This window comes from Lactuca virosa, chromosome 1, assembly GCF_052849685.1.
Source record: "Lactuca virosa cultivar CGN04683 chromosome 1, Lactuca_virosa_CGN04683_v6, whole genome shotgun sequence".
Lineage (NCBI taxonomy): Eukaryota > Viridiplantae > Streptophyta > Magnoliopsida > Asterales > Asteraceae > Lactuca > Lactuca virosa.
The window spans coordinates 267560497-267632585 of record NC_136426.1 but is presented as its reverse complement, the minus strand read 5'-3'; the positions used below and the strand labels follow the sequence as shown (position 1 = coordinate 267632585).

Below are 72089 nucleotides of genomic sequence, written 5' to 3'. Positions count from 1 at the left end.
TTTTCACGAATTTATATTGTTATGAAGGCTTAAAAATTGGGAAAAATAGTTAATCACATAAAAAATTGAAGGAAAAATTTCTGGAAGACCTCTACTGTGTTTAGAATGAAAATGCAAAGTTTGAGAATTTTTGGAAATTTTTTGATAATATTTTGGCTTTTTAAGAGCTTAAAACACATTTAAATGTGTTGAAATACCCTCAATTAATATTACAAAAATCTGGAAATTAATATCCAAAATTGTCTTAATCACATGAGCCATAAAATTTCACCATTTCAGAATAATGTTTGTAACTTATCAATATTAAATTTTCACACAATATTGGCATAATTCTATTGTAGTAGTAAGTATACTAGTGTTAGATTTCGATTAGAGACTCACTAGCGAATACCATTATTGTAGGAATCGGTAGTGGTACACGTGGAACGTAGTTCAAGGCATCATTTGCATCATCTCAATGCATTGTGAGTATTCACGCACTCCCCTATTTTCAGTTTTTATGTTTTGGGCTGGAAAAGCATGTCCCGAAAAACTATTATTTGTTCGTTGTATTTAAATTGATTTGTATCAAACATGATTGCTATTTTTTTGTTATATCTCTCTATGTATGTCTATGCAACACGGAACATGAGAACTTATCATCTTAAGGCCCTTCCCTTACACTTTTCTCTAACCATTAACTCTTTGAGCCAATGGTCATTGTGGATAGCGCTATTAGGAATTGGCAACTCCTCACTCGCCTGATTGCTGGAGTGCATGATACCATATAATCTATGGAACGATAAGCATAGATCTTGATAGGGCTTCAGTCATAGGCTTGGTTGAGAACTCATTGTTTGCTCATACACATACAAACTCGTTACTTATTATAGCAATAAACTTTGTATCTCATTATAACAACGAACTTTTGTTACTAAATATTTATTTACTTGTTTTAGCAACAAACTTGGTTACTTCCTATAGTAACAAACTTGTTTGCTCCTTGTAGCAGTGAAACTTGATTACTCATTTTAGTAACAAACTTTATTTCCCATGAGGATATGAACGTTGCATCTCTTTTGGGCAACATACTTTATTTCTCATGATGACAACGAACTTTGTTTACACAAACTTATTTACTCATTTTAGCAATATGTTTTTATCTATGGAAACTTATATCGAAATTTTGATTTTGATTCATGAAACTAATATTATTTTTAAACTTGTGAGTACTCACCAACTATTTTTATAGTTGACGCTCGTTTTACATGCTTTTTCAGGAATCATCGAGTAAGTGGCACTTAGGGACACTTCGCTTTTAGGAGCATTCGCATGTGTTGTATTTCAATTTACATTGTAATTTCTTTTAAAAGTTGTTCAAACCCATTGTAAAATTGTAATGATTTTTAATACTATGGTTGGTGTTGTCTTTTAACTTTTGCTATGAAACCCTTTATACTGCTACGCCTCGTGTTTCCGCTTTAGCGGGGTGTGACATGTGATGTGGTAAGTTCCGTTCTGATTTTGAAGATCTTATAATCTGAACAATTTTCATTCCTATCTTCTACATTCTGATTGCCAAATCCTTCATGAGAATGATTCCGATTTTGACCTCTTATTTCCTTAGTTCCGATGAATGTCCCATCTAGTTTGGTTAAAAAAATGTTCCGATCAACACCGAATCATGGTTTTTGTTCCGAACTTAACCACATCGATCCCAAAAGAAAAGATTTCAAAACACCATTGCACATTATCCCGTTCTTCCGAAAACAGCCATTCATCGATTCGATTCAAACACGTGACAAACACCAAATTGATTTTCACAAATTGATTTCCAGATCAAATCCACTTTCAAACAAATTCATCACCATCTTCATCTGTTATTTATCAAACTCTTCAAACTCAAAACATCGAATGACAATTCTAAACTCCAAGATCACAATCGAACATAATAACAGCAAGAGGCGATTCAAGTTGAATAGTTACCAGAAAAAACATCATTAATCAACAAACAGAATCGATTTTGGAATATGATAGATTAGATCGACTCAATTCAAACATATAATCAAATAACAAAATCAAAATCAATTTTGAGAATGGTATTGTTCAGGAATTTCGACTCAAGAACAGAAGAACAAAGGATTTCGAGATACAACATTCACAGATTTGAGATGGGTCGATTTGCAATATACGATTTCAAAGAACCATATGTGGGCTAAACCAATGAACAGTAACCGATAATAGTGGGCTCAATAACACATGAATAGTATGAAATCGGCTGAATGAATACTGATCTAGAATATGGGTCAAAAAACAATTGGGCTAGACGATCTGTTTTAGGGTAAGAAACCAGATCAGATCCAAAAACAGATTAAGAATAAAAAGAGAATTAGATCGAAATTATACATAGATGAACAGTATAAAACACCATAAATCTCCATGAACAGTAGCTTTAACTTGAATCTTGATTCCAAAACACCAAACTACAAGAATCTTCAATAACTTGCGTAGAAATTCATCAAATCCAGAACCGATACTTCGGAAATCAATTAGATCTTCAAAGACCCGCTTTGATACCACTTGTTGGGAAAATCACAAGAACGATTTGATGATGCGGAATATAACCCGATAAATATCCCTCTCAACACAACACAATCCATGTCTTTCTATAATGCATAATTCCTTTCATAGAACATGTTGTCACCAATGCAAAAACAGATGAAAACATGGTTGCACACTAACATAGAATGAGATAGGTGTCTATAGTCTTGTTCCAATTCAAAGGATATAAACCAAATAAGAACCATGCCAATAACTCTATCCAAGAGTTCTCATGATATCATACTCAGTCCATATACACCCCTCATGACAATATCTATTAAACCTACCACAATACACACCCTCAAGGGAACCCATAACCAATCCTGGATCTAGTGCATTAATTTTTCCTCACAACCTTACCCAAAGGGTGAAGTACTAGTAGATCTAACAAAATAATGAACCTCTGTCGCTAACAGAACATCCTCATGAATGACTAAAATAAGATCCTAACCCTTGATTGAAACTAGAAAGATTTCAGCAATACGTAACTAGCTTGATGAAACTTCCAAATTTATCCAAAAATGTTGCTAAAGCCCTGGTTGGATCAATTTAAATACCAACCATACCGACACGACATGCAAAAATTGGATTCTGCATAGATCAAAATCTGCACCTAAAGAAAAAAAACTAAACAAAATCGCTCCTACGTCCAAACTCCCAATAACCAAGTATCGATGCCAAACTCGAGCCCGTTATGAAAAATATTTCTGTAACCAAAAATTGAGAGTACCCATACCCAAAAACAAAAATGTACAATGTACAAATTTTGATGATAGGTTAACGCATCCATTGAACTTCAACTAATAAAGTTCGAAACTTTCGAAGAATCTTAGCTATGAACGGTGAACAAAATGACCACTGATCAAGAATGCATTGATAACTAATCCAATGACCCAATACAGTACTGAACAGAACCCATGTGGAACTAAACATACAAAACTATGAAGTTTATTTACCAAACAACAACTATGCACCCTAGACTATACATAGCAATCTATACAACGAGATGACAAATTCCTCAACAACTGATACTCAACTTGAGCGACCCAAACGCCTCATGACCTATTCAATGGCATTCCACATAGGAACCACTGGATACAACAAGCTGCTTAACCAATAACGTTTTACCGCGAAGAAAACTCATGCAATCCTGAGCACATACATCTTATGGCAACTTTATCTGCACTCTCGTCTCGACCAAATCCTGAACCCAAGTCTGGCATATCCAAACCACAGATTCCTATGATCAGTTATTCTAAAACCATAAACTTGAAAATATCAATGATCTTCCAAGTAAAAATACCCAGTTCTCGCTAACTTAGGGTTCGAACTACCACCAACTAGCATTGTAACAAACCAAATCCCAAACTGGCTCAACCAGATACATACCATTCCTGACTCTTGGAAAGAATAAGACAGTGCAAGATGATCTTCCAGATAAAGATCAACCAAACTCAAATTGATTCTGAACCTCGTATGGAGATCCTAGAAACTTCCCAAGCATAACCGACCCTAACATCAAGAATCCCATGCAGATGCACAAGCAACAATTCTGACAGTCCATTCATAGCTCCGATTCTCCATTAATTCATTGTGAGAATCATTCATAAATACAAGAGGCTTCATTCTCATAGTCGGGATACATCAGAGACAAAAAAAGTTATCGTTACCTATTCACTTCCCCTGGTCACCTGCAAAATCAACCTACACCTGACCTAACTATATTCGAAGAGAGTAGGCACTTGATCTCATCTCAAGGAAACCATACCACAAGCATTCTCTTGTGAATTCCCACACTACCATACTTGTTGCCAAAAAAATAATAAACTATCTAACCCCTTGTTGGGTCCACATCTCAACTTAGAAAATCATATGTATGCTCTCTATTTCCTCTGAACATAGAAAGTTGGAAGAACATAATCCCCATCGTAGATAGTGACATTCCAATCCATCTGCCAATCACTCATCCTTCGGCTATAATCCTCGAGCCTATCATCACAATCGCTTCCTTCTTGAGTCTCGTGACTTAACTAGAACTACCTCGAGCAAGGCCCTCGAGACCTTAAAATCAACTAACGTACCTATGTTTGCACCATTCAAACCCACACTAACATGGCTACTAAGGTCCAAAAAATAAACAGACCCATCCTCAGCCTGAACAACGATAACCGATAAACCGAATAATATGGAAACACATTTTAATGAATCATGGTGACAAACCATACAATCTACCCTCAATCAGCTCCTTAGAATCCCTGATATTTTCCTCCATTCCAGTAGGGATCCTTTGCTTTCAGTAGTATTGGCCTAATAATACTTTCAACACCTATCCGTACTTTCCTCAAGGATCGTTCCAGATCCTCTAAGTAACTAATAATGACCACCACTGTCCGTTCTAACCACATATACTTGTTATCAAACAAATACAAACCGTTAAACAGTACTCCAATTCCTCTAAGGGACTTCGTAGGCTCTACTAAGATTCCCCTTCACCCTGCCATCAGCTGCTAAAGAACCCCTACTAATATCAGCTAACTACTTCATGAATAAACTTACATGCAACAAAATTTAAATAACCTTTCGAATAAAAGAACCAACCCTACAATGGTTAGACTCAAACGAGAGTTGCACTATAGGGCTAAATCAATTGTTCTAGAATTATTTAACTTTTGTAGCATGTAACTTAACATATTCATTTAATAGTTAGCTCACATCAATATGGGTCCCACAAAGCAAAAAGCAAGCAACATTCATGCAGTAACACACTATAGGCCATAAAACATAAAAAAACATTCTCCAAATAACGTGTTTCTACGATGCTAGGAACTTCTACCAACACTACTGGTTTCCTTATGCGTGCAAATTATACACAAAACAAGATCACATAGACTATACAATGAATGATTCTACCCTAAGCCCACAACCAGAAAAGGAAAAATAAATAAGGCCAAATCATTCCTTCTAGGGCTATATGATCCTAATCGTATACAATTTTTAAAGCATACACTTAGAAATCACTTCCACCAACATAGATTCAAAATCTAACATAGCATCCAATTCCTCCTAGGCTACAATGCATCACAAATTAGGTATCATGCAATTCCTGAAGGTATCCTTAGCCTACTCACTATCAGGCAGGAAATACATCTCTCCTAAGCAGGCATTTTAGCATGCAATCCAGAGTAGATCCTTATTCTAATTTCTATTATGCATATCATATTATAACACATATAACATATCAACAAGTATGGGTATTTTGGGAACCATTTACTTGATCTCGGTTGATTGCACGCATCACACCCCTTTCCTTTGTAAAAGCTTTTTAGAAAACCATTTTATTGAAAATATTTTAGAAATCCTTAGTTTAAGTTCTGACACACTGAAGAGTGTGCTCGAGTCCCTCAGCCCAAGGTTCTAATACCAACTTGTAACATCTTAAAAATACAGGGTAAAATTTTCATTTTAAATAAGTTAAAACCATTCATTCATTATCCCAAAAAGATAATTAGAGTAAAGGTATTTTCATAACATCAAAGTAAAATCGTGAACATCCGATGTGGAATAAATCTCCAAGGGATGTCGTGCGATCAAGTTGGGACGTTCCTTTTGAAACCAGTAGCACCTGAAAATTTTAAAACCATAAAACCGTAAGCACAAACCTTAGTGAGTTCACCAAAATACTATGTTCCATACATATAGTTGGGCCCAACCTTGGGGTATATTCCAACCTTAAATACAATTATGGGCCCAGCCATGGGATATATTTCAACCTAAACATGCAATAATGGGCCCAACCCTGGATTTCTTTCAACCCAAGCATACATGTAAAAGTCACAAAGTCACCTAACATCCTACAGAACACAATCCAGTCGGCCGAACTTGGTGCCTTTGACCCATAAATAAAGTGAGAAGACTCACCTGAATCACAGTACCGACTAAAACCCAACTCAATGTTGTTCTGAAAAAAGATGGGTGCTAAACACCTTGTAATAATCTATACAAGGTAAACCCTAAGTTTACCTTCTAAAAAAATAGAAATTTGACCAAAATTCAAGCCATGCCAAATGTCAACAGTCAGAGTCAGCGGTCAACGTTGACTTTAGTCATCCGCCATACCATGGCCATCCAAGGCCATGCAGTGGCCCCCATACAACGATACACTCGAGCATTTCCCAGTCACCACGCCATGGTGACCTAAGCCCATGCCGTGGGGGTTGGGTTTCCAATATCTTAATGGATTTATTCATTTTCTTCGATTTTAAGAGCTCCAAAGCTCAGATCTGGTCCATTTTATGGTCTAAATGGATAAAGTTTCCAACTTTATCCATTAAGACACACAAAAAGATCAAGATCTCAAACCCTAGGTCCAAACATGACAAGATACAACAATGAGTTAACCATTAATCCATTAATACGAAAAATTCTTTAACCTAACCAGTCTAGAAGAGTTTCTAATACCAGATATAACATAAAGGTGATTGCTTTATAGACATGCATGTCCAATACATTCCTAGAATCCATTCTATGTCAAAATGAGCTAAAAGTGACCAAAAACTCATGCAAGGTCAAAAACCCCAACCAAAATCTAGATCTATAAGATATGTTGTTCATGGGATTCAGGAGAGTCATAAAAGTTGCAACCTTTATCATATAAACCCACCAACCATTTCCTTATGGACCAAAATATCCTAAGAAACTAGATCTAGAACCAAAGAATCATCAAGATAGAAATTTAAAGACTTACGAATGGTCCAGAGAGTGATTCCAAAGATAGAGAGGAGTTGTTGATTGATCCTTGGACTAATACCTTCTTCGTCTTCACTCAAAACACAAAAAAACACATTAAAGAACTCAACACTCAAAAAAGGAGGCTAGGGTTAGGGTTTCTGGACTTGGAGAAGTGACAAAGGCTGATAAGAAACCTTGGGTCTAAGGTAGAGAGGTATAAAAACGGAAGAAACCCTAAAAGAATCATGGACTTGGGCCATAAAAGCTGCCACTTCAGGGAAACTCATGGCCACGCCGTGGTGGTTTAATATAACACGCGTCTAATTTCTCGATGACATGTCGTGGGCATCCTTGCACCACGCCATGGCACAAAGTTTTTCCTCAAAACTCCATCTTTAGCCCCTAAAAAATATAACGCTAAACGAAACTGGAACATAGGTGTTACAGTTGAAGTTAAGCTCCTTTGCTGAAGAATTTATTTTCTTTTTAGGTTTTAGTTTGAGTGAAAAGAAAAGAGAAATGTTGAATGAATAAAAGCTTACAAAGTATGAAGATTTATAGATTAAAGATATTGAAGAATGAAGAGAAATTACCAAAAGTCAAATGAGTATTTTATTTTATTGTAATTTTCTTTCTAGGTTATTCTTCTATATCTATGCTTGCGGGCTTAATCAAAATTAGGTTGAGGTTAAGAAAGATTCATGAGGATATATTCGGAGGGATGCATAAAATGAATGTCGTTCAAAATAAGTGGGATGTGTTTATAAGGATTGTGAGTATTTAGGATTAATAAGTACTTAGGAATATTATATACAAATACATACATTGCGGTTTCGGTGTAATGGATGAGCTCAAAATTGATTGTCTTGTGCGATGTTTGTAGCTACGGTTATGTTGTGATGGTATAATGATACTAAAATTAGTTTTGCTTAGAGGCAAACAAAAGTCAAGTGTGGGGTCTTTTGATATTGTCATATTTATTCATATATTTTGTCCATTATCTTAATATTTGTAGCTACAATTTTGCTTATTTTTGGACAAAAGGTGCTTAATATGTTTAAAATTTGTTTTGTCGCAGCGAAGACATGCTCGGGATTAAAAGGAAGCAAAATGTGGAGCTGGAAGTAGGAATTGGATCAAGTCAATTGAAGTCAACATTCAAAGGATTCTGAAGTCCCATCATGTGCACATCTGTTGTCACATCATGGCAAGAGGAATATTCGCGATCAAGTTGCCGCCTTGGGGAATATTCATTTTTAATGAGCGTTACGCCGTGGAGCTTTTTGTCACGCCGTGGGAAGCAGATTTTGGAAACTATATGTATATATATATATATATATATATATATATATATATGTGTGTGTGTGTGTGTGTGTGTTTGTGTGTGTGTGTGTGTGTATATATATATATATATATATATATATATATATATATATATATACGTCTGTATTATACCTTATCATACGTCTTGAGTCAAACGTTGAATTTTAAGTCGTACAAACCATAATGCAATATATACTATCAATTTATGCATTAACCGTATTATAGAAAACTAAGGAAGTAGGTTGGTCAAAGTTTAATCTGTATTCCCTCATTTTCAGCAAATTCAATCGGTCTACGAATAAAGTGTATATAAATATCCTATCTCAGTCAGTCTATGAGCCCTAAAAACGCCACTATCAACCATAGAAAACCACCATACACGGCGATCACCTACACCTCCACCATATCGGTTCTCTTCCTATTTCCCAGATGGTCCATGTTTGGGTTAGTGCTCAACAAAAAACGGAAAAGGAAAGTAATATCGAGAGAGAGAGAGAGAGGAGAGAGAGAGGATAATGGATGGAGGCAACGGAGCTATGGTGGGATTTGATAAGCGGAGAGCTGGTTACCAAATTTCTTCATTTCACATCACAAATCTTGCTCTCTTCTCTTGTTCTCATTTTCAGATTTCAATTTTATTTAACCAGGTAAACACCTCATTTTCCTGTATTCACCGGTTTATTCATTAACTCGATTGGGTTAATAGGTATGCTTGATTTTGATTAACCCTCTCTATAATTTAGGGTGAAATAGTTTGGGGCAAATGAAGAGATGATAGAAGCGAAATCCAAAATGGGTATGGAGATCACGGTTTGTGGCAAATGCATTATTCAAGGCGGAAATGAAGATACCATCATTGATACATGTAGCGTATGTTATGATATAGAAGAAGTAGCTTTTATAGAACCTGCAAATCAACGGTAGCACAAGTATTAACATGTGAGTAAAATCGATCATAGCTTCTTCTCCGACGTCTCATCGGAAATCCACTCTACTTCTCTCACAATATTTTCTTAAATGGCCTTATTTTTTGCTGCTTCTTCACAGGTTTTTATTATGGATTTAGGGTTTATGGTGTGGCCAATGATTCATCACAGTTACAGGAAAGAGTGAAATAAGGAAAATTTTGATGGACCATGGCTACACAAATTTGCTCAATCATGGTTCAACTTTCTCAATTTTTTGTAAGCAGGTTCTTATTATTTATAGTTTTTTTATCCCTATCTATTGCTTTCTTTTGACAACTGCACCATTGATAACAAGCCTCTAGGGATTTAAACATAAGTATTTTCAAACCCACTCAATTGTAATTCAATAATGTATCTATAAATATTAAAGGACCATGTGTTCCCATGTAATTGTTCTAGATTTCGATGTTTTTGAGACTTTTTGTTTTGTTGTAGGAGGTGCTAAAGGAGATTGCTTCAACTGTTGATTATATTGCAAAGGACCGTTGTGGATGCAAGATGTGAAGAAAAAATACGGTAGGGAACTAAACGAATCATTTGGAAAAAAAATTAATACTTTATTCAGAGATTACATTCTCTTTGGGGTGCACTTACTATTATCAAGTAGAAAAACTAACAATTCTTCCTAAAATGTAGTTATTTTTTTAGAAAAGAGATTATAGCCGCCACCCATTAAGACTCTAGGTCAAGTAACCTGATTAATCCCATGATTTTGATGATGTTGTAGGCGGTGGTAGGCACGTAAGAGAAAGAAATGAAAGTAAGTTGATTATTTCTTGCTAATAAATGAGAGTAAGTTTCTATTTTTTGCAGTTATTTTTGGTTAAATGCAAGAAATAGCTAATTACTTTCAAAGTACAATTCCCTAATGAGAATAAATTAAGAAGTACAATATTGTAATAGAAAATGAAAACTATGGCCATGTTATTTATGTGAATCTTGAAGGCAACTGAGTCTGACTTATTTTATATATGTGAATCTTATTTATATGGAAATATGATTAGTAAGTGTCTTTCTCTATAAGTGGTGAAAGAACAAAAGGCTTGTTAAAGAACTATACATATTGATGTATGTAATCTTTTCAATCCTATGAATAGATTTGGTGATAGATACTTGATCAAAATCATTGATGACTTTTTGTAACAACCAAATTTTCAAGGCCAAAAAATTTTGTTTTGAATAAGTAGTTTATTAAAATCATTTACCGAAAAACAATCATCCACATCATATCAAACTCATAACCCATAAGCCAAGTGTCATAAAAACATGTCATGAAATAATAATAATAATAATAATAATAATAATAATGATAATAATAATAATAATAATAATAATAATAATAATAATAATAATAATGTCAAAGTAAAATCCCAAGGTCATCATAGTGCAGAAATCGAGTGTGTGTGCGATGCGCTGCTACTGTGCTGACTCCTTCCCCTTTGATGAAGAGGTACCTGAAACAAAACCATAAACTGTAAGCACGAAGCTTAGTGAGTTCCCCCATCATACCACATACCATTATAACATATCTAGCCAGGCATATCTGGGTGTCGGCCTCCCCTTCGGTCTATTTCAACCGGATAATTGCCTAGCATATCTGGGTGCTAGGCTCCCCTTCTGTCTGTTTCAACCAGATGAACGCCTAGCATATCTTGGTGCTGCCTCCCCTTAGGTCTATTTCAGCCGGATAGCGGGGACTATTTCACCCCTACCACAACCACATAGAATCATAGCACACTGGCACATAGAACATAACAGATAGTGGCATACCTGACAGTTATCACACAGACAATTATCTAACTACAAAATCCTACTAGTGGGTTGGCATTGTGGCCTTAGACCCACTCCTACTGGAAGGTAACTCACATCGATGTCATGTAGTGTCAGCACAGATCTCGTTATGAAAACCAACTCTCCTCGAATCCTCAACCCCTACACAACAACTTTTCTAACTTATCAATTCATACCCGTAACCCTTACAATGGTCAAATCATGTCCAGGTCAAAGTCAAAGTCAAACCCTGGTCAAGGTCAACTTTGGTCAAAGTCAACGTCCAGTTGACACGACTCGCCGAGTTGGTCCACCAATTCGTCGAGTCACTATCCTTACCAAATGCTAAACCCCGATTCTATTCGTCGAGTCTAGTAAGAACTCGACGAGTTCTCCTTCAGTCATAACATCGGGACCATCTTCAACCGACTCGCCGAGTTCATCCTTGAACTCGTCGAGTCCAGCTTCATCCGTATGAATGTGTCCAGTCTAAGACTCGTCGAGTTCTCCATGAACTCGTCGAGTCCGTCTTCATGGGGTTGGGACATTGCCTTGAACTCGCCGACTTTGTTCATACACTCGCCGAGTTCCATGATTTCCAGGTCCAGTTTCACATCTATTTTCTCGAGTCCTCTTCTAGACTCAACTAGTTCGATCCAAGCAGAAAAGGGTTGGGGAACCATACCCCGACTCGTCGTGTCCCAAGAAGAACTCGCCGAGTCCCCCAAAGTCCATGTCCATACAGTTGATTTCAGTCGGGTTTAACACATCCAAAACATAGATCTGGCCTCCTAGGGTCCATAATACACGTAAAGTTACAAACTTGATGTTCATGCATGGAGTATTTGGCTCAAATGGCCCTACAATGGAGTCTACAAGATGCATGGGGCTCTTATGGCAATAAAGGTGGCACCTTTATGCCATAAGAACTCTCAATGGTTCCAAATCTGAAGTAATCCCCCTTAATAAGCACAATATCCCGAAAATGGCACTTCTAAAATTTAGAACAGATAGAAATGAACCATAACTAGAGATCTAAGAGATAGATGGTGTCACACCCCCAAACCGGAACGACGGAAACGTTCGGGGGCGGAGGACTTCATGCTCAGTATCATAACCATAGTGAAGAAAGTAAACACAACCATCATAAATATAATTTAAAAGGTTACATCATTGCAAAAATACATGATCCCAAATAAATTACATATGATGTAAAAATAGTTCAAAAGAAATCTGCGCCTTAGCGTCTTGCCTTCAAAAATCTTGTAGTTACCTGTATTACTGAATACCTGAGAATACAAGTTGTTTTTGAAAGAGTATCAGCATAAAGCTGGTGAGTTCATAAGCAGTTTTATGAATGAAAGATAAATGTTGTTCCTTAAAGTTTGTTACAAGTTTGTTTCCAGAAAATCCAATATTTTCTAAAAGGTTTGTTGTAGTCTTATCTGAACCAAGACTTAGTATATGTAAGTAAATCGTCATACTTATGTGTGTGGTTTTATATTTAAATAAAACTCTTTAAATCCCCGTGAGTTGTGTGTTTTGTTAATTCCCCATGTGAGTTGTTATAACCATGCTAAAACTCGAAGACCTCGTACTCAACGTTCTTCAGGCGTCGGAATGTTATGACACTTGTCACCCCAAACCTATCGGTCTAGCTGTTGTAAGCAGCTTAGGTGCGGGTTTGTCAGACCCAATATAGATCGATACACAACCATCATGCTCTCCCTCCAAGAGATTCTGATTATAACTATAGGACTTTTTTGTGTACTTAAGAGTACCCTGAAGGTGAATGACTCACAAATTTATTCATTAACAAGTTTACGAAATTTGTAAGAAAGTACACGATTTGTAAATCGATTGTGTTAGTGTTTCTGTTGGGTTTTGGTATACTACAACATCCTATGGTGCACATACAACCCTAAATACCTTGGATCTATGTTTTCACTAATTATACATGCAAACGGTTTCCAAGGTATTAATCTTACAACTAGCATGCATTTAACATAAAGTTATAATATACTAGTTAGCATGACATACCTTATGATGGAGCTTGAATTCTTGGTGTATTTGGCCTTAAAGAGCTTAGCCCCAATAGTGTGGAAGCCTCAAAGGGAATCACAACACACCATGGACAAAGGATGAACTTGAGAGAGAATTCCATGCACACAAAAGACACCATGAACTCTAAAAAGATACAAGTGGCGATTTTAGGCAATGAAGTATCTATTTATATGTGGGATTTCTAGGGTCATGGATATAACCCAAATCCATACCCATGGGTTTTATGATCCATGGTTCATGTGGCCCAACTCTTTATGTATCCATACATAAACTTGGTCCAACATGGATCATAAGCCCAACACATATAAATATAACTAATTATCATAATTAGTCCCCATAGATTTAATTAGTCTCTTTCGACCACTAAATTAATTCCAAATTAATTCTTGATCACTACTAATTAAAACATATGATTTCATATTAATATATTATTACTTATAATATATTAATAAACCATAAATAACCTTCTCTTAAAAGTCCATCCTAACAAATTGTCCTGATGATATGCAACCCAAATGGACCATGCTACTCTCGGTTCGAATACATACCAATAATAGTTATGGGCTTAGACACCTAATCCAACAGTCTCCCACTTGGATAAGTTTAAAACTATTATTCAAGTATGACTCCAAGATCCCGACTAGCAATCGTAGCTCTTAAAGCCGCTGTTAAACTCTGAACAAATCAAATGACATGTCCATTAGATAAGGGATCATATATTCCTCCATTCTAGATATCATATGGACTGAGACATGGATTATAATCATTCTCTCTGTCCATTTGTTGTTTCCCGATTTCCGATTTATGACGATTGACTAATTGAACAAATCAAATCAGTTCAGGCCCGGCCGAGCACTTACGTTTGTCATCACCAAATCATCGAGGGGCCCACAAATATCGCTTTTATCCCGAAGGTAAAAGGAATGGATAAACTTCGACTCATATGGCTTGTTCTACTACTTGTTGAATCATACACAAAGGCACGTTTTATAACATCGAGTTACCAATGCGTTTTCGTGCAATCAATGTATAACCAACTCATAGTAACAACTCATAGCTCTAGGTTTGAAGAATATAAGATATTATCGTCTCATGATCACTCGTGATAAAATCCATGAAGTGATTCCAATGAGCGCGGGTTGAATCCAATACTCAGAACTTATGAGCACTCATGAGTGTTGTAGCCCTTTGTCCAACATCTTAGACCTCTACAAGCCAACCCATGACAGTCTTAATTCATATCTACTTCCAACATATGACCGAATGTGGATGGTTTGAATAACTTAGTCATCCAGAACAATGACCTAGTTTATTCTGGAAGTCAAAACATGCAAAATGAAACACAAGAATAATTGAATCGAATATAGTATCAAAACCTATGAACATAAATAAAACACCTTTTATTTATCACCATATGATTACACATTATTCATTGTATACTGTTTCAGCTATCAACTTTATTCTTGAATTTAAAACAATAGTTGTCCCATGCTCCAAGCATGTACACTATGTTTTCTAAACACTAGTCATGCCATACACCAAGTATGCATACTATGTTTGTCTATGATCTTTACTTTGTGAAATAGATCAATTGAACATAACTCCAATGATCCTCTTTTCATAGTCCCAAATCCTTACTACAAATGCAAGAATTCCAAATTCATGCCATTTATTGAAATCTGTTAGATTCTAAACTTATATGCATTGATCCTCTTGTAATGATTATGCACAAAGTCAGATAGACTTGACAACAAACATTACAAAGCATTCCAAAGGAGATCAACTCCTTGGAAACATCCTTCTTGCATTAAGTTTCCTAATCTTACACAGATTGAATAATTTCTAACTTCGAAACATTTCCATATTCCATTTTGATTATCACTTCTGAACAAGAGTTTCCTCCTTACAGATTATGTCAATATGGTCCTTCCAGAATTATCATTATACTTCCAACTGTCCTTGAGCAACCAATCTTTGGTAAACCTTAGATTGTCCTCGACAATTGTTTAATCCTTTTAGTCATATCCAATTCTAGACCTTTTCCCTTCTTAATGCCCCAGGCATTTGGAAAATTTTAGAAAGGATAAATATAGCACATTCAATCGATCCTATATCCGAAGCATATGGGACACGATTCATGATGTATCACATAAAGACTAAACCAATCTTTTGCTATAATATTTCCATTTCAATTTGCTAAGTTCTCATAATTCAGATTATGAAAAGGGATGTCGTAATCATAATCGAATTTTAGAACGCAAATAATGGACCCTATATTAGAATTTTCTTATGTTGAGCCATTCCAACATAACATTCATATATATACTTGACTAAATATGATTAAAACCTCAATCTAAGCTTTTAGATTTGAGATGAAGTATAATTTCCTCTCCCTTAATTATAGCAAAACAACTTTTTCCCAATTGAAACCTTTTGTTTTCTATAATTAACATTGCTAACTTGCAACCTTTATCATAATTATCATGCTCCCACTAACATGATGATTATTAGCATAACACTTATGCTCCCACTAGCTTTGACATGTACTCAGAAATCAGTTGAACTTCTAGAAAAAACAATACTTTATTGACTTACTTACCAAAGTTCAGATTTCTGATACTAGATTGCTTTGATAAAACTTTATCAATATCATACACCTTATCTTAGATAGCTCACAGGTGTGTCTAAACAATTTCAGAACTATGAAAAGGGATGTCGTAATCATAGTCTCAATTGTTTAGACAATTGCCACTTCTCACAAGTCCATGTTAGTGTGCCGGTTAACCACACAGCTCCACTAACGACTTTGAGAATGCAAATATCACAATTGCTATCTACTTCAAATCTACTTGGTGGAAGTGTTTCCTCACCATCATTTTCATGAATCGGAGAGAAACCTTATGACCCTTATATTTAATGGTGTATGTGTTCTTATCCATGTGAATTGTCAAAACCATAGTCACAAGACAAGGATAATGACAAATCCAAACTCATATGGACTGAACTCAATCTTAATTTCTTGCCACCTGGCAGCTCAAGGGCCTGCCATTGCTTCCAAGTTGTTGTGCAACCAATTGAGAACTCTAAGAACTCATATGCAAATCCAACTTTAACTGGAATGGGCACAGAATATGTCAACACGATAGGTTATAAACCTCAAGTCGTGTGCTAGTGAAGAACTTCAGGTTTTATTCTTGATTAGTTCTTGAGACTTTCAAGACCTTTAAGACTCCCACTGTCCTCTTGACATATAAGACTTTCTTGGCAGATATTCAAGAGATAGTGTGGATTCTAATCAACACAAACACTTCACACAATTGGCCTTAGTTGGTCTTTGTTTTATCCAAAACATCACAACTTACCAATTTCACATGTACAAGAGTAGAAAACTTTTACTCTTACATTTGATAATTGTTTTAAACCTTCTTTAAGACATGTCACTCAAGTTACAATCTTAGAGTATAACTCTAAGTATTGTTTTTGGAACGAAGTATGAATTATCTTCTTGATTTAACCACTTCAATAATTCATAACTCCTCTTCTTAACTATCAGAATGCACTTAGAGGATGAATTGTGATAAGGTCTCAAAATCATTAAGATGGTCTTAAAACATGATACTAAAGTACTCTCCCATCTTTTCAGATTTGAGAAACTTTTATCTTTCTGCCTAAATTGATTCTTCTTATTCGCTCTGCCATACATTGGAACCTTTTCCAATGTCTCAGAATTACCCTTAAGCTTGTAAGTATAACCATATTTACTGAGCTATAGTAAATTATGACGAATAGTCTTATCGATCTTTTGTGGTGGACTTTGACCAGTGCACAAGAATGTGTACCTGATCCCTTAGTCCTTCACTTAACTCACACACCCATGTGAACAAGTAGTTAGTCTTAATTTTTCCAATGCTCGAAAGTTCTCATTCATCATGCTATACAACATGCATGATTCCAAGTTTCTATCCAACTGAAACTTGGGTGATGAGAATCTTTCCTTATTTGGTAAATTTAGACACTACCACAAATGAAAGAATCAAATTCATATTTCCACTCTTGCTCTTAATGGAATCTTATAAGCAACACAAATTTTCACAAATGCCATTGTAAGGATATTTTAAAATAAATAAAATCAAAAGATTTACCTTTTATTTTAAAACTTTGCGGAAAAACTTATCCTTACAATCCATATGAAAACTTGTTGTTATCTATTCCTAAGCAAAATATCATAACTCCTAAGAAGTAGCTCAAGAATCCGATCTTCAAACTATGCGATAGAAATCCATCTACGCGATCAGATTCAGCATATTCTTTCTTTAAGTTTCTTCACTTTTCTTTGATTCTTAAAACATCAACATGTGACCCAGTCACATCATGTATCAAGAATCTCAGAATAGAAACTTAGCAGAGTTAGATAGTGGACTTTACCTGAAGTAGTGTCAAACTTATTGACTTTAACATCCTTAGGTAAATTTGGCAGCTTGGCAACCAATGCCCCTTTCTTTGGCAATATAAACATATGGACCCTTTGGTAATGGGACTATCTCAGACTTAGCTTTTCTCTTTACCATTTGGTCAACCGAGTTGACTATGGCCGATCCATTTCCATTGGGAAGAGAATGCTTTTTTGGATTCCGAGTGTCATCATTGTCAATGTCCATAAAGTTTTTAGGAAGTTGATCTTAGCAAATAGATAAGATCATTAAGGGTCTTGTCATAGTCTGTTTCATAGGTGTTCCAAAAGAACTCATTATGTGACTTAGAAAGTAGTTGAGCCACCAACTTTCTCAAGACTTTGACACCCAACTCTCCCGGCTTGTCAATATGTGACTACATCTCCAAGATGTGATCACACATAGACCTTTGCTTGCCAATAGGGCTTGAGTGATCTTAAACTTTTTAGGAACTTGTGGGTTAGGGAGAATAATTGGAGGAGGTGAAAGAAGTATGATTTCCATGGGACATCATCTTCATTTAGGAAAGCTTGTTTCAAGAGATTTGGGAAGATCATAAATGTCTAAACCAGACATCTTTTGGGAGATACTCAAGATAGTTGATTTAAAGTCCTTAATATAACACCCAATATGAAATAATAAGGCTAGGACCCAACACAATACTTTTATAACTTGGAAGAGGGATGCCGTAATCCAAGCTATAAAATATTTGAAGGTAGGCGAATGACGATTCACCAATTTCCACCATGAAAACGAAATATATATTATTAGGTTTTAATTGGTTTTTGAAACTCCTAGATCTTTGAGATTCATTGAACTGTTCAATGGCATGTTTCAATCTCAAGTGTGCCCTTCAGGTTTTGTGACTGGGATGCCGAGGATCACAAAACAAGGTGTGAAGTAACCATGCAAATTACTTGGTACCCTTAAGTGTTTACCCCTCAATCGATGTGTCGGTTAACCACACACGCTCCATCGATACTATGATAAACATTAGGTTACCCTTTGCCTACCTTGTTAAATACGAGTTAGTGTGCCGGTTAACCACACACGCTCCACTAACCGACTTAAACAAAGTGCAAAGTGTAATTTCATGGATTAGCACCTTATTCACTTTTTCCTAAGTAACTAAGATTGGGTATTTATAAAAGGTTTAGTTACTTAGTATTTATCATTAATACTTTTAATGAAGGGAGAATTATAGTCCTTGTCCTACCCGTTCGGCTAACGACCCTCCACCGGTCAAGGAAGCGGTGGGTGAGAGTGGACACCCATTAAACTGCCATTTCATAGGCAGTAACCTTATACCCCCCTTATAGACCGGCTTCGTGAATGAGGCCTACTAACGGTAAGACTGACTTTGTTCTTATACATATATATATATATATATATATATATATATATATATATATATATATATATATATATATATATATATATATATATATATATATATATAAGTATTAACTATTAATATTATAATAGTATAAGGGTGTATTTTAAACATTTAAAATACTTGGTGGTTTAATCTATTAATTAAACTATACTCTTAATTTAATTAAACTTAAACCATGTCTTTATTGAATTATTAACTCTTTTAATTAGACACTTTAATTAATTTAATGAAGTCCATAAAGTTTGAACTTTAACTTTTAAAATTCTTGGGTTTGGAATTAAAGTGTATATGGGGTTTGACTTTACAAATTCCAAAACTTGAGGACAAGTTTTGAACAATTCAAAAAACTTATGGTTTCCATAACTTATGAATTTTAAAGTGGTTTAATGGAAAAAACCCTTCAAGTTCCATAACTTGTAGACAAGTTATGGAAGACTTTAAAAGCATTAAAAATTTGACTCTTAATTTTTTCATAACTTATGGAATTTTTATGGGTTTTAAAATTCATAAATGTGACTTTTCATGTAACTTGATGACAAGTTACAAAAACACATATTATGAACAACTTCAAGATTAATTTGGATTGAAAACAACTATCTCATATATTTTCCTATTAATCTAAACAAACTCATAAACATGAACATTCATAATCAACATTTTTCAAGCATCATATAAACATGTATAAAACTTGAAACTTTGATTATTATCCTTTATTTGGATGAGAATAAACATTACCATAGTATCAAAAAACAAATTTTATGAACAAAAACACTTTGCGGTAATGATTCTAATCCAAAACAGGCCAAAAAAAACTCGAAGATAAGCTGTCAGGGGGTCCAACTCGTCGAGTGCATGAACCAACTCGACGAGTTGGATGAATTTGTTCTTGGACTCGTCGAGTCTGCTGTCCCGACAGCAAAAAAATTCGATTTTTTTTCAGTTTTTTTTCAGCAACTTGCATAAAGTATAATTGAAAACAACCCATGGCTCTGACACCACTGTTGGGTTTTGGTATACTACAACATCCTATGGTGCATATACAACCCTAAATACCTTGGATCTATGTTTTCACTAATTATACATGCAAATGGTTTCCAAGGTATTAATCTTACAACTAGCATGCATTTAACATAAAGTTATAATATACTAGTTAGCATGACATACCTTTTGATGGAGCTTGAATTCTTGGTGTACTTGGCCTTAAAGAGCTTAGCCCCAATAGTGTGGAAGCCTCAAATGGAATCACAACACACCATGGACAAAGGATGAACTTGAGAGAGAATTCCATGCACACAAAAGACACCATGAACTCTAAAAAGATACAAGTGGCGATTTTGGGCAATGAAGTATCTATTTATATGTGGGATTTCTAGGGTCATGGATATAACCCAAATCCATACCCATGGGTTTTATGATCCATGGTTCATGTGGCCCAACTCTTTATGTATCCATACATAAACTTGGTCCAACATGGATCATAAGCCCAACACATATAAATATAACTAATTATCATAATTAGTCCCCATAGATTTAATTAGTCTCTTTCGACCACTAAATTAATTCCAAATTAATTCTTGATCACTACTAATTAAAACATATGATTTCATATTAATATATTATTACTTATAATATATTAATAAACCATAAATAACCTTCTCTCAAAAGTCCATCCTAACAAATTGTCCTGATGATATGCAACCCAAATGGACCATGCTACTCTCGGGTCGAATACATACCAATAATAGTTATGGGCTTAGACACCTAATCCAACAGTTTCTTTGTTAAACGAAGTGTTCAAACTACACCTATTATAGTTTATCAAGAGTGTTTTATGTTTAGTGAAACCTTGTTATGCATGACTTTGTATGACATTGAAAATACTAAGTGTAAATCTTACACAACTTGCTCAGCATGTTACAAGGTGAAAATAACTCTTAAACCTGTTTTGACAGTTTTACCCTTAACTGTCACTGTTTTTAGAGTATTTATAGAAAAATCATCGTAACTCTAAAACTGAATCCGTAAACTCCGAGAGTTTGGTGGTCTCAAACCAGTGTGAAAATGTTCATCTTCACAGCTTGGTCTGATTCCGTTGCTGCTGTGATAGGCAGTTTTGTAAAAATCACCATATATTGTAGAAAAATCCTATGGAGTTGTTCAAGTAGTCATTGTAAAGGTATAAACCTTAACTATTTGAATATTAAACAGTTTTGAAAAATATTAAGTTTAAGTTGGGTAAAACTGTTCGTGAACAGGTCACAACTTTTCTGTGGTAAGCTGTCAAGTCAAGTTTTAAATATGTTTTGGTGTTTTAACTTGTATTCCCCCCGTGAAAACTAAAGAAAACTGGAAAATGTAGGAGTATGAACTCACCTTGAGTGATTTCTTGAAGAGTGGAAGGTTGAAGACGAGGAGTATCAAGTCGAGAACACTTGATGAACACGTCAAAGCTTGGATGATCCTAAGAACGATTTTTGGTGTTAAAATGTGGGTAGATGATTCAATGATGTTATGAAAACATGGAATAAAACTTGGGTTTAGATGAAATACTTACCAAAAATTGAAGTAGTAGCTCAAGAACACTTCCAAAAAGTGGTGGGAAGTAGAGAGGAAAAGAGGCTTTCTTGAGGGGTTAAGAAGTGTGTAAGTTTGGAATGATTAAGGTAAACCAAGAAATCCTCCAGGGATTTCTTTATATAGTGAAGGTTGCTGGAGCAATTTACAAGTTGAAATGATGTTTACCTTGGTTTGTGTGATGTGGATAAGATTGGGCTAATGACAGGATGACACATGGAGACAAGTGGGCACACTTGACCCACTTGTGGGGTAGAATATTCTTCTTAATGTAAGATAATGATATCTAATTAATAAATCCTTGAGAAATAAATAAAATATGAGTTTAGGGAGTTTAAAATGATAAAAATATGAATTTGGTGAAAAATCCCCGTCAAAATCGTCAAAAACGGGCTTAACAGGCGAAAGTTTTCGAAAACGGGGAATTAGGAGCGAACCTGCGAGGTTCGGCCCTTAGGAGGTAAGGACTGAAGGTGGGAGAAGGAACCGAGAGTGGGAGAAGGGGAACCGAAGATGGGTCTCGGGCCCGAAGGTGCTAGGGAACCGAAATGGACCGAGGGCCCGGTCTATTTCGGGTGTTAGGAGGTTTCGGTTCATTTCGGTTGTAGGAGGTTCGGTCCTGCGGACTTCAGTCCACAAGAGGTTCGGCTCCGAGACTAAGTTCGGTCCTGAAGAGACCTTCAGCTCCAAGCAGTTCGGTCCAAATAGGGGACTTTCGGTCTTAGCAGGGTTCGGTTCTAAGAGGGTTCGGTTCCTAAGAGGGGTTTCGGCCCTAATTCGCTGTTTTTCGATATAACTTCCTGATTCAAGCGGTTTTTGGCCAAGATAAGGGTCGGGATGACCCGGATGACTATAAAAAGTTGAGAGATATTTTGAGAGAGATTTAGGAGAGATTTGATTTTAGCCATTATTATTGTATAATCTCATAATGCAAGGTTCGTGAACCCCGTTATGCTTCGTTTATGATTGTTTTAAGTCCCCAAAAAGGTCCATAGTCGTGTTTTGATGCGTTTAACTCCCTTCTTAGGGTTTCCCATTGATAAACACATAGATTCTCCGAGACACTTGAATTTTTGACATACAAATGCACATTCTTATATATAGAATAACTTTTAACATACAAGTACTAGTTAAGTTTGACCGGTTAGACTTGTTGACTTTGACTTTGACTTTCACTTGTACTTGACGGTTGTCACAGATGGTCAAGGTTTCAGCTTTATACCTCAAATGGTCTTTATATATGCCAAAACCTTTGGATCTTCTTGCTTCTTCTTGATCTCTCAAGCTTCCTTCTCCTTCTTAAGCTTCAAATACACAAAATGTCACCAAAAAGTTCAAGAACACTCGATAAATGATTAGGGTTTCGAGTTAGGGCTTTTGTGGAGTGGGATGGACGATGGAGGCTGGGTTGGGACAATATAAGACATTTAAATAGGGTGCAAACCCTAAATATTAGCGTTTCATCCAGACAGCCGTACTCACCGAGTCGGTCTCCCGACTCGTCGAGTAGGTCACTTAACCCCCCGATCAAAAGTTGATTCTACTCGACCAGTTGGGCCTCCCACTCGCCGAGTCCCAGAGAAAATCATGAAGTTACTTGAATCTAAATACGTACCAGGAACCATGTGTTACAAATCTCCCCCACTTATTTTAGACTTCGTCCTCGAAGTCTGCTGCCGAATCCTGAAAAAGCTCGGGGTAGTGCTCCTTCATCTCGTCCTCCGGCTCCCATGTCCATTCCGAGCCCTTGCAGAGCTGCCATTGCACCTTCACCAGCTCCACCCTCTTGTTCCTTAGATCCTTCGACTTCCTGTCGAGGATCGCCACATGCCACTCAATGTAGTTCAGGCTGTCATCCACCTGAATATCCTCCAAAGGAACCACTGCCGAATCGTCTACCAGACACTTCCGCAGCTGAGAGACATGGAAAGTGTTATGAATCTGATTGATTTTGGCTGGCAGATCTAGCCTATATGCCACCTTGCCAACCTGGGCGACAACCCTGAAATGTCCAATGTACCTGGGGCCCAACTTGCCCCGCTTCCTGAACTAGATGACGCCTTTCCAAGGCGACACCTTCAGGAGCACCATATCCCCGACCTGGAATTCCAGGTCCGATCGACGCTTCTCGGCATAACTTCTCTGCCGACTCTGAGCAGTCTGAAGCCTACTCTGAACCTGCTGAATCCTCTCTGTAGTCTTGAGTACCACTTCGGTACTCCCCATGATCCTCTGGCCAACCTCGCCCCAGCATATCGGGGTCCTGCACTTCCTCCCGTACAACATCTTGAAGGGAGGATGGTCGATGCTCGCATGATAGTTGTTATTATAGCAAAATTCAGCAAAGGAAGGTAAGTATACCAACTACCTCCGAAGTCTAAAACACACGCCCACAACATATCCTCCAGAGTCTGGATGGTCCGCTCGCTCTGATCATCCGTCTGCGGGTGAAAAGCGGTGTTGAAGTGCAGACGAGTACCCAACTCGTTGTGGAATTTCTTCCAGAATCTGGAAGTGAACCGCACATCTCTGTCAGAAATCACGGAGACTGGCACTCCGTGACTAGTTACAACCTCTCGGATGTAGATATCGGCCATCTTTTCAGCCGAGATGCTCTCCTGGATCGGTATGAAATGTGCACTCCTGGTCAACCGATCCACGATGACCCATATGGAATCCACGCGCGGTCGTGGGAAGTTTGGTGATGAAATCCATGGTAATTTCTTCCCATTTCCACATGGGAATATCTAGCGGCTGCATCTTGTCGTGTGGCCTCTGGTGCTCGGCCTTGACCTTCCTGCAGGTCAAGTACTGTTCTACGTACCAAGCAACATCTCGCTTCATGCAGGGCCACCAGTAATCGGGTCGAAGATCTCTGTACATCTTCGTTGCCCCGGGATGAATCGAGAACCGGGATTTGTGCGCCTCCTCCATCAGAACCTGGCACACACCCCCATGATAGGGAACCCACACCCTACGATGTAGTGTCAACAACCCACAGCTAGCATAGTCGAAGGAGGAAACCTTCCCTACAATACGCTCGCTCTTCTGATCTTCCTCCTTCATAGCCTCCTGCCGGGCCTCTTGGATCTGCTCCAGAAGCGGAGTCACCACTATCATACGTAAGCAAACGTCTCTGATCGGGGCTGCCTTACGGCTAAGAGCATCGGCCACGACATTGGCCTTCCCCGAGTGGTAGAGGATCTCACAGTCATAATCCTTCACCACGTCTAGCCACCGACGCTGCCTCATGTTCAGATTTGGTTAATCCATGAGGTACCTCACACTCTTGTGGTCCGTGTAAATGGTACAACGGACCCCATAGAGGTAATGTCGCCAAATCTTGAGGGCGAAGACGACCGCCCCCAACTTTAAATCGTGCATCGGGTAGTTCGCTTCGTGAGGCTTCAGCTGCCTCGAAGCGTAAGCGATAACATGCCCTCTCTGCATTAATACCGCGCCCAATCCTGAGACAGACGCATCGCAATATACCACAAAATCCTCCATGCCCTCAGGCAGGGCGAGGATCGGCGCCTGGCATAGTCTCTGTCTCAAACGTTGCCTGCTGCTCACGCCCCCAACGAAAGACAACGACTTTCTTCGTTAGCCGGGTCAAGGGTACGATTGTGACAACCCGAAATTTCTATTATGTACAACCATTCACTTCAATAGGAGTCAAAAATGTTTCTGCTAATTTTCAAGCTTTTTGGAATAAGTTTGAGTATTTTAAGATTAGTACTTCAGGAGGTAACAGGAGAGAGGATGCCCTAGGGTTTATTGTGCAACAATAATGTCCCAAAACTCCAAGAGTTTGGAGTTTACGGCCTAAACAAAGGTGTTTATGGCCGTAAACCCTAAAAGAGGGTATAAATATGACACTTAGTCATTATTTATCACTTTTCACAATTTCAAGATCCAAAACTCAATTCTCTCCCAAGTATCATCGACTTTTCTTCTTGATCTTCAACATTGTAAGTGTTTCTAGCCCTAAAAAGTTGATATCTTACTTAATCTAGTGATCTAACATGATTCCATCCGTGTAATCATTCCAAAAGTGTAGATCTTCAAGTTTCACCAAGAACACACACTAGTGTTCTTGGACTTTTAGCACCTTTTCAATCTTCTACTTGTAAGTACCCTTACCCTAGTGTGTTATATGGCTTTTTATACTTCTTATTCAACTAGAAAACACCAAGAATCAAAGGATCAAAGGTGTTTACGGTCCAAGAACACCTTGGACCGTAAACCCTAGTAAGGGTGCCAAAGTGTGCCCTAGTTCCTTCTAAGCCTTGGAAAGTAGTCTAGACCCTTTGCTTAATGTGTTTAGTACTTGAAAACATCAAAAGACCATAAATCATTTGGGTTTACGACCGTAAACCCAAAGACAAATGGTCCAAGGACCGTAAACTCCCTAAAGGAGTTAAATGGTGCCCTAATCTCTTCCTAAGACTTATACATGAAGTAGGAATGCTTCTTAGGACTTGTAAAGCTTCAAAAATCAACATGGTAAAAGTACCATGAGTTTACGGCAGTAAACTCATGGGTTTACGACCGTAAACTCAATGAGTTATGGTCACAAAACCGTAAACTCCAATAAAGGGTCCCCTTGAACCCTAAACTCAATAGCAATGTCCTACAACACTTAGATGCAATCCTTAGGACTTATAGCACTTAAATAAGGTGTTTTACATGTCCTAGGATGTCTTAACTTTGTTAATTAGTTGTTTAAAGACTAATTGGATAAATATATGTGATATTATATGTTAACTAGGATCATTGTGTGTACAAGTCTTCACTTGACACCTAGCATCCTATACATTCCGTTCATCCAAACCACTCACTACAAGTGAGTTCATACCCTTTAATTAACCATTTAAATGTTTTTAAATGCTTTTATGGGGGGGCATACAAGTTGAACTATTATAGTTATTATATCAATCACATGTGATTAATAACTACCAAACAAGTGGATTTCTTACTTTTCAAACTGTGTTACCAAACTGTTTTACTTCAAACTGTCTTACAAACTCTTTTACATACCAAATGCTTTTATCAAACTCTTTTACATGTTAAATAATTTTACTTAAACTCTTTTAACTTATATTCTGTGAATCTATATAGATATAGTTATATAAGTAGGATTGAAAGGACTTAGGACTGATAGCTCACCTTACTTCATGTTCCTTGTTTGGTTGTGGACTTAGGGTATTCAGGTTATTTGTCCGAAGGTCGTTTGAATCCTAGTTATATATCATGTATATGTGTGTAGATATAAAAGGTTACTTCTTTCATTCAGTTCAATGCCTTTGGGTAGCAAAGGTATACAAACATGTTCATATACACAAACAACATTACTAGTAAACTATAATAGGTATAGTTTAGGAAGATACTATTACTAGAACAATGAAACATACAATGAGTCAGTTCATTCATGAGTAATACATAGTGATGAGAAACAAACATAATACATAGTGATGAGAAACAAACACAATACATAGTGATGAGAAACAAACATAATACATAGTGATGAGAAACAAACATAATACACGGTGATGAGAAACAAAACATACAGGCTAGACAGAGAAAGAACACACAATACAGCTAGCACATACATATACATATACATATACATTACTTACAGTTATGTGAGCCACTTAACGGGGGCATGGCACTACCTGTCATGACCCGTTTTGTATCCAGAATCTCCTTAAATGGGGAGCGTATGAGTTTGTGTATAGATCTATACTGGATTGACTATCCTACACCTTGATGCTCGCTACAGTGGGACTTGCAAGTCTACGGGTGCCAAACGTCATTTCTTACGACGTCTTACATCGTCGTTTTTCTATAGAGTCGATAGCAGGATACAGGCCGATCACATGGTACTTTAAATAACAATTGGTTTAAAGTAATTAGTACAACAGTAGTTACTTAATACAACACTACAGTACTATTTCATTTTCCCTTTACATTACTTTGTGATATTCACACAATAAACAATAATGTAAAAACTATATTTTTGGTTAATGATAGTCAGATTTGGGAAAATACACACTCTTACAAGACACACACACAGATACTAGATGCCTTGGTAGAAGGCTACTTTTAGTAGGAAACATAGGGTTTTCTAGGAGAGTTCAAACAATTACAAACTTTTACAAAACTTATACATTACAAGACTTACAAACACTTTCATAACAAATACAGACACTAATATACTTATGAACTCACCAGCTTTAAAGCTGATAAACTCTTTCAAAATAACTTGTATTCTCAGGTCGCCAGTAGACAGGTACCGGAGCCAGGTTTTTGAGAAGATGGAGCTCGTTCAAGACTCATCTTTTATTTTGATGTATAATTTTTGGTGTCTATAAAACTTGACAGAACACACCTGTATTAAATTATATTATTAATGCAATGGATGATGTTGTTGCTTGTTTACTACTTTGCATTGTTGTGATACTGTACATGACGTCCTCCACCCCCGAACGTTTCCGCCGTTCCGGTTTTGGGGTGTGACAACGACTATCTTGGAGAAATCCTGAATAAATCTCTATAAATAACCCGCCAATCCCAGGAAACTCTGAATCTCAGATGGAGACTTCGGAACCTCCCATCTCATCACGGCCTCCACTTTGGCCGGGTCGACCAGAATACCGTTCTAGTTGACAAGGTGCCCAAGAAACTGCACCTCGTGCAACCAGAACTCGCACTTGGAGAACTTGGCATACAAGCTCTCCCTCCTCAGGGTATAAAAAACCACTCGCAGATGCTCCTCATGTTGCTCCTGCATCTTGGAGTAAACCAAGATATCATCAATGAAAACTATCACAGACCGATCCAGCATCGGTCTGCATACGCGGTTCATGAGATCCATGAACGCGGCAGGAACATTGGTGAGCCCGAAGGGCATCACCACAAACTCATAGTGGACAAAACGAGTTCGGAATGCAGTCTTCTGTACATCCTCATCTTTGACCCTCATCTGATGGTAGCCTGACCGTAATTCAATCTTGGAGAACCAAGATGCTCCCTGAAGCTGGTCGAATAAGTCGTCTATCCTCAGAAGTGTGTAATGGTTCTTTACCGTTACCTTGTTCAGCTCCCGGTAATCTATGCATATACGATGTGACCCTTCCTTCTTCTTGACAAATAGGATCGGGGATCCCCATGGAGAACTACTCGGCCTGATAAATCCCTTGTCTAGCAGCTCCTGCAGACGCATAGACAACTCCTGCATCTCGGGAGGAGCCAACCGATATGGTGCCTTGGCTATCGGAGCCGCACCAGGGACTAGGTCGATCCTAAACTCCACCTGTCGCTCCGGAGGTATCCCAGGCAGCTCCTCCGGGAATACATCCATGTACTCTCGCACCACCGGTACATCGCTCACTGACACCTTACCCGCCTCTCGGGTATCCATAACGTAGGCGACATACTCGGTGCAACCCTGCTGGAGGTAGCGCCTAGCCCTCGCTGCTGAACATAAAGCTGGTTCGTGCTGTGGTCTCTCGCCCTGAATCACCAGCTCTCCCCCGCTTGGGTCCTAACACGTACCAACTGCTGCGCACAGTCAATCACAGCCCCATTAGGGCTCAACCAATCCATATCGATGATGACCTTGTTCCCACGCAAGGGTATGGGAACCAAGTCTACCAGGTAGCGCTCCTCGAACAGCCTCAAAACACAGTCTCTGAAAACCTCTGATGCTCGAACTGATCGTTCGTCAGCAATCTCAACCTCTAGCGGACAATCCAACATGCCCGAAGACTCAGGGAACCTCTTGCTAAGTGCAAGAGAGACAAATGATCGGGTAGCACCCGAATCAAACAACACCTGAACTAGAATGTCGTTCACACGGAATGATCCTAAACAAAACACATATTGCAGCATATAAATATCATAAAAAACATATAATAAAAGCTAGGGAGAAGAAATCATACCTGTCACCACATCGGGTGTAGCGCGTGCCTCCTCGGTGGTCAACTGGAAGGCTCAGCTCCTCACCACTAGAGACTCTGTCTTGCCCTGCCGGCCATCAGTGAGCCGCAGGGTCGCTGGAGCTGGCGCTGCCACTGGCCCTACTACTGCTGTCAATCTCGGGCAGTTGGCCTTTTTATGGCCTCTCTGGGTGCAGTGAAAACACAACAACTCCGATGTCGGAATGATGGGGGTAGGGGTTGTTCAATCCCTGTTGAAGTGCCCTGTCTTGCCGCACTTATAGCAGCCTCATGCTCCTAGTCTGCATACTCCCTCATGCGACTTGCCACATTTCCCGCAGCTACCCCGGCCTTGTTGGCCCTTCGACCTAGCGTCGAATCCCTTAGGTTTCTTCCCTGAAACCCCAGTCACCCGCTCAGTCTCTGCCTTCCTCTTCCGGAGGTGCTCTATATCAATCTCCCTCTCCCTCGCCCTGGAAATCATAGAATCCAGGGTCGGGCAAGCTGAGTAGCTGACATGCTCCCGGATATCAGCGCGTAACATATCATGATAGCAGGTTTTCCGCATATCCTCATCTCCTGCGTACTAGGGCACCAACAATGCCCTCTCCCGGAACTTGGAGGTAATCTCCGTCACTGACTCAGTAGTATGCCTCATATCAAGAAACTCCTTGGCCAGCGGCTGAAGCTCCACATCCGACACAAACTCAACCCTAAACCTGGCCACAAAGTCCGACCAGGTCATAGCCTCAATAGCTAAGGCTCCCAAGGAGTCACCAACTGACTCCCACCAATCCCTAGCCCCGTCCCTGTCCCTCAAACATCCTGCTGCATATCGAACCTTCGACTCCTCCGGGTAGAAGCTAGTCAACTGAGCAGACTCCATGTCTGCAATCCATCTCCTGGCAACAATGGGGTCCTTCACCCAATGGAAGTCTGGTGCACCACATCCCCTGAAGTCCTTAAAGGATAGTGTGCGCACCCCTGACTGGCTAGCCGCCCAGTCACTCCCAAACGCCCTGAGGCGATCCTCCATTAGCTCAATTATCCCTCCCTTGATCGACCCGAAAATCACTGGGGTCGAATCAAGGATGCCTCTAGTGATCTCAGAAGCAATAAACTCACATAGTCCCTCATCAACTGGCTCGACACCTGATCCTGAACCTGATTCTGAACCGTATCCTGAACCTGATCCTCCTCCGTGACACGTGAGCATCACCATTCTGGAAGAAAACAAATAACTGTCAGGGTCATAAATAACCTCAGGAGGTCTCACATACTACAAGTTCCCTGGTTCTATCTCGGCCCTCCTTGACTCGAGTATGGATCCTCTGCTTTCAGTAGTACGGGCCCATACTACCTTCCACATCTATCCATACTTTCCTCAAGGATTGCCTTGACTTCACCAAGTTCCCTTTCATGACTATTGCTTACTGCACTAATCTCATCCTAGGCTTACCCTAGGGTAACTCTCTGACCTACTCTCCATCATCAGCTGCATAAGTAATCCCTACTACCTTTACCTAACTAGCTCGTGAATACCATTACATATCACTAAGACGAGATAATTCTTCGAATGAGAGGTCCTACCCTACAACGGTTGGACTCAAACAAGAGCTGCGAAATAGGGTTAGACCTAACCTTCTGAAATTATTTCGTCCTTGCAATATGTAACTTAACGTATTCGTTTACTAGTTAGCTAAAGTTAACTAGAACTCCTAAAGCACAAAGCAAGCAGCATTCAAGCATTGAGTAATCATACCGAGCATATCCTATTCAGGCCATCATATTACTGATCAATCAGCTCTAACATCTAATCCAATAAGCACATATAGGAGGCACTTAAGGCATCTTCCTAGACCCTTAGCCCTAATCTAGCATGCAGTTCTCATATACAACAACAGGCATATAAGGCATCATTCCTAGATCCTTAGCCCTAATTTAGCATGCAATTCTCATAAGCATATCATATCGTAACATAACATGTATGGGTATCTTGGGGAAAACTTACTTGAGCTCGGCTGGTCGCATGCATCACACACCTTGTTCTTTCTTAAAACCTTTTTACTTTAATTTGGAAAAACTATTTTCTTGTAAAAATCTTTCAAACCCTCGATTTGAGTCCGGACACCCCCGAAGGTGTGTTCGAATCCCTCAAACCAAGGCTCTGATACCAACTTGTAACATCCCAATTTTCAAGGCCAAAAATTTTTGTTTTGAATAAGTAGTTTATTAAAATCATTTACCGAAAAACAATCATGAACATCATATCAAACTCATAACCCATAATCCAAGTGTCATAAAAACATGTCATGAAATAATAATAATAATAATAATGTCAGAGTAAAATCCCAAGGTCATCATAGTGCGGAAATCGAGTGTGTGTGCGATGCGCTGCTACCGTGTCGGCTCCTTCCCCTTTGATGAAGAGGTACCTGAAACAAAACCATAAACTGTAAGCACGAAGCTTAGTGAGTTCCCCCATCATACCACATACCATAATAACATATCTAGCCAGGCATATCTGGGTACTGGCCTCCCCTTCGGTCTATTTCAACCGGATAATTGCCTAGCATATCTGGGTGCTGGCCTCCCTTTCGGTCCGTTTCAACCGGATGAATGCCTAGCATATATGGGTGCTGGCCTCCCCATCGGTCTATTTCAACCGGATAGCAGGGACTATTTCACCCCTACCACTACCACATAGAATCATAGCATACTGGCACATAGAACATAACAGAAAGTGGCATACATGACAGTTATCACACAGACATTTATCTAACTACAAACTCCTACTAGTGGGCCGACATTATGGCCGTAGACCCACTCCTACTGGAAGGTAACTCACCTCGATGTCGTGTAGTGTCTGCACAGATCTCGGTATGAAAACTAAATCTCCTCGAATCCTCAACCCCTACAAAACAACTTTTCTAACTTATCAATTCATACACGTAACCCTTACAAGGGTCAACTCAAGTCCAGGTCAAAGTCAAAGTCAAACCCTGGTCAAGGTCAACTTTGGTCAAAGTCAACGTCCATTTGACTCGACTCGCCGAGTTAGTCCACCAATTCGTCAAGTCATTATATTTACAAAATGCTAAACCCCGATTCTACGCGTCGAGTCTAGTAAGAACTCGACGAGTTCTCCTTCACTCATAACATCGGGACCATCTTTTGTATCTATTTAGAGAATTAAATATATGAAAAATGGTTATACATATTCATAATCCATGAAAATTTATCTAGAAGTCTTTTAGTACATTTAGAACCAAAATCTGAAGTTTGGTAATTTTTATTAACTGTTTAGTATTTTGGGGTGGAAAAGCCTGTCCCGAAAAACTATTATTTGAATGTTGTATTTAAATTGATTTGTATCAAACATGATTGCTATTTTATTGCTATGTCTCTCTATGTATGTCTATGCAACACGGAACATGAGAACTTATCATACTAAGGCCCTTCCCTTATCTCTAACCATTAACTCTTTGAGCCAATGGTCATTATGGATAGCGCTATTAGAAATTGACAACTCCTCACTCGCCCTATTGCTGGAGTGCATGATACCATATTCATCTATGGAACGATAAGCATAGATCTTGATAGGGCTTCAGGCATAGGTTTGGTTGAGACTCATTGTTTGCTCATACACATACAAACTCGTTACTTATTATAGCAATAAACTTGTTTATTAATTATAGCAATGAACTTTGTTTCTCATTACAACAACGAACTGTTATTACTGAAAACTTATATACATGTTTTAGCAATGAAATTGTTTGCTCCTTGTAGCAACGAAATTGATTGCTTATTTTAGCAATGAAACGTGTTTACTTGTTTGAGTAACGAACTTTATCTTCCATGAGAATATGAATGTTGCATCTTATTTGGGCAACATACTTTAACTCTCATGATGACAAAGAACTTTGTTTTGTTTTTACAAACTTATTTACTCATTTTAACAATATACTTTTATTATTGGAAACTTTTATCAAAACTTTGATTTCAATTCATGGAACCAGTATTATTTTGTTTATCTGTGAGTACTCACCAACTATTTTTATAGTTGACGCTCGTTTTACATGCTTTTTCAGGAATCATCGAGTAAGTGGCACTTAGGGACACTTCACTTTTAGGAGCATTCACATGTGTTGTATTTCAATTTACATTGTAATTTCTTTTAAAAGTTGTTCAAACCCATTGTGAATTTGTAATGATTTTTAATACTATGGTTGGTGTTGTCTTTTAACTTTTGCGATGAAACCCTTTGTACTGCCACGCCCTGTGTTTCCGCTTTAGCGGGGTGTGACAGTCGGGCACCCAGATATGCCTGGCAGGGTAGGTTGAGCACCTAGATATGCTCAGCAGGGTAGGTCGGCCACCCAGATATTTCCAGAAAAATGTTTTGTTTTATGTGGTATGGTGGGGGAAGCTCACTAAGCCTTATGCTTACCAGTTCGGTTTGTGTTTCAGGTACCTCCAGCTCGAAGGGGAAGGGGCCGGCTTGATCGCACCGAAAAATATTTCGAAATGGGACCATGAACTCACCTGTAATTCATTAAACCATTGATGTAAGCTAGAAAAACCACAAGTCCGGCACTAGAGAGGCGCTCGGGAATCATTGGCATGGAATTTTAAGAGAGAGAGAGAGAGAGAGAGAGAGATGTGTGTTGAGGTGAGAGAAAATATCAGCTGAGACTTTCTATTAATAGATGTTGACAGGTGTCCTCTACCCATGGTTCCACGTCATCTGTATCACGGAGGATCAAGGTGTCAGAATGCGCGTTGCGCGTGGCGCGCGAGCGCACACGAGGTTGTTTTCTAATCTTCGAAAATTCGTAACTCTCACGTATAAACTCCATTTTTTACGAATGTTATATATCCTTGTTGGTCTCTTCGTTCTCTAAAACTTTCCTTTTGGTCGTTATTTCTAGTTTTGGCTTCCATTTTTCGACTATCTTTATTACCGTTTCCGTTTTAGGCGTTCTTCGTTTCATAATTCCAACTTTAAGTAGTACCACGATTTCCTAGTTGGCGACTCTTTCCAAAAGCCAACCAATTTCTTTGTATTTTTCGTCGGTGTAACCTTTTAATTATGGTAGATATTTATTTACTATAAATGTCATATCTCACCCATACTATATTGGCTTCTTGTGAAATTTATATTTGTGGAATCTCAGTGGCTTAAGGAGTTTAATTATGCTAACCTGCTCTCACAGTGACGTGACTTTTTGCGCACTTATTTTTGAGCCTATGGTTTGACGTCAATAAGGGTGATAGTCAAATATATTGACATATATAAGCTGTTTACAAGATCGTTCTTACTGTATTGTCGTGTTTTGTCTTTAGCTATTTGACGACGGTTGATGACGTATTTTCCAGATTGTTACATATCTATATGCTCAAGAATCATTTTAGAATGATGTTTCACCAATAACATATGATCATATATGGTCACACCTTTTGCAAGTTGTCACTTATTGAATATTTATTAGTAATTTGATTATTAATAAATAAATTCAACTCTTGTAATTAATTAGGGAATAATTAATTTTATGAAAATAATATTTCAAGAAAGTAGAAACTACTTATTAAATCATATGATATCATTTAATAAGTCCTATAAAAGTTTCTTGGACTTTTTGGATTTCACTAGATATAGCTTGTACATTTAAAGAGATAATACTTATTTAATTAGAAACATCACGTCTCTCTTCTCTCCTAAAAACCGTTGACATGAATGAGGGATGGGAGGTTACTTTCCAACCTCCCTCTTGTATATACTCCATACCTTTTAACACCTTACATTTGAATTTTGTAATGATGTGGTGTTTAAATCTTGTTCAATCTCTTTCTCTTTTCCATGCATAAATTTGGTGCTTAGAAGTGCTTCTGCTTTAGTACATAATTGTGGTAACTAGCTAAAGGATTAAGAAGTACTTCATACAAGATGAGAACTTGTATTCTTGGTGGCACAATCAAAAACATTGTTTAAAATTTAGGACGTCACATCAAAGTTGGATATCAAACCCAAATACTCCTCCCTCATAAGGTGACGAACCATTCCACCATTGAACCCTTCTCCAATAAATATACATACACACACGCACCATATCATCATCTGAACACTCTTGAAGAGATGTTTCAAATACGTTTATAACATGTTCCAAATTTACCAACTCAATCGTATTAACCGTAGGAAACAAACTTAATCAAAAGACATGACCGGAACCTAAGGCTGCAAAATGTTCACTAAACTAGAAGCAAGTGAAAAGGAAAAAATTCCCTCTTCCTAAAGGTCAACTTGATCTCAAAAACCATTTCTTGTAGTTGGCTTCAAGAGTGTGTCACAAATTTTTTTGCTTTATATGTATGTAAAAGCAAATGATCCTTTTCTATTCCGACAACAATATATAACCACCCATCAAAACACGTAGGTCGGAACATAGCATGAAATGGCGGTCGGTTCATGATTTACCAAGAATATTGGTAACAATGGAAGATTTGCAAGACATTTTAAAAGAAGCATCAAACATGTTGTCATTTAATGAAATAAAAAATTCAATACGAAACTGAAGGTAATTTTAGGCTATTAATGGTGCTCCAAGACATACTACTCTAAACATTTCACACTAGTTTTTCCGATTCCATACTAGTTCAACATATTTCGGGCTTGTTCTGGAATTCATCTCCGGGTTCCGAAATGCGAAAATCAATTTGAAATAACCTAAGGCACGTGTTACTGTGAATAATACTATTTTCCTAATCCTTTGGTTATTTACTAAGACTAAATACTATCTACCTAAGGCACCTACTAAAAATTATTACAATATTTTGTACATGTTCTTTGTGTTTCGGAATCGGGACTAGTTCGTCGCGTTCCAGGCTCAAGTTTTGGCAAATATAATTACAAAACTAAACAAATATAATTAAAGGATTGATGAAATTACACATAAAACCTCCAACTCCTAATAATCAAAAGTTATTTCCTCTTAGCTCATTAAGTTTGAAATATGAAGATATTCTGCTATGCATTTTGTAATGACTTATGTACTGCCATTTTCTCATGAAAACAATATGGAATGGTCGGGTTGGATAAATTCACTCCGGAATGGTTCATTCTAAAGTATGTATTTTATTTTTAAAAAACAAATTACTTTTTTGGAAAGGGAACTTCCCTAACGAGAGTTTCCTGGCCAACTTTCGCGCACCGACTAATCCCCCACTGCAAACATGAGGCTTTGCCTCATGCCCTGGAGTCACTGCTGGCGAACCTCCATGGCCACAAGGGCTGAGTAGTGCCAGGTTTTGAATATGGGTCAATAGGTTATCCACCATATCTTCCACATGCCTTACCAAGTCACCAGAACCCAAGTGGTTTAAAAAACAAATTAAATGTGGTTATTATATTTAAAATACCTTACAGGTTAAATTACTCAATTTACTAATTTTAAATCTTCAACCTCAGCCACATATTTCTCATTTGCCGCTCTAGCACTCAAGTGTACCGATGTCATGGGAGAGTTATAATTGTTAGTACATGAAAGTCCCCTTTAGAAAATCTGAGATGTCTAACCATTCTGAGATGGTCATGGTTCCGAAATGATATAGATATTCCGAGATAGTCTTTTGTCCAAGATGAATTGTTTAGCAATGAAGACTCTGAGATGAAGAAGAGATTCTGAGATCGCTCCTCAACTGAGATGAAGAGTCCAAGATCATCATTATTTTGAGATGGAATATTGTTTCAAAGATAGAGTGAAGATTCAGAGATGACGACTCCTTCATACATGAATAGTACCAAGATGCCTCACATTCGGAACTTACTCAACTTACTCTGACAAGAAGAAAGTTCTTTTGGTTGTATTAAGTTTTTAGCCTGCCGTCCGTTCAAATAATTGCTACTTTATGACGATTTTATTTAAAGTTGCACACACTCTTTGTTCAATGCATTTGTCTTGGTATGCATCCTTTGGCTATAAAAGGAGTGTCAACCCTGTACCAAAATACACCTCTATTAAGCATGAAATAGAATCCTTCACTTCTCTCATTTTTTGTCAATCTTATCTCATATATTCTTCACGTTCTTAATTATTTTACTTTGTTCATACTTTGCTTTACTTTGATCTTATTGAATACTTTGTTGAGTTATTTACTTCAAGTCTTGAATGGTTTGACCAGACTTGAATGGATCTTTATTTACTAGCAACCATTAACAATAAAGTTTAATTCAAGGTTTGTGCTTGCAAACCTTGTCTGTGCATTTAATAGAGTTTAAGTACTCACAATTGGTATCAGAGCCTAAGTGGTTGTCCGTTGAATCCATAAGATCATATTATAATTGATTTAAGAATACCTTGGTATCTTAATTATTTATGTGTTTATGATAAAAGCTCTTCTATACACCACTTTGGCTCTAATATCTTTTAATATCAATGGCTGCTTCTAATCAATCTCAAGAAATGTATTCAATGCAAATCGCAAATAGCATGGGTTGTCTATTGTGTGCCCCACCGCTAGTTGTTGAAGAGTATGATCACTGGAAAGTTAGAATAGAGAGATTTTTGCTTGGAAAGGTAAAAGGTGAATATATATGGAGGTTAGTGAAAGAAGGTCCTGATGTTCCTGCAAGACAAGTTGTTAGAGATGTTGTTTCCACTATCATGGGTCAAGAAGAAACATGACAGGCACCTCTCACTGCGAATGACATCGACAAGCTCAAAGCAGATTGGATCGCTTTCTCTGAAATGGTGTTTGGTGTTCCACCATCTCTCTTTGATCACATTAAGTTGTGCAAATCTGCAAAAGAGATATGGGACACACTTGAAGATTTGTTTTAAGTTTCAGAAAATAAGAAGGAAAATCGATTGACATCCGTGGTGAATGACTTTGACACTTACACTACCACTCCTGGTGAATCAGTTGCCTTTGCATCAAATCAGTACAAAATCATTGTGCACAACATGGTTGCTCATGGTGTTGTACGCACTCCGCTTGAGTACAACCTGAAGTTTCTCAACATTCTAGGCAATGGATGGGGAAACTTTAAATTATGTCTTTAAAGTAATGGATCTCTGAAGAAGCTGAAGCTTTATCACTTGTTCGACGAACTACAATGCCACAAATCGAATGTTGCTCAAACATTGAGAGAACACTCTGGAGGTCCTCTCACACTAGTCATTTTTGTCAACCCACTTCTTCCAAACCCAGTTGTTTCAGATCCCTTTAGATCTACCCCTTCCGTTCCACCTGTTCAACCTACTGAACCTGTTCCAAACTTTCCTGATGAAGAAAACCTAGATCCAGAAGCCTCTGATTTCGAACTTTGTTTCGAGCAAGAGTTCGCACTTTTCTCAATGAAATACGACTGAACATGGAATACTAATCAAAAACTGCATCACAGCCAGTGTCAAACTCCTCACCAAAGAAATCCTTAACCTTATCCTAAACCAACAAAACACCCACCTGCTTATCGACCCAACATTTTGAATCGCACCTCGGAACCCCAGGAAGTTCTGAAATCAGCCAAACCAAAGATTGTATGGCACAAATATGGTCTTGGTAACCACTATGGAATATACTGTTTGGCTGATGATCCTCCAAAACCAAAGGTGAAAGACTCTGCTTATTATGCTCGACGTGCTCAGGAGCTAGCAGGAGCAAAAAGGTTTTTTTCACCACTTTTTCGCGAAATGTTGATGGGTATTGGTCATGTGGTGATGAGGATGAAGGAAATTCGGGTAGAAACTTGTTTCTAGTGGCTCGAAAAATAATTGAGTGTGATGAAGGTTATTGGCCTTCCATTTCGGAAGATGATGATGAAGATGTTGAGCAACATTACTCTACATAGCAACCAACAATCTACATGGCTGAAGCATCATCCATCAGGTAAAATCTATGATTACTAGTAATAACTTTGATTTATCTGTATATAAACCTTATCTAACTCAAATACAATCAGATATGACAGTTATATATAAAGCATATGAGTCTGCCTTAGACGTTAGAAAGAAGCTGGATAGTGAGTTAAATCGACTTAGATTACGATTTGAAGACCGCAAGCTTAAGATTGAATCTTTAGAGCGTGAACTTGTAATGGTCAAAGATGAATGTATTATTTTGAATGAAAAATGTGAAATTTCAATTACTGAAAGAAATATTTTGGTTAGTGATAACAAACGTCTACATACTAAAATTGATAGTTTGCATAACTCTATTGATGTTCTGATTCAAAGCACTTGGTCTTGTAAGCGAGCTTCTGAAACCTTTTGCTCGTCCCTTGAAGGAACTTCAAAATTTAGTGTTTATGGGATACATTTTGAACCACACTTATTCGGATACCCCCATCTCACCATTGTTATCCCTTCATGAGACCTCTAACAAATATCAATCTTTGATTCCTGAATTCAAAAAAATCACTATTACATGTCCTGATTCCACACAATTTCTGTTCCTGATATCCCTGAACCTGAATCAATCTTCGGAACTTCCGTAAATCACAGATGTACTAGAGTTTATCTTCTGAACTCTAGTCCTCCAAACAATTGTGTTGTTGAGGAAAGCATTCCTGAGACATATGGACATGAATCGGACCAAACTAACTCATTTTGGGCGTCTATTGATAGTGATGTAGATGAAGAACTTAAAATTCTTAAGAGACCATCTATTCCTGTTAGCTCGGATACTTGTTCTGTAAAACCTGTTAATGTTGTGAATTCTCAAATGAAAAATAATTCAATTTGGAAAGTGTCTTCTTTAGTGTTCATTGCTACCTCAGATGGCACAAATTTCAAACCAAAATGATTTCAAAAATCCAATGTTCTAGAGAAGAAAATGAAAAATGGAAAAGATACTCGGGATGTCATTGATAAGAAACCTTCGAAAGGTTCAAATCCAAAATTTGAATGGATTGTCAAAGGAAAAATTATTGTTCCCAAGCATGAACCTCAAAATTTGGTTCATTCTGAACCATCTCGGAATTTGTTTCATTCTGAACCACCTTGGAATTTAGTTTATTTTGAACCACCTCGGAAAAATGTTCCTCTAACAAAATGAGTTGTCAAGAAACCAAGTGTTGAGTATGACTTTTGGATTAATGAAAAAACAATGTCATTTTGTATCTTTCCGAAAGAGTATCAGAAAGAGCACTCCAAGACACTGACTGTTCAGAGACCAAAAGCTAAGTCCAAAGCCATGCCAACGTCCCCAAGCCTAACTCAGGGCCTAAAAACTCCACAACTCACTGATTTTGCACGCTTTTTGTGCGTCGTAACAAGATACAATGTGGTATATTGATAGTGCTTGTTCCATGCACATGACTGGGCAGAGAGACTTTTTGTGTGATCTGAAGCTTACTCCAAATGTTGGTTATGTTACATATAGAAACGATTCAAACTCCCAGATTCGAGGTTATGGTGTCCTAACCAACGAGAATTTCTATGTGTCTAATGTGGGATACGTTGATGATATGATAGAATTTTAGGAACGATACATTCTAAGATGAAAATGTCATTTGAATATATGAGTGATTTAGATGAACACAAAGATGTAAAGAAGATCTGTTTGCATTAAAGGTTCGAGGGAACAATTCTTTACAATAGATTGTACATAACTATTCTATGTCAAAAACTCTTACTTCTCTACTAACTAATGATTCTATTTATAGGCATCAAAGAAGCAATATAAAGGAATCCTAAGTCGATAGTTTATAACTACAAACCTAAGATTAAATAAGATTCTGAAATCATAATTACAACACTTAATTTGGAATCTAAGAAAAGACACTAAACATTACAGACACATACAACTAGAAACAATCTAATTTCAAATCCCAACAATCTCCCCCTTTGTGTCAAGTTGTTGTAGTGGCCTTTTCTTCCGTCTTCTGCACGGTTTCAAACACCTTCGAAATCGTATTCAATAAGGCCTTCCGAATGACTATTCACCACTTGATCATATCTTAAATACACTTTATATCTCCTTCTAAATGTGACTTGTTTTCTTCCACCTTTGCAATGATTTGATTCATAATAGAAATAGAATACAAGTGTTTATACCTTAAGAACAACATGCAATGCTTCATCGCTTCTTTCTCCTTCATCTTGTAAGCAATTCCCTATTGTTCATTTTCAATAAACCCAGCTTGAAATTGATCAACTTCATCAGGAACTAGGAATGGTTTCAAAATTGGCTTCCAATTAAGAACATTTGCAATTTCAATATCCATCTTTCAAATTTCAAGGATATATGCCCTAATCATTCTTCACAAAAACTATAAGATGGGCACGTACTTCACAACATCCTTTGCAAAGATATTAAACAAAGATATCCATTCATAAGGATTTAAGAATGGAATATCAGCCAATAAAAGTTCATGCAAAGTATGACTGTAACCTTTGTAAACCTTCAAACCAACATTTGTAAAACCATCAACAACCATTGGTTGCCCAACTTTCAACGCTACAATTATATCTAAGCTCCAAGATTCATACTGAGGTTTTGAATTCTTCTCATAAAAAGTAAACAACTTATTGTTTATCCCTTTATTCGACAGTGGAGCTTTCTGAATTGAACCAAAACACCGAAACAAGAATGCCTTAGCAGTCATCGGAAAATTAAACTGACAGTCCATTTCGTTCTTAACTTTAAATGAAGTCTGAGGCTCTGACCAAAATAGATTTGGATTGTCAATTACTTCTTTTTGAAGTTGATCTATGGTCCATTCAGGTAAGATAGCCTTCTTTGCATCAAGTGCCTCCTTAACATCCTTTTCTACTGCTTCTTCAACTTCAATCTTTGTCTTTAATGCAATCAATTCATCAAGTTGTTTATCATGTTTCTTCCTTTCTTTCAACTCACTTTCAGACAATTTTGGATTCAAATAAACAACTTTCTCATTTTGGCTTCATCATCTGCAATCTTTTTAGCTGATTCAACAGCTAACTTCTTTTGATTTTCAGTGATATCAACATTAGATTTAGTAAGCATTTTGATGGTTGCTTGATGAGAAGTAACCATATTTTGCCAATTTGTGGCAGAGAAAGAATTCATATGTAGAAGAATCTAATCAATCTTATTATTCAGCTCATGAAATTCTCCACGAGATATTGGAGGTAACAACCCAACTTCATCGTCAATTTCAACTTGAAAATTGAAATTGGAATAGAAAAATCTTCCATTAATCAGGTTCATCACCAACAATAAAATCAACATCTGAAATGGGAGACAGAGGAGGAACTGATATTGATAGAGGTTCTAAAGTCACGCCACTATTAAAATTTGAGTCCACATTAGATGTGTTCTCATGGATATTTGAAGTCCTATTCTCGTCTTTATCAAATTCAAAAGTAGGAGCTTCTGCTGGAGTATCAATGATACGAGATGGAGTGGATACAGATGGAGTTGTGGTTGAGTCTGTAAAGATTGGAATTTGAAATGGCAAAGAAGTATGAATAGTGAACGTTGATTCTGAAACTGATTTCGAAATAGATGGAATGAAAGATTCAATCGTAACGGGAGTTGATTTCAGAAGTGGTGGTGGTGGTGGAGTTTGAGAAAGAATAATGATGGGTTCTATCAAAACGTTTTCATAAACATCAGACTTAGGAGGATTTGATAATGGTATAGAAGCTTTTGAAATTTCGATAGAGGAAATAGGTTCAGAAGTCTTAGAGGGGAATTCGGAAGTGTATGACGTATCATCTTCATGAACAAAAGAATCTCCTCCCATAACCTTGCTTTGAGTTTGGTCATCATAATCTTCATCAATGATAGTTCACTTATACTTTGGCTTTTGTTGGCTCGTTTTCTTAGAGACACCACCAGTAGCTTGAAATTTTGTTTTCCTCCTCTTTTTGACAAATCAATTGTTGCAAGAGTAATTTGAAGAGAATCAGAAATCTCTCGGATCCTAGAGTTTGGAATTTCTCGATAAGCCTCGGTAATATCGTTTTCAGCAGGAACCCTAGGCAGCATAACTTCTAGAATATAACCAATGAAAGTAAAGTTCTTAGGATCTGAGGTAATAAAAGTAGTCGTCTGCATTTCAGAATATCGTCAACCACAACATCTTTCATTTCAGGAAGTTTGTAGTGGTTTATGGCTCGACGAATTATAATTGACCAAAATCTTTACATGAAATTTCTGAATCTTTGGTGTTAGAACTCACGCTTTGAGTAAATTGGGACCAAATAATAGTTCCATAATCCACATTTTCTCTAGAAAATAACCCATATATCAAAGTATAGAAAGCCTTGCTTACACTATTGGAAACAATAATCCTTTCCGATAACCACTTCAACAAAATGGTGAACAATACATTCCAAACAGGTGGTAATGCAGACTTCTGAACGTGGATAAAAGAGAGAGATCAGTGTTTGTAACATCACAAAGATCCAACCTTAAATTTTTTTGAAATGAGAGTATAAAATTTTCCAAAAGGTTTTACTCGTAATCATCATCAAATCATAAAACTATCTTCTCGCGTCGTATCAATATAAACATAATAAAATTGTGAGACGTAAATCATGTTTTGAAAACCATAACATAATAAAGAGCATTTAGCTAGATGCCATGCCACTTCAAGAAAATCCATATATCCCAATCATGCCAACTACTTGTCCTCCGAATCTGAAGGAATTGCAACTAAAAATATAAAGTAGCAACTATATGTCTAAGGCTTAGTGAGTAATCACAACACTCACCCATTATACAGATCATATGCAATAAACATAACACATAAACATCATGTAATAAATCACATATTACTTACATTCTATCACATATAACTAAACACATATGAATTCTAGCATACAAACTCCAGATGCTACCACTGGATTCCCATCTTGACCACCTACCCACAGCGGGACCTTCAACGGTCTGAATATTACACCACCTACCCACACTTGGAGCTTCAGTGTTATAACATGCATATGTATACATACTCCAAATGGTACCACAAGATTCTAATCCTTACCAACTACCCACAATGGGACCTTCAGTGGTCTGAATATTACACCACTTACCTGTGATCTTTAGTGGTGTAACATGCACATAAAACATCACATAGTCTATATAATAAGTAAGTTCATCAGAACTCACCTGGAGTCGCAAAACACAAGATAAAACCACTAAAGTGGCTACGATGGACTTGTCCAACTTCTTAAACACCTACACCCCATACCAATACCCTACTTAGATTGCATACCAAAATATTACTTTATAATACTTGTATTGTATTTTATTTTTATGGGAAATCTCCAGAAAAGTCCTCAAATTTTACCCTAATTTACAAAAAAGTATCAAACTAAAATTTGTTTACGAAAAAACATGAATTACCGGTAAAAATGGCGATTTGACCCCTTTTTTCCGGTTTACCAGTTTTATTACTTACATGTTTCACTAAAGTCCCATTATTTTACCCTAATTTGCGAATAAGTCCCAAAATAAAATTTACTGATGATTTGGCCCTTTTCTTCTTGTAACATACATTTTATCGGTTTCATTGCTGACTTAGACACATAGTCATTAAATTAGCTGATAAAATGAATACGATGGGTTATATAATGTCACATTTACTGTAAAATTTGATATTCATCTCATCGGCTCATTTGTGACTATGTATCTACGTCAGCAATGAAACCAATAAAATATGTGTTTCCAGGAAAAAAGGGCAGAAAATGAGTTGATGTCTGATGAGATGGATATATTGGGTTACATAAGATTAGATAGACAATTTGATAGTTCTTATAAACGTAAAAAATAACGCAATTGTTGTTAGTTTATGTAATTATTGTAGTCTTCGTTGGATGCATTTTATGTTCCAAAAAGATATACAATACATCATGATATCAAGTTTTATGCTAAACATAGAATTATATAACTCAACATATCCATCTCATCATCTTATTTAATGACTAGGCGTTCGGGTCAGCAATGAAATCGGTAAAATGTATGTTACATAGAGCAAAGGGCCAAATAATCAGTAAATTTTATTTTGGGACTTATTCGCAAATTAAGGTAAAATAATGGGACTTTAGTGAAACTAGTAAGTAATAAAACCGGTAAACCGGAAAAAATGGGTCAAATCGCCATTTTTACCGATAATTCATGTTTTTTCGTAAACAAAATTTGGTTTGGGACTTTTTCGTAAATTATGGTAAAATTTTAGGCATTTTCTGAAAATTTCCCTTATTTTTATATTTACTTTTAGTATAACAATCTCTTTACAGATTGATTTACCCCTAACCCCATTATTTCATAATTATTTTAGAATTTATCAAAATACATTCTTCTATTATATATATATATATATATATATATATATATATATATATATATATATATATATATATATATATATATAATTAAAGCACAACATGCTTATGAACAATGCATGTAGTACTTTCTTTTTTCACAGTTTGCTTGGTGAAAATTTTATCGGCTTTCACTGCATCGAAATACCCCCATTTCACCGACTCTTTTTTTCTTTATTCATCGCCATCAACTATTCCCTTCTCTTTTTCTCTGCAATCAATTTGATTTCGCCCCTCCACCGTCTCATATTTTCAGTGATGGAGCTTTCCTGCCGCCTTCAGTTTGCTTTCATATTTGGAGAAAGTTGTTGTTCCTTCCGGTCATAAATGGGTGCAATCAAATTTTGGAGGCCATATTCACCGATATGCCCTTTTGTGCTCGTTTAGTTTTAGTTTCCGATGGCTTTCTAACTCGCTTTCTCTATATCTCATCCCTCATCAATTGCTATTTGCTTGAAATTCACTACCGAAGAACCCCAACCCGATTCAGGTAGGTTTGACGCCCAATATTTTCTAATTTGATGGTTTGTTGTTTTCGATTTTGGGATTAATCCGTCGCCGCTGTGAACACCAGTGCCACCACCGATTTCAATTAAAGTCCAATCTTTACGTATCTATGGTTTTTTGTATCTATGCCCACCACCTGTTTGTAGATATCCATTTGTGTCAATAATAAATGCAAGTGTGTTTTTTAGTATTTTGTTCGGTTTGAAAGTCTATTCTTAGTCATCTCATTTTTGTTTGGAAGTCAGCTAGCGCATGAATATCAAATAGGATACCGTTTTCATACATGGATTAGACTGTTGTTCTTGTATTGAGTTCAAGTTGGTGTTTGTTCAAGGTCCATGACTTTCATCTCTTTTATATTTTGAATTTTTTTGTTTTTCAATGCACCATTCATTGTGTGTCACAGTCACTTGCTGAATACATCATTGGTGCACATTCCATGGTTTATGTGCTGATTTTAGTGCTTATATATATATTACATTGTCTGTAAGTGAAACATCTTTGTTGACACTTTTAACCATGCAGATGGATACCAAGACCCAAAGGATGTGGAGGCTGCGGTTCTTTAGGTTCTTCCAATTTCAACTACCGATGGTTTTTTGGGTATCAGATGACTTACATAATGTTTTCGTGCAACCCTTGAGACATTAAGAGCTTCTGTATGTAAGCCGAGGATGAAGAAGAAAAGTTTACTTATGTGATCTTAATGATTTAATATAGCTGTATACAATATACCTCCATCCCAAATAAATGAGTTTGTTGGTCAAAATATAGAAAGTTGGAAAGTCTTTAAGTTTTTACCTTCATTTTACACAAGAAGCCACCCTTCCCTTTTATTGAAGATGCCTAGGTTTTGTCAAATTGCAATATCTTTTACAATGCGGATTTCAGCATGAGAAATATCACCTGACCAAGGGTTGCACATTTTTGCTGGTGCTGCTCCTTGAAATGATGCATATGTTGCCAAGAGGAAATAAGCATTGACAGGTTATATGCTGCAATTTCAAGTATTCAACTTTTTTTCTTCATATCTTTAGACTTTGATCATATTCATAATATTATATGGTGAAGAAAAATATCCATCTTAAAAGTTATCAAATTTATTCTATATATGATTATTAAATAATCTTATTTTTAATGCTAACGTTTTCAACTTTCAACATAAAATATTTAATTTATAAATTTAAGTATCTTAGTTGACGTAAAACATTATCAATCCGAAATATTAATAAATGAATCACAATTTGTTTTATTTCTTTAACTGTTTATTTATTATTACTTTACTTTCCACATGTTTGATTAAAACATGAATTCTTAGTTGACAAAAATAACTACAATATCTACAGATGGAAAGAGCAATTTTCTTTTACTATTTTTTTCTGATATCTGACATCAATTTTTTTTTACTCATTTGTTCATATTTTTTTGTCATATTCATATTTTCAAGTTGATGTTGAAGGGATTGAAGTAAAACCAGTTGATATTGGAAGTGCTCACTACTTGCTATTCAGGATGCACAGGAAATATATATCTATCTACTAAATTACCTTTTTAAGTTATAATTAATGTGGTTCTTTTTCCATTTTCTATAATAGCCTCCGGATAATTATATAGGAAAAATATTCATTCCAGCTATTTCCAGGTTAGTTAGTAGGCATTTGTGTTAATCAGTATTTGAGTGTTTGTAAAATGTCTAAAATACCTTTGGTAACATTGTTAAAACTTAGACAAGATCTCATTTTTCTATCGGATCATCTCTGATAACTTCTCCGAATGTTCATATTGCCTTGTACTTGGATCAACCGAATTCTCCAATTCACTGGATTCAGTGATCCAACTTATGATGAAGCATATGTTACTCTTAATCGCTATGATATTGTCCTTGTTGCAACTGTCATAGATGAACTTGGCAATTGAATATTGTGATTATTTTTCATAAGATATCGAGTACAAGGATATATATGTACAAAACATATTTTCACTCTACACACTCAACATATATTTACGTCTAATATTCCCCCTCAAGCTAAGGCCGAGTAGCGACCTGGAGCTTGTCACGTAAGAATAGAAATCGCTGTGAGGATAGAGGTTTTGTAAATATATCTGCAATTTGATCATCTGTGGAGATATGCTGAACTGTTAGTTGTCGTCGGGAAACCTTCTCTCGCACAAAGTGAAAATCAACTTCAACATGTTTAGTACGTGCATGGAAGACAGGATTCGCGGTTAGGTACGTGGCTCCTAGATTGTCACACCATAAAATTGGAGCAGAAGGAGAAGAGACACGAAGTTCACGTAAGAGTGCTTGAAGCCATGTAAGTTCTGCAACCGTATCAGCAAGAGCTTTGTATTCAGACTCTGTGGATGACCGCGAGACAGTCTTTTGTTTTCGTGCGCACCATGAAACAAGATTAGAGACAAGGTAGACAGCATATCCCCCGGTGGATCGGCGGTCATTTGCAACCAGCCCAGTCCGCATCAAAAAAAGCATTAAACGGAGTGTAAGTTGAATCTGTGTATGCATGTAAAAGTGTAGCCGCATCTTGTTTAATTAAAAGACCATAGGAGACAGTACCTTGCAAATATCTTAGAATTCGTTTCACGGCGGACCAATGATTTTGAGTGGGAGAATGCATGAACTGGCAGACTTTGTTAACTGCAAACGTAATGTCTGGACGAGATAAAGTGACATATTGAAGAGCTCCAACGATCTGGCGATATTGTACCGGATTATCAAATTGTGGACTATCGCCGAGTGAGAGGTTTGTTGTGGTGGTAAGAGGCGTTGAAACTGGATTTGCATGCGAAAGACCAGCACGTTCCAATATGTCAAGAATGTATTTCTTTTGAGACAAAATCAGACCAGGTTCTTGTTTAACAATTTTAATGCCCAAAAAATAGGTTAAAAAGCCCATATATTGAAGTGAAAAAGTCCGGCTAAGAGTCTGAATAACACGCTCGATGTCAGTAGAGCTGTTTCCCGTTAATATAATGTCATCCACATAGACAAGCATGTAGAGAAGAACGCCTCTGGAAGAGTAAATAAACAAGGATGGGTCTGTTTTGGAGGCCTGAAATCCGAGAGCATAAAGTGTCGTAGAAAGCCGATGAAACCAGGCTCGTGGAGCCTGTTTTAAGCAATATAGGGACTTATGAAGAAGGCACACATGATCAGGTTTGGCAGAATCAACAAATCATTCAGGTTGTCGAAGATAAACGGTTTCATGGAGATCTCCATGCAAAAATGCATTTTGAATATCAAGCTATTGCAAGGGCCATTTTTGTGTGACCGCCAAGGATAAAATGACCTGAATGGTGGTGACTTTAACGACCAGGCTAAAAGTTTCTTGATAATCGATACCGTGTTGTTGTCGAAACCCATTGGCAAATAAGCGTACTTTGTATCGTGACACTGCCCCTGTTTGATCCCGTTTGAGTTTATACACCCATTTACAGTCAATAATATTCGAGTTCGGTGGCCGTGGTACCAATGTACATGTACCATTTCGTAGTAGTGTCGAGTATTCATCTAGCATGGCTTTTTGCCATTTTGGGTCCTTATGTGCAGCTTTGAATGTGGCAGGTTCTGTTTCAGGTGTGCTGATATGGCTATGAAAGGAACGTTTAACTGTTTTGGGATTAGGGCGAAGGTTTGAAGGACGAGGACGAGGCATATCAGATTGTGTGGTTGGTATGGGTATGGTAGACCGAGAATGGGTGTTGCAAGCATAAGTATAAATAAGGGGTGGCAGAGGTGGTGACGGTGGTGGGGGTGGGGTGGGGGTGGTGGTGTCGGATGTTGTGGTGATGATGGTTGATGTTGTTGTGAAGGTGTAATCGTTGACTGTTGGTCAGGTGATGGTGGCGTTTCATGTGCAATTTCAGGGTCTGGTGATGGCGATTGATGTTGTGGTGAGGGAGGTGTGTTTGAGTAGTTCAAATCAGGTGGGATGTTGGGGTAGGATGAGACATACAGATTGGATGATGTAGGTGCAGGTGGGTTTGGAGAGGAGATGGTATGGTATGGAAAGGAATCTTCATGGAAACGCACATGTCGAGCAATGTATATTCGCTCAGGGGATCAAAACACCGGTAACCATGATGAGATGTGCTATAGCCGAGGAAAACACACGGCATGGATCGGAATTCCATTTTATCTTTGTTGTATGGACGGAGATGTGGGTAACAACGACAACCAAAAACCCATAAAAAAGAGTAATCGGGGGTGTGTTTGAAGACATGCTCAAAAGGTGAGATATTGGAGTTTGCTCGAGATGGCATGCGGTTAATGAGATAGACAGCCGTATCAAACGCAAAGTGCCAAAAACGATGTGGAACATGAGATTGGGCAAGTAAGGTGAGAGCGGTTTCGACAACATGACGATGTCGGCGCTCAACGAGACCATTTTGCTCACTTGTGTGTGGACATGAGAGTCTATGAGTGATGCCGAGTGTTGAGAAGAACTGGGAAAGGTTGTGAAATTCACCGCCCCAATCTGTTTGAACAAACTTTATTTTAGATTGGAATTGTCTTTCAACAGTAATCATGAATGCCTTAAAGGTGTCACAGACATCAGCTTTGGTTGCAAATGGAAATATCCACATAAAGCGAGAAAAATGATCAACACATAACAGGAAATAACGGTGCCCATCAAAAGAGGTAACAGGAGTGGGGCCCCAAACATCACAAAACAATAAATCCAAAAAGTTTGAACTTTTATAAGTGGAAGATGGCAAATGAAGTTTTGATGACTTTCCAATGGAACAGGAATCACAATTAAAAGAACGAAAATTATCTAGTAAAGGTAAACGATATTTGGATAACATTGACTTCAACAAATGAGAGTGAGGATGTCCCAAGCGTTGATGCCAAGTGATGGAAGAGGCACAAGTAGTGGAGAAAGCAACTTTTGAAATTGGTTGTATCCGCGGAAGCTCGAATGAATAAAGACCGCATTTACTTGGACCCGTGAGGAGGATGGTGTGAGTTATCTCGTCCTTCACAGCAAAAAAGGAGGTGTGAAATTCAAAATAGACGTTATTGTCTTGACAAAAATTTTGAATAGAAAATAGATTTTGTTTAATTTTGGGAACATGAAGGTTGTTTATAAGCGAGAAAGATTTTGTGGGAGCATAAAGTTTAGAGGAACCAATGTGGAGGATGGGCAAACCTGTACCATTGACAACGTGAATGTTGTCATTGCCATAATAAGTGTCAGAATTTTCAAATGTAGAAATATCAGGGGTAACATGATGACTTGAACCAGTGTCAGGTAGCCAAGAACCTGTTTGTGAGTGGAAGTCTGCAAAATTCGCAGAGGGCTGCGTTTTTGGTCGCATAGTTGAGGGGTTACGGTTTGGGCATTGAGACGGAACGTGACCTATGGCACACCGATTACACGTACCATAAACTGTATTTTGGTTGGAAGCCCAACTGAATTGAGATCGGTTTCCCCCTCCTTGTTGTCGGTTTGCTCTCCCACGACCAGATCTGTTATTGAAAGGGCGATCCCGATTGTTTCCCGAGCGTTGTGTGTAGTGAGCTTGTGGCGAGGATATGTTTGTCAGTGGCTGAAGTTGGAAACCCAACTGTTGAGCAAGTTGCTGAACAGCATGAAGAGTTTCAGTGGGGAGAGATGACCCGGTTGTGCTAGATTTATGAGAGGGAACAGCAGCCATAAAGGCTTGGGCACGCGAGACTTCGATGGGCATTTTTTTGATCATGAAATCATGATCCGCCAAGAGGCCATGGAGTTCTGAGAAGGCAGTAGGGAATTGTCGTGCCAGGAGCGTGGATTTAAGGCCATTGTATTCATCCCTAAGTCCTGAAATAACCAGCATGACAAGGTCTTTTTCCTTGATGGGTTCACTAATGTTTGCTAAGGCATCAGAATATTCTTGTGCACGAGTCAAGTAGGCAGAACAGGATTCATCACCCTTCATTGTTATCTTTAAAAGTTGTGTTTTTAAAGTGTATTCACGTGAAGAAGTATGAGGCACATAAGCTCATTCAAGGGACAACCAAAGTTCACGAGATGAATTACCTTGAACATGTTGAAAAGATGCTTCAGAGATAGTAGACAAAATCAGCATCCGTACGTGGGCATCGTTGTGAACCCATGTTGCGTTTTCTGGATTGGGTTGAGATGATGACACATGTTGGCCATCTTTAACAGATGAAGTGGTGGAGATGAAGTTGTGGTGACTGTAATTGCTGGAGGACATTCGATGGAACCATCAACATAACCATACAAATCGTTTGTGATCAGGAAGGGTTGGATCATTGTTTTCCAATACCCGTAATTTGTTGGTGATAAGGTGAATCCGAACTTGTGTGAATTGTGAGAGGTTTTCTCAGATGAAGAGAAGGGAGTAATAGGAGCCATGTGTTAATCAAAGAGAAGAGAGGGGTGAGTGTATCAACCGTCGACACAGGAGAGATGAGGCATGGATGAGGCAGCCGTAGGGTAGATTAGGGTTAGGCTTTAATACCAAGATAAACTTGGTAATTGAATATTGTGATTATTTTTCATAAGATAACGAGTACAAGGATATATATATATATATATATATATATATATATATATATATATTTTCACTCTACACCCTCAACATATATTTACGTCTAATAGTCATGAACATAACCAAAGAAACCCTTCAGAATTTCTATCTGGAATTGGCAACAATGGGTGACCTAAAACTTGACACCCTTGCCCCTGAATCAAGAAAGCAGATAAAAGCAAACATTAAGCTGTCGTCAACTGAGACTGGGGTCATATTCGGAAACGTTGTTTATGAAACTTCAAATTTTATGGAGCGTACTGTTCTTGTCCTCAATGATATTCATATTGACATTATGTACTGTTCATGTAAGTTTTAGGCAGTTTGCAACTTACATTTTTTTATTATATATATTTTTTGAGGATTAATAGAACCTCATACATGTTTAGCCTTATACCCTTTGCAAAGTGAGGTTCATTTTTTTACTTCATTGAATTTTCAATTCTATATTGCCATTTGTTTCTTTTCTAATGATGAATATATTTGTTGATAAGCTTATTCTGTGATAAAATTTTGTTGATGTCAAAAGTATGAAAGTGTATCTCATGTATTCTTTGGTTTTACATATTCAAACAATTTTCTAGATGTTGCGTGTCATAGTGATGTTCAAAGCTGTTACCGAATTGGTTTTAGTGACAATTATCAAATAGAAAAAAAAATACTATATCAAAAAAACAATACGCATATTAAAATATGCCTTAACTCGGACGAAACCACCACAAACGGCATTAAGCTCGAAGACATATCACAACAACTATAAAAAGAATATTAGAAGTAGATTAAATCAACAGAAAAGCTTTAATGGATAGTTTAAAAAATTCATACAATCACCCAAAAATATTACTACATCCGTCTCATATTTATTGTCTACTTTTGACTTTTGAAGTCTTTATTCTTCAACTTTGACCTTAAATATTTTTGTTTTACATATATAATACTTGATGCAAAGTATATTAATGGATTGTGTTTATAATGTCTTTTCATTGTTATAAGTTTCATCAAGTAATACATAACACAAATAAAAATTTCTAAGATCAAAGTTGATGAATAAAGACTTTAAAAGTCATAAGTAGACAATAATTATGGGACGAAGGGAGTAATATTTTAATTCATTAAGCACATTTATATCATACCATTTCCATATTTACGATACAATTAATATTATAACTAACCGATATTTAAAATGCATACCAAGTCCAATGTAGCCCAAATCTAGATCCAAATCTAGATCCAAACATAAAAGTCAAAATCGGTCAAAACATTTACCTGTTATACACTTCCCGTAATCGGGAATAACCACCACCGAACTTCAAACAAAATGCTTCACTGGAGCTGTTCGCAGGTCGCCGCAGAATTGAGGTTGTTGTTGGTTTCTCGTACGTCGTCGATTATCGGAGCAATGACGATCGCCGGAGAAAGGAACGTTGAATAAGAACTAGTCGAACTAGTCGGGGGCTGCTGCACTGCTGGAGGCGAAACCCAACACTTCCTCTCTATTCGAATCTCTCCCGACCTCTTTCTTCTTCCTTTGGTTGACAAAACCAGTAGCCGGAGCTACGAGACTTCATCGGAAAATGTGAGAGTCATGGAAAAACACGTACACACATTGCAGCTCTTGCGGCTTTCTCCCTCTCTTTCTCCTAAACCCTAACGCCTTCCTATGTTAGAAAAAATACAGATAAAAAAAAAGGTTGGGATCGTTTGACTTTTGAAGGAATCCTGGATTGTAGGTTCAAAATTGAGAAAGAACCAACTGCGATCTGTTTTTCTACAAGAAGGAAGACACACTATTTCAAGAATTAGAATAATCGGTCCCTGCAGTTACGTCCCTTGGCTGAAAATTTCCCCTTCTTGAATTCTCTTCACATAGGAAGTTTCCAATAAATACCAAATAGACCCTAATCTTATATATTAATTAAATTGATTTGTTATCATTATTGTTGTTGTTATTAATACCATTATTAATACCATTATTATTATTATTATTATTATTATTATTATTATATATATATATATATATATATATATATATATATATATATATATATATATATATATATATATATATATATATATTAAAGTTGTGGAAGAAAAGAATAATGAAGTTGACATACTTTGTCCAGGTTTGGTCCCTTGATTTACATATCCGGTCCCTGTACTTCTTTAATTAATTTATTCATGTCCTTTTGTTTGTGTTCCATTCAACTTCCTATTTTTTTAGCAGAATTGGTCTCTGTATTATTGTTGGAAGTTAGGAATACTAAATTTGGATGTTTTTTGGCAACTTTGCTCATTATTCTTTACCCATTTTGACACTTTTGGTCCTTCCAATCAATATTTTTACACTTTTTTGGAACTTTTTAATATTTAAAGTTTGGCCACAAAACTTTAACGGTTTGACAACTTTGATCCCTTTTCTAAAAAGTTGCTAATTCCTACCCCTTTAATTCTTTAGCCATTTTCACACTTCTGGTCCTTGCAGTCAAAACTTTTACATTTTTTGTCCGGAGCAAAGCCCGGACTTTTCATCCTTGCACTTTCTATGTCTGTCATATTTATCGATTCGGAAACAACATTGAAAGCTTCTGGCCCCCGCGTAACGGGGGTAACCTTTCTAGTTATTATTATTATTATATATATATATTAAAGTTATGAAGAAAAGGAATAATAAACTTGTATTTTTTTGGCAGAAAACTTGTATTATTATTGTTGTTGTTGTTCTTGTTGTTGTTACGGTTACGGTTACGGTTACGGTTACGGTTACGGTTACGGTTATCGTTATCGTTATCGTTTTGATTGTTGTTATTATTATTATTATTATTATTATTGTTATTATTGTTATTATTATTATATGTTGAGGGTGTAGAGTGAATAGTCGTTGAGCTAGATGCAAATATATGTTGAGGGTGTAGAGTGAATACTTGTTGAGCTAGATGCAAATATAAAAGGATGTTAAGGAGTGAAAGTTAACCAATCCATTTCATATTGTTATTATTGTTATATTATTATTATTATTATTATTATTATTATTATTATTATTATTATTATTCACTTGCCAAACTTACAAAAATTTAGTTTTTTAGTTATATATATGAAAGATCTAGTATGCCCAAGAGTTATTATAGAATGATATTGCTAATAGTATATGATCATATAGGATCACACCTTATAGCAAATTATCGTCAATTGATTATTTATTAGTATAATTTGATTATTAATAAATATATCAACACTTGTATTTCATTGGAAAATTATTACTTCATAAAAATAATATTTTACTAATTTTGAATTTATTATTTGTGGAAATAATATTTAATGGATAAATAACAACTTATGAAATATATCATAAAGTATGATTATTTATAAGTTATATTTATATATCTTAATAAACTAGTTCAATTTATATAAAAGGTAGTTTTGTATAAAATAAGATATTTATATATTCATATTTATATCTTAATAAGCTAGTTACAATTTATATAAAATGTAGTTTTATATAAAATAAGATATGTATATATGACTATATATATATATATATATATATATGTTGAAAATTCTTTATAAATAAGATTGAATTTTTATAAAGATACATGTATGTATATATAAACTAGCCATGAGACAACTTTTGTCTTCTTTTGTGCCTAGCCTTTTTCGAAAAAGGGAGAGGAGACCAATCATGGTCTTCTTTTGAATTGTTTAATCAATTCTACCATGCTTGTAAGAAACATGTCTCATGATTTTGCTTTATAGTCTCTTCTTGATTTTTGGCCATTATATAAGGGAGGCCATGGAAGGTTAGATTAGAGTTCTTGCAAGCCTTATTTTGGTACTTCTTTGAAGCCAAAATCTGAGAGCACATTCCTCTCTATGGGGCTGCCAAATTTCGAGTTTCATAAGCTCTACTTCTCCTCCATTGTCTTGCATTTTGATGTTAGAAAAAGTCCCTTTGTTGCTTCAACATATATTTGGTATATATTTCAAAGGTTTACGAACAAACAAATTACAAGTGAATACTAGCATGTTTTGATGGTTCTACTCTTGCTTGGTGGATACTTCTAGTGAACTCTTGTTTTAGAGTTTCATGTCACACTTCATCAACTTCCAACCTCCCATGATGATCAAAGTTTTCAAAGGTTGTTATGCTTTCTCTTCTATGGTTGTTTTAATCTTTCTAACTCTTGCAAAATGATCCTTGGTGGGTGGTGGTTATTCCCGATTACGGGAAGTGTATAAGAGGTAAATGTTTTGACCGATTTTGACTTTTATGTTTGGATCTAGATTTGGGCTACATTGGACTTGGTATGCATTTTAAATATCGGTTAGTTATAATATTAATTGTATCGTAAATATGCAAATGGTATCATATAAATGTGCTTAATGAATTAAAATATTACTCCCTTCGTCCCATAATTATTGTCCACTTATGACTTTTAAAGTCTTTATTCATCAACTTTGACCTTAGAAATTTTTATTTGTGTTATGTATTACTTGATGAAACTTATAACAATGAAAAGACATTATAAACACAATCCATTAATATACTTTGCATCAAGTATTATATATCTAAAACAAAAATATTTAAGGCCAAAATGCTTGAGGGGGAATATTAGACGTAAATATATGTTGAGGGTGTAGAGTGAATACTTGTTGAGCTAGATACAAATATAAAAGAATGTTAAGGAGTGAAAGTTAACCAATCCATTTCATACTAGTTCTCTAACAAGTACTTATGAAATTTGGTTACAACCACTTGCCTACTTTCATTTAGTGAAAGTTAACCAATCCATTTCATATTAGTCTTACTTCATAATTACTCCCACAATCATGACCGACTATGAACTTTTAGAATAATAAGATTATTCATTGATTAAACATGTTAATATAGAACACAACAAGTATTCATGTAATGATCATATCCCATTACATCTATGGTCCATTCAGGTAAGATAGCCTTCTTTGCATCAAGTGCCTCCTTAACATCCTTTTATATCTAAAACAAAAATATTTAATGATCATATCCCATTATATCTATGGTCCATTCAAGATACAAGATTCCTTTGGATGATTCTTTGCATTGTTACATGACACCTTTTGAGTCTGTCTCAAAGGACCTAGCACATATGTTGAGATAGATGAAATGATTTATATTCTATTTGCTTGGCAAATGAATCCATCATTTATGTCATACCATGAGATACAAAATTGAATACATGGTTAAGTCACTAGATGAGTGTGAAAACATTCTAAAAGTACTTAAGAAGAGCTGAGAGAATGTATATGAGATATATAGTTTAGAACAAAATCTTAATGTAAAGAGCTACATATGATTTTGATTTCTAAATAAATACAGATAATTATGAATTATAATTGTATTATGACTTCATTATGGAATGAAGATTAAGTTTAGTTGGAATGAGATCCAAGCAAAACAAAATAGCTCTATCAACTAAATAAGAATACACTACTTTTCAGAAGTTGAAATCAAATATAATTGGATGAACCGGATCATTGAAAAACTAGGTTGAATCCTTCCATTCAAGGATAACCTAGAAATCTTGTGTGAGTAATAGAGTGTACTTAATCAAGCTAAGAAATTCTGTCACATAAGAGCACCAATTATATTCTCCAAAATATTTAACTATACTTAGAGTAATGTCAAATATGTAGATGATTTTATTCGCAGAATTCATACAACTTAAATTTAGTCAGACCCATTAATAAAGTCCATCTTTGAGATAAGTATGATTAGTCACACTTCATCTATAGGACTTCATTATTCTAGAAATGGGGTTTTGATTTGAATTTTGTATTTGGATATTGGAACATTGTAACAACAACTATTAAATAATGTTTTGATATAATGGGATATGATCATTACATGAATACTTGTTGTGTTCTATATTAACATGTTTAATCAATGAATAATCTTATTATTCTAAAAGTTCATAGTCGGTCATGATTGTGGGAGCAATTATGAAGTAAGACTAATATGAAATGGATTGGTTAAATTTCACTAAATGAAAGTAGGCAAGTGGTTGTAACCAAATTTCATAAGTACTTGTTAGAGAACTAGTACTGAACGGACCCACATCAAGATCAACTCATAGATCACAGTCATGAGTGACAGTTGATTAAAAGGTACTATCTTCGTATCCTTAACACCTGAGGTACATAGTGAGACTTGGGTATAGGGAATGTTGTGCTTTGATATGGTCAAATGTTGATCCTTAACCGGGCAGTTATAAAAGCCATTTTCGGGTATGGTGTGAACTACGCAAGAGGCTTATGTAGTCAAGATGGGATTTGTTCCTCTTATGTGTTGAGAGTTAGACATCTAACGTGCGTTACCCAAAGTTGAATTACAAACGAGATTGATTGCGATCCACGGCTTATGTTCAACAGGATGTCTGTAACAAATGGATAATTGATAAACTTACCTTAATACATCAATGAAAGCTTAGAGATTTTGGGAATTAGATGTTGATGAATGACATTCTTCGTCATATGTTATTGGGGGTAGTGAAATGTTGCTAGACGTTCACCACTGTCTATATCAATATTTGATGAGTCCTGTGCATGTGGGGGATTGAAAGATCTAGTATGCCCAAGAGTCATTATAGATTTATATTGCTAATAATATATGATCCTATAAGGTCACACCTTATAGTAAGTTACCGTCAATTGATTATTTATTAGTATAATTTGGTTATTAATAGATATATCAACACTTGTATTTAATTGGAAAATTATTATTTCATAGAAATAATATTTTACTAATTGAGAATTTATTATTTGTGGAAATAATATTTATTGGAGAAATAACAACTTATGAAATATATCATAAAGTATGATTATTTATAAGTTATATTTATATATCTTAATAAACAAGTTCAATTTATATAAAAGGTAGTTTTATATAAAATAATATATTTATATATTCATATTTATATCTTAATAAGCTAGTTACAATTTATATAAAAGATAGTTTTATATAAAATAAGATATTTGTATATGACTAGTTATATATATATATATATATATATATATATATATATATATATATATATATATATATATATATATATATATATATATGTTGGGAATTATTTATAAATACGATTGAATTTTTATAAAGATAACATGTATGTATATATAAACTAGCCATGATACAACTTTTGTCTTATTTTGTGCCTAGCCTTTTTCGAAAAAGTGAGAGGAGACCAAGCATGGTCTTCTTTTGAATTGTTTAATCAATTCTACCATGCTTGTAAGAAACATGTCTCATGCTTTTGCTTTATGGTATCTTCTTGATTTTTTTCCATTATATAAGGGAGGCCATGGAAGGTTAGATTAGAGTTCTTGCAAGCCTCATTTTGGTTCTTCTTTGGAGCCAAAATCTGAGAGCACATTGCTCTCTTTGGGGCTGCCAAATTTCGAGCTTCATAAGCTCTCATTCTCCTCCATTCTCTTGCATTTTGATGTTAGACAAAGTTCCTTTGTTGCTTCACCTTTGAACATATATTTGGTATATATTTCAAAGGATTATGAACAACAAATTACAAGTGAATACTAGCATGTTTTGATGGTTCTATTGTTGCTTGGTGGATACTTCTAGAGAACTCTTGTTTTAGAGTTTCATGCCACACTTCATCAACTTCCAACCTCCCACGAGGATCAAAGTCTTCAAAGGTTGTTATGCTTTCTCTTCAATGGTTGTTTTAATCTTTCTAACTCTTGCAAAATGATCCCTTATGGGTAAAATAGTTTTAGTTTTATCCAACAATTTTAAATCTTTCGTTGTCATTTTTACCGGTTATAAAACCGGAATTTTGAATAAAAACCCAACAATATATAATCGTTATTATTTTCAACCCTGTTTCGAAATCATTAAACAGAAACGAGCATTACAATTTTCTCTCACTTAAACATAAACGAGCGTTACAATTCCCTCCCACATAAACGAGCATAACAATAACCTCCCACATAAACGAGCGTTACAATTTAGTTTTTTTTTAAATATGTATATGCCCGTTATTCTTTGCCAACTCTGTTTCGAAATCATTAAACGGAAACGAGCGTTAAAATTTTCTCCCACTTAAACTGTGTCACAACTGGCGTTTTTAGCCAGCAAATTCTGTGATCATGTAAACATCATCTATAATAATACTTGTAACCCTAACTTGACACGATGCACTATATTCATTCAATAACACCAAGTAAAGATCAAAGCTCTATACAAAACACTTCAAATAGTCAATTAAGGATTGGAAACCCTAAGAATCACAGTTTAAGTCCATTATGGACTAGGATTTACTTATTGGGCCTAATGGACTAATAAGCTTCCAATTTGACTATTTTGGCCTTAGGACCCTTGAATGGGCTCTAATTGAGCCCATATTCATAAAACTTAACATTTGGGCCATGATGGGTCTAAAATGAGTTGGTTTACCCTTAATGGGCCTTATTGGGCCATAATTGATCCATATACCCTTAATGTACCATAAAACCTATTCTTTTATGCCATTTTGGGCCGTGAACTACCCTAAAGGCCCAATGGGCCTAAAACCTCTCTATGGGCCTCATGAGTTCGAGCAAAGACCAAGATTGGGTCCAAATTAATTCACTTCCTCCTTCCTAATCCAATTCTCGGCCCATGTAAAAAAAAGAGGATTAACTAGCATTAGACACATCATTATTGCATAATGGACTTCCATGCAAGTTACCCACTAAATAATCCATATATCTCATGCATCTAAGTACCCATCACATCCTCAAATCTCTCTCCCCTCTCTTCTTCTACTCACGGCCGAGAGCAAGAAACACACACACACACACATCTTCAAAAAATTTCTTCAAACTCTCTCAAGCACTCAAGAACATCCCCTTTCTTCCGTCAAAAATTTTGAGATTTCTAAGTGCTTCAAGAGGAATCCTTCACAAAAATCATCAATCCTTGGTAAGTCACTACACCTCTAATTATACAACTTCATTCTTATGTTAGATCACTCCTTCTAAACAAATACTTGTGGTCATACTCTTAGAAACTCCCTGGGTTCGAAAATTACTCAAGAAGGCTTGCTAAAGGCCAAGATCTCTCCATTTCTTCTTCAAAACCGAGAACAACAAGCAAAGGTGAGTTCATACCCCCTTATTTTCGGTTTTTACATGATTTTGGGGGAGAATACAAGTAAAATGTGTAGATCTTTGTGTTATATGCATGTCTTGTGTGATTTCTTAGTTTCTTTTGTAAAAATATGTTAGATCTTAACAAATCTCGACATCTTAAGTAACATTGAGTTAAGATCCATGAACTAAGACACCTTATACATCATCTTATCAAGTTAAAAGTGTTATATGTTTATGATATAAAAATCTAAGGCAAAAACCTTGTTAAGGGTCAAAATTGTCAAGAAAACAAAAAATAAGGGTAAAAAGCAACATTTACGCTTTTATAAGGATCAAACAGGTCCTACTTGTATAAAAATGTATTTTTATGATAAACATGTTTTCCAAACGGGCAAAAATGTAAATTTTAGCTTAATGGGCCAAACATTTGGGCCTCACGGTTTTTAGGGCCCAAATTTGCGAAAAATGAAAGTTTTGGGACTAAAAATGTTATTTGAGCAAAGTTTGAGTCATAAATTTAAATAAACCAAATTTAGGAGTGGAAATAATATTTATTTCTAAATTGGACAAAAAATGTAACTTTTATCAAAATTATGGACTAAAGTGTTATTTTTACAAAACTTTGGGCTTTAATTTAAAATTTGAGGCTTATTGGCCAAGAACGTCGTTTTTACAAAAAGAGGACTTTTTATAATCAATTTGGTAAACCTCGAGTTAAAACAAACAACGAAACAATAACGAATGGACGAAATACATCGATAACAAGTTTATTGGGCCTAATATTCACATTACATGGCCAATGGGCCTTAAGGGCCCATTCAAATGTATATTGAGCCCAATATTTTCCATGACATGTTTATTGGGCCTTGCGACCCATTTACATGTTAATTTGGGCCTGGGTTATGGGTCACATGTTTGTTGGGCCTTGGTGGTCCATTTACACACCTATTGGGCCCAAATTACCCTCTTTCATGTTATTGGGCCTTTGTGGTCCATTTACATGTTAATTGGGCTTGGACTGAAATTCACATGTTTTGAACATCGTCACTATACCTTTTCATAATTAATGAACTTCGTATACTTATATATATACCTTTGGATTTGACAACATACAACTTACGTGTAAACATTAAACATAATACGAAAGGTTGAGAATCTAGTGAGACGTGTCGGTTGGCACCTTTGAGTGTACAATCCTAGCCTGTAGTTATAACCAGAGTTTCCTAGAGGGAAAGCGGGAGTTTGTGTATAGATCTATACGGGGTGACCCCCCACGCCTTAGCTGTTTGCTACAACGAGACTAGGCCAGTCTAGGGCGACAAAACCTTGAGCAATACTGGTATTTGGAAAAATGTCAAGACATGCAACCTAGTCATTATCATGTATGGTTATAACGGCTCATATAGAGATCCAATACCAATTTCACATTTCGAAGATAATCCCTTCGAGTGTGTCAATACAAAACAACTTATTTAACGATACAAGAACCTCGACATTATTATAAATCAGAAAATATTGGATTTTCTGGGGAAATATTAATATTCAATTATCACTTACTTACAATACAAAGAAATCTAAACCACCTTCATATATGTTACTACTACGAAATTCACACATGCATCTATACTTGATCATCACATCATTTTCAGACATTTTACAGAAAAATATCGGATTTTCTGGGCTTTTATAAAAGATACAAAGACTTTTATTCAAACATACTTATGAACTCACCAACATTATATATGTTGACCGTTTTCAAAATAACTTGTATTCTCAGGTAATCGTTAAGCAGGAAGATTTTCAAGTATGTATGGTTTTATTTTGTGTAACATCACTCATCATACTATTAATACTTTGAACTTATGTAATTTATAACAATGTACTTGATGTGAACAATACTGGTTGTTATATGTAATGTTGGGATGAATGTGTTATGTTTCATGTATATTCATTGTGATGATAATTAAATTGTTAGTCACACGAGCCCCCGGACGTTTCCACCGTCTGGTTCGGGGGTGTGACAGGTTGGTATCAGAGTAATGTTTATAGTGAACTAGCATATCTAACCATACATGATATGCAACTATAAACACAATGGGACTAAATAACTCTGAACAAAACAAAATTTTCACACTTATGTGCAATATTTAATAAAAGCTTCTGGAAGAAATTGAACACTATGATTAAACCTGGAGAGTTATGTAGTCATATTAGGGATAAATATAGCCTGGTCAACTATATTTATTCAGAATATGATCAACATGTGTTCGGGAGTAATCATAGCGGGAAATGAATCCAAAAGCCTACCTCACTCTCCAATAACTCTAGGGAACCCAAACCTAAATAATTAAAATATACTAGAGGAATAATCAAAACATGACTTATTCCTGCGCCCCCATGCAGTCACCATGGATGATGATCAGCAAGGAGTACATTTTTATCAAGCCTTAGTGGCTCAGGGGATGCTTGAAGAGGATCCCGAAGAAGAACAAGGGGGAGCCCATGGCATTGGGACCGACGAGTACACTGATACAGACTGTGAGTTTGATGGGACTGACGAAGACATGGAGGAGGATAGGGACACAAATGAAGCCCCCGTCGAACCACCTACCGATGAGGCACACCAGGACCACCCTGCTCCACCAGAGGATCCTGTTGGTGAGGATCGTTCTCTGGAAGCAGAGGTGGCCACACTTCGGAAGCAACTATTTGCTATGGAGGCACGAGCCATGCAAGTTGAGCAGGAAAGGGATGAGGTCATCAGAGAAATGACGGAGATGGCTCAGTTGTTGGCACAACACTTTGGGATATGATTTCGCTACCACCATTAGGCGCTTCTTAGTATGATAGGGATCAGTAGTATATCTTATTAGTATTAGGTTTCTCTTAGGTGTACTATGCTATGTACTATCGACTCTATGTTTAAGTGACCACACTACTTATAGGGTCGTCATGCTGCCGGATTTTATATTTCCCCTTGTATTGTATGCCTTCTGGCAAATTTTCATGTATCAAAACTATTAGTATTAATGAAAATGCTCTATGTTTTATCATGACGTTGTCATCTACTATGTGTTTTATTTCCTTGTTTTATGTTAATTCATGACATTACTTAAATACACACACTATACGCCTAGTCTATGGGAATCCAAACTCGCAAAACATTAGGCACTCAACATCTTTCCGTTCCATGATAGAAAGATTCCTCGAAGACCCAACCGTAGAAACAATGCAACACCGACCCCACCCGAGATAAACTCGGTTGCATTCCAGGCAGTAGTGTTCGCTCCGGTTACTGCAACACTTGCGCAAATTCACAATGGAAACAACGGAGAAGGCAACGGGCAGGGAAACGGAAACACAAATCAGGGAACAAACCATGGAGCCGCTCGAAATGATGGATTGAGAAAGTAGAATCCGTTTTTGAAATCTACGAGTGTCCGGATGAGTGTAAGGTCAAGTTCGCAGCCTGCACCTTCATTGATCAAGCCCTCTCCTGGTGGAATGGCCACATAGAGGCCATGACACTCCCGGTGGCAAACATGATGCCCTGGGAAGAGCTTAAGGAAATGATGCTCGCTAAATACTATCCAAGAGGCGAAATCCAGAAGATGGAACAAGAGTTGTGGAACCTCACGGTTCAAAACTCCGAAATCAACGCATACATATCCAGGTTTAGTGAGCTATCTCTCCTGTGTCCCAGAATGATCACCTCAGAAGGGAAAAAGATTGAGAGGTTTATCTGGGGACTGACTGCACCTATCCAAGGGAATGTCATTGTGGCAAACCCTGAGACGTTTGATAGCGCCAAGAGACTGGCCAAGAAATTGTATGATCATGGCAACAAGAAGGGTGCCAAAACAGCAGAAGAGGAGCTCAATAAAGAAGGTGAGAACAAGAAAGGGAAAAACAACAAGCGAAAGGGAAAGTAGAACTCATAATCATCTAAGAAGCAACAAAATGTGACTGTCCATGCTGCAACTCAAGCTATCACCACACCACATGCTCCAGCCTCATCCACGCCAAATGCTCCAAAGCAGTATTCAGGAAATCTCCCCAAGTGTAACAAATGTAACTTCCACCATCACGAGGAGTACAGAGAGATGATTTGCACAAGGTGCAACCGGAAGGGCTATACAACAAAGTATTGCAGGGCTCAGCTTCAACAGAACCAGATGACAAACAACAACAACAACAACAACAACAACAATAACAACAATGCCAATGCTGGAGCCAGTTATACCTATTACGGATGTGGGAAAACCGGGCATTTCAGGCAAAACTGCCCCAATGCAAACAATCAAGGGGCAGGAGCAGCAGGAAGAGTGCTGACAATGGGTCAGGGTAAAGCAGTGCAGGACCTATCCGTTGTCACCGATACGTTCCTACTTAACAACTCGTATGCATGCATTCTATTTGATAGTGGGGCGGAACGAAGTTTCGTTAGTAATAAATTCAAATACTTGCTAAATCAACAACCCCAGAATCTCAACGAAGCCTTTACGATGGAAATGGCTAACGGGAAAACGAAAACAACAAAAGATATCTATATAGGATGTTCGTTAGCATTAAACAACCACTCTTTCCAAATAAATTTGATGCCAGTAAATATTAGGAGTTTTTATGTGATCATTGCCATGGATTGGTTAAGCCCCCATCATGCCGATATTATGTGTCACGAGAAGGCCGTTCGCCTTCATCTTCTCAATCACGAAACCCTAATAATCTACGGAGATAAACCCGGCGCAAACCTTCGCCTTATCTCATGTATCAAGGCACAAAAGTGTCTACAAAAGAAGAACTACGCATTCCTTGCTCATGTGGTAGATAAAACCAAAGAGGAAGCGAGCATTCACAACATCCCAGTGGCGTGTGACTTCCCGGATGTGTTTCCAGAAGATCTTCCGGGAATACCCCCAGAAAGACAAATCAAATTCCGAATCGACCTAGTGCCTGGAGCCACTCCAATCGCCAAATCACCCTATAGGTTGGCTCCTGCTGAAATGAAAGAATTATCAAGCCAATTAAGCGAACTCCTGGATAAAGGATTCATCAGACCTAGCTTCTCGCCATGGGGAGCTCCGGTTCTTTTCGTTAAAAAGAAAGACGGATCCTTCAGGATGTGCAACGACTATAGGGAACTAAATAAACTCACCATCAAAGAAAATGGTATCCACTTCCATGAATCGATGGTCTATTTGAACAGCTTCAAGGAGCTAGTTACTTTTCAAAGATAGATCTGAGATCGGGTTATCATCAACTCAAAGTCCGAGATGAGGACATTCCTAAGACTGCTTTCCGAACTCGTTACGGTCATTACGAATTCGTCGTAATGCCCTTCGGTCTAACAAATGCCCCCGCTGCATTTATGGACCTCATGAATCGAGTGTTCCACCCATTCATTGACAAATTCGTAATTGTTTTCATCGATGATATTCTCGTATACTCTCGAAGCGAAGAAGGTCATAGTCAACACCTCCGACAGATTCTAGAAACCCTGCGGGCTGAAAGGTTGTATGAGAAACTCTCCAAGTGTGAGTTCTGGCTCCGTAGTGTGAACTTTCTGGGCCATGTAGTCAGTCAAGAAGGGATACATGTGGATCCCTCCAAGATCAAAGCAATCGAAAACTGGGCGAAGCCGTCAACGCCAACAGAAATTCTCCAATTCTTCGGTCTTGCAGGCTACTATCGAAGATTCATTCAGAACTTTTCCAAGATAGCCAAACCCCTCACCACATTGACACAAAAAGGCATACCCTTCAAATGGACCGAGAAGCAAGAGCTTGCCTTCCAAACCTTGAAGCGAGCCCTCTGTAGTGCTCCAGTGCTATCCTTACCGGAGGGAACCGAAGACTTCATAGTTTACTGTGATGCTTCGAATCAAGGTTTAGGTTGTGTCCTTATGCAACGAGAGAAGGTAATTGCTTATGCATCCAGACAACTAAAAACTCATGAAGTAAATTATACCACGCATGATCTTGAACTGGGGGCGGTGGTCTTTGCCTTGAAAATTTGGAGGCACTACCTATATGGTACCAAGTGCACTATCTTTACAGACCACAAGAGCCTCCAGCACATTCTAAATCAAAAGGAACTAAACATGAGGCGGCGAAGATGGGTTGAGCTGTTAAATGATTATGAGTGTGAGATTAAATACCATCCAGGCAAGGCTAACGTGGTAGTCGATGCCCTAAGCCGAAAGAAAGTATTCAATTCATCGTGTGAAGACTCTGTCAATCACCATCCAATCTCATCTAGCCTCACAAATCAAAGAAGCCCAATTGGACGCATTGAAGTCGGAGAATGTCACTAGTGAATCACTACGTGGAATGGAGAGGGAGCTCGAAGTTAAAGACGACGAAACTCACTACTTCATGAATAGAATCTGGGTTCCCAAAATTGGGGGATTCAGAGAGATAGTAATGCATGAAGCCGACAAGACGTGATATTCTATTCATCCGGGGTCAGATAAAATGTATTTGGATATCAAGCAGCAATATTGGTGGCCTAATATGAAGGCAGAGATAGCCACTTTCGTGGGCAAGTGTCTTACTTGCGCCAAAGTGAAAGTGGAATACCAAAAGCCCTTGGGACTATTGCAACAACCAGTGATACCCGAGTGGAAATGGGAAAGGATTACTATGGACTTCGTGACCAAATTGCCAAAGACAACAGACAGATTGGATGCTATCTGGGTAATTGTCGATAGATTAACAAAATCCGCTCATTTCCTGCCAATAAATGAGTCCTACAAGATGGAAAAGCTGACCCGAATCTACATCAAGGAGGTTGTGAGACTCCATGGAGTGCCAGTATCTATTATCTCGGATCGAGATAGCAGATTCACTTCAAGATTCTGGCAATCTCTTAAGAAGGCAATGGCAACGCGAAGATCAAATGAAGCAGAAGTACCCTCACTTATTCTCTCCTTCATAATCATAGTTTTTGAAAGAATTTCGAGATGAAATTCCCTCTAACGGGGGGATGATGTCACAACTAGCGTTTTTAGCCAGGAAATTCTGTGATCATGTAAACATCATCTATGATAATACTTGTAACCCTAACTTGACACCATGCACTATGTTCATTCAATAACACCAAGTAAAGATCAAAGCTCTATACAAAACACTTCAAATAGTCAATTAAGGATTGGAAACCCTAAGAATCACGGTTTAAGTCCATTATGGACTAGGATTTACTTATTGGGCCTAATGGACTAATAAGCTTCCAATTTGACTATTTTGGGTTTTGGACCCTTAAATGGGCTCTAATTGAACCCATACTCATAAAACTTAACATTTTGGGCCATGATGGGTCTAAAATGAGTTGGTTTACCCTTAATGGGCCTTATTGGGCCATAATAGATCCAATTAACCTTAATGGACCACAAAACCCATTCTTTTATGCCATTTTGGGCCGTGTACTACCCTAAAGGCCCAATAGGCCGAAAACCTCTCTATGGGCCTCATGAGTTCGAGCAAAGACCAAGATTGGGCCCAAATTAATTCACTTCCTCATTCTTAATCCAATTCTCGGCCCATGTAAAAAAAAAGAGGATTAACTAGCATTAGACACATCATTATTGCATAATGGACTTCCATGCAAGTTATCCACTAAATAATCCATATATCTCATGCATCTAAGTACCCATCACATCCTCAAATCTCTCTCCCCTCTCTTCTTCTACTCACGGCCGAGAGCAAGAAACATACACACACACACATCTTCAAAAAATTTCTTCAAACTCTCTCAAGCACTCAAGAACATCCCCTTTCTTCCGTCAAAATTTTTGAGATTTCTAAGTGCTTCAAGAGGAATCCTTCACAAAAATCATCAATCCTTGGTAAGTCACTACACCTCTAATTATACAACTTCATTCTTATGTTAGATCACTCCTTCTAAACAAATACTTGTGGTCATACTCTTAGAAACTCCCTAGGTTCGAAAATTACTCAAGAAGGCTTGCTAAAGGCCAAGATCTCTCAATTTCTTCTTCAAAACCGAGAACAACAAGCAAAGGTGAGTTCATACCCCCTTATTTTCGGTTTTTACATGATTTTGGGGGAGAATACAAGTAAAATGTGTAGATCTTTGTGTTATATGCATGTCTTGTGTGATTTCTTAGTTTCTTTTGTAAAAATATGTTAGATCTTAACAAATCTCGACATCTTAAGTAACATTGAGTTAAGATCCATGAACTAAGACACCTTATACATCATCTTATCAAGTTAAAAGTGTTATATGTTTATGATATAAAAATCTAAGGCAAAAACCTTGTTAAGGGTCAAAATTGTCAAGAAAACAAAAAATAAGGGTAAAAAGCGACATTTATGCTTTTATAAGGATCAAACAGGTCCTACTTGTATAAAAATGTATTTTTATGATAAACATGTTTTCCAAACGGGCAAAAATGTAAATTTTAGCTTAATGGGCCAAACATTTGGGCCTCACGGTTTTTAGGGCCCAAATTTGCGAAAAATGAAAGTTTTGGGACTAAAAATGTTATTTGAGCAAAGTTTGAGTCATAAATTTAAATAAACCAAATTTAGGAGTGGAAATAACATTTATTTCTAAATTGGACCAAAAATGTAACTTTTATCAAAATTGGGTCGAAAGTGTCAATTATTACAAACAAGGGGCTGAAAATGCACTTTTCTGCAAAAACTGGGCCATAAATGTAAAAATATAAATTTTTGGATTAAATCCGTGAATTTCTAAACCTTTGGGACAAAATTACAAATTGTTATAAATTATGGACTAAAGTGTTATTTTTACAAAACTTTGGGCTTTAATTGAAAATTTGAGGCTTATTGGCCAAGAACGTCGTTTTTACAAAAAGAGGACTTTTTATAATCAATTTGGTAAACCTCGAGTTAAAACAAACAACGAAACAATAACGAATGGACGAAATACATCGATAACAAGTTTATTGGGCCTAATATTCACATTACATGGCCAATGGGCCTTAAGGGCCCATTCAAATGTATATTGAGCCCAATATTTTCCATGAGATGTTTATTGGGCCTTGCGACTCATTTTCATGTTAATTTGGGCCTAAGTTATGGGTCACATGTTTGTTCGCCCTTGGTGGTCCATTTACACACCTATTGGGCCCAAATTACCCTCTTTCATGTTATTGGGCCTTTGTGGTCCATTTACATGCTAATTGGGCTTGGACTGAAATTCACATGTTTTGAAGATCGTAACTATACGTTTTCATAATTATTGAACTTCGTATACTTATATATGTACCTTTGGATTTGACAACATACAACTTACTAAACATAGTACGAAAGGTTGAGAATCTAGTGAGACGTGTCGGTTGGCACCTTTGAGTGTACAATCCTAGCCTGTAGTTATAACCAGAGTTTCCTAGAGGGAAAGCGGGAGTTTGTGTATAGATCTATACGGGGTGACCCCCCACGCCTTAGCTGTTTGCTACAACGAGACTAGGCCAGTCTAGGGCGACAAAACCTTGAGCAATACCGGTATTTGGAAAAATGACAAGACATGCAACCTGGACATTATCATGTATGGTTATAACGGCTCATATAGCGATCCAATACCAATTTAACATTTCGAAGATAATCTCTTCGAGTGTGTCAATACAAAACAAGTTATTTAACGATACAAGAACCTCGACATTATTATAAATCAGAAAATATCGGATTTTCTAGGGAAATATTAATATTCAATTATCACTTACTTACAAAACAAAGAAATTTAAACCACCTTCATATATGTTACTACTACGAAATTCACACATGCCTCTATACTTGATTATCACATCA

The 72089-nt window shown here is 36.9% G+C and overlaps 2 long non-coding RNA genes across 4 annotated transcripts; one reads left to right on the top strand and one right to left on the bottom strand.

Annotated features, from left to right (window-relative positions):
* The first annotated feature begins 46194 nt into the window (after positions 1 to 46194).
* Positions 46195 to 48312, top strand: LOC145166594 (uncharacterized). 3 transcript variants are annotated; one of them, XR_013740617.1, is made up of 3 exons: positions 46195 to 46594; positions 47137 to 47598; positions 48071 to 48312. It is a non-coding gene; the product is annotated as an uncharacterized LOC145166594 (long non-coding RNA). The 3 variants fall into 3 exon arrangements; XR_013740606.1 differs by having other exon boundaries at positions 48059 to 48312; XR_013740603.1 differs by having other exon boundaries at positions 47137 to 48312.
* Positions 48313 to 48517: 205 nt separating this feature from the next.
* Positions 48518 to 53125, bottom strand: LOC145166599 (uncharacterized). Its single transcript, XR_013740618.1, has 2 exons — positions 52656 to 53125; positions 48518 to 49402 (listed from the first exon to the last, which is right to left on the bottom strand). It is a non-coding gene; the product is annotated as an uncharacterized LOC145166599 (long non-coding RNA).
* Positions 53126 to 72089: the final 18964 nt, after the last annotated feature.